The sequence below is a fragment of the Prorops nasuta genome, unplaced genomic scaffold (assembly GCF_024137725.1).
Source record: "Prorops nasuta isolate Cenicafe-Biocafe unplaced genomic scaffold, Cenicafe_Pnas_1.2 PNAS00005, whole genome shotgun sequence".
Classification (NCBI taxonomy): Eukaryota; Metazoa; Arthropoda; class Insecta; order Hymenoptera; family Bethylidae; genus Prorops; species Prorops nasuta.
Window position 1 is genome coordinate 1976526 of NW_027116802.1, and position 72089 is coordinate 2048614.

The window sequence follows — 72089 nt, forward strand, 5'->3', positions numbered from 1 at the left end:
GCCGTTTAAGCTATTGGTACTACCAATCAGATCCAAGGTCTGACTTCTTCCGAAAATTCAACTTGAATATTCGGGAGCCGCGGAAGGCCGTAGTTCGTTAGACCCATTTAACATACGACTTATGGGCCACGATCGTTACTCTACTTTATGACCTATCAATCATCGAACTTTATACTATATTTCGGATGATAGGTAGGCCAACCGTATATGACATGATATTATGGCCTTGATAATATGACCATAATATGTCTCAATGTTCTATAGATAGATATATATATATATCTTTTTAGTGAACATGTACTATCTTAAAATAGTACATGGTCACACAGTAAAGCAATATTATCATGGAAAGCATATTTTGCAGTTCCCTCTTCTCCTGCTATTCTCATTTCTAATGGTATCTCGCGTTTATTACTTCTGATTGTGCCTATAATTTTCATGTTATACGGATCTGCCAATGCTTTCTCAATTAAATGAATCGAAGTGAACCAATTATCACAAGTTACACTACGATTAGTTCCATGAATTGGTGTCGTAACTTTCAAAAAAACATCCTCAGGAATAGATAATCCTTTTTCAACAACTACTTTACCTGTATAGGGAATTGCATTAATCATATAAAAGGTGGTCGCGTCGTTCAAAGTAACGAGCTTAAGACCATATCTATCAGGTTTACTTTTTATGTAGACTCGAAAACTACACCTTCCTCGAAACGATAACAGCTGCTCATCAACAGTGCAGAGTTTGTGTGGTTTGTAATTCCTTCCACATTTATCAATAAACATGTTCCATAGGTCTTCGATACAAGCGAACTTATTTGCTGACCTCTTTGATTTATCATCGAACCGCAATGATTGCGAAAGAAAAATAAATCGTCTACCAGGCATAGCAGATCGAAACATAGTATAGCCTTCAGTATTACCCCAGAGCTCTTTGACAGCAACATGATTGACCTTCCATATACCCATATAATAAAGCAATCCTATGAAACCGTTTATTTCAGTCAAATCGGTTAAATGATGATGAATTTGAAGAACACCGCCTTTTGTCGTTATGTCACGTCTCGTTGATTCAATTTTTATGTTGGTATATTTTACGATCAATTCACGCATTTCCGTCGTGAATAACACTTCCCAAAATTGAAAGATTTTGTCGCAATGTAGAGATTCATTCATTAGTGCTGGCATATCAACCTCCGTAGATGTAAATCGATCTAAAATAGAAATATAAAAAACGAACAATTTAATTTTCATTGAAAAAACAGAACAATACGCAAAGTAAATGTGATATTTTTACTCGAACGTCTTTCATTCTGTTTCGTTGTCCACTTGTATCCATTTTTACCTCTCAATACTGTTCTCGGTCTACCTCTCACGCGCGACTGTAAAGCACGATGTTGTTCCAACGAATTTTCAGTATTGCTCTCTATTTCGAATTCGCTTTCCTCACATGAAGTTTCCGATATCATTTCAACATTATCGTTTTCATCTTCACTTGATTCATCTCCAAAATCGTTGATTTCATCTTCATTTTGTTGAAGGTAATCTCCAATACTTCGCGACCGTAAATTATAAGCCATTCTGTATGCAATACGTTTGATAAAAAAAAATTAAAACGTTATATTACACATTTATCTTTACTTACTTCAAAATAAAAGTGAATAATTTTCCTTATCACGAAAATACTTAACACTGAAATCGTGCACACTGGGGTCAATCTAACCCCACCTAAAGCAGAAGGTATTTATATGTGGCTCGAACGTTAATACTAGCAAGAACTCGCAATTGGTTATGACCCAAACTGTTAGAGGTAGGATGACTAATTATTGTTTATATATGTTTGAGGTCATGCGCCATCTTCCTTTAAAGTTATAAAGGTTTGATTTCAAAATTGTGGTCAAAGTGACCCCATATGCACACTAAGGGTTAATAACATTTTTTAGTTTTTAATTTTTTGCATATTCCAAATTGTTTTTTTTTCGTGATAAATTCTAAAACTTCAAAGCAACTTAACACAAAGCCTGATTAAACTAATCACTAATGTTAAAGGGTTTAAGTTCCATCATGAGATCTGTATCTTTTGAATAATATATGATTATAGTTTAATATGTTTATTTTAAATCGCTTAATTTGTAAAAATAACTAACAAATATAATCCGTTTTAAATTATTTATTACTTTTGTACTTCAATTCGTTAAAAAACGAAGAGTACAGAAAAAATAAATAAGCTAAAACTAAATTTGAAATGTTGAGGCTATTATTATTTTAAAAATTAAAAGAGTGTTAAATTATTAAAAACTTGGTACTTAATCTATTAATTTTAAAAAGTCTACCTTTACATTTACAAAATTTAATTTATGCTCATTTATTTCTCCCATATCCTTCTATATCCTGCTACAGAGCATTATAATAATGTATATCATTTACGTGAATGTAACACTACAGCGATATAACAATTACATGTGAAAGTTGCATTACAGTAACATAACATTTATGTAACAATTACTTTACAGCAATATAACTTATACATAATTCAGTCATTCTACACAACATCATTCGGCGAGACAAATTACACCAAAAACCTTGCATGCATACATATTTCAATATTCCAGAGGTATTTTCCCCTCCAACCGAAAATGATCGTCAGTTTTTAGTAGATAACTACTTTTCAAGCTAATTGTTAATGTAATTATGTAACTCACATTCCTATAAAACCTATGAAGCAATATGTAATTTCCAATTTTTTACACAGGATTGCTGAATAGTAGACGGTTGCAGTTAGTGGATAGGGAAGAAAGGTAAATCGCGCGCGCGCGTGCACATGAATAATCAGATATCATTTTCAAAATATTTCGTTGAACGCTGAAATTAATATTATTTTTTATTCAGAGATTTCTTATAAGCCAGCATCGATTATCTGCCTGATTGCGGCTTATTCGAAGCTTCACGAATTGATTGTCCAGCCTTGCCCCAGTATCATCCTACAAGAGACACATGACACCACTGAAGTCTGGCAAGGTCAGATGGGTAAAGGCTATCCTGATTCTTGGCTCATATGGTCAGGTGTGCATTTTGTAGTTTGTGCGCGTGAAGAATGGATGATTAAGATGAAGAACCATGTCGGTCAGCTCTGTGTGGGCACGACTTCTCCACTAGAACCTCGTGGTTAAACGGCTCAATTTCCTTAAAGTGTTGACATTGGATTATACTGAGATTACGTCTATCTCACGTCTGCCACTATATGGACGCTCCTCATAGCCGACAAATAAACTACAGTTTCAGCCATCCATTCAGAGTCCGAAGATGAACTCTTACAAATGCTACCATCTAACGCTATGGGTCAACCAAAATATTAGGAGTAATGTAGTACTCAGAAGATGCGTAGAAAATACAGTCCAAACAGTTTTCCAGCAAAGAGTAGATCCATTGCACGTAGCAAATTATTTATTCGGCCAAGGTAAAGAAACTCTTGTTAGGGGTCTTTCTACAAATCAGAGAGACGATACAACGGTAGCAAACATTTTCAACAATTTTGCTGAGGATCGTCGGAGAATAGCAACTTTAAGGGGATGCATTGAGCGACTCAAACACTCATTCAAGTTTATCTTCCAAATTATTAGGAATATGTACTTTTTTGTAGAGATTAAATTTACTCTTTTGACTGTACTGAAGCGCGCTACAAACTCGGTTTCTCAAAATTATAAAAAATAATTTTCATAAAAATTATGAATACTTGTAATTTTGTTGGTCATAATAATATTGAAAATTAGGCCTTGTAGCGCGCTAAGGAAAAGTTCTATGACTAATTTGAGACCAAGAAGAAACAAATATACCTAAAAATGTGGAAGATTTTTTTGAAAAACGAAATTAGCCATTGAAAGACAAGTTTTACACTATTTTACGGACGGAAAAGTTTCACAGTGCGTTAGACAAGAATAAGCCTATTAGCTCTCTTCGCTTCAGAAGGGGTACCCACTCTCTCCCCACCATTTCCCGCTAAACAAACCAACTCTCCTACACACAGCAAGGTGTCTGGCTAACGCTGCCTGTCGGTGTGAATCCGTAGCGGAATGGAAGAACAAATAATTATTTGTAGATTTCAGGGTAAGGTTTTCGTATATCCGGCATTGTACCGCTCTTCCATATCATTTCGGGAGGCTACAATAAAATTTTCAAAATATTTTGTCATCTACAAGTCTCAAAAAACTTGAATTAGTTGACTAAAGCGTGACTCGTAGCAGCCGACTCTGATCACTAAGTTGTGTAGCGCATCAGCGTCGGCTGATACGACTCATGCTTTCGTCAACTAATTCAAGTTTTTTGAGACTTATAGATGACAAAATACTTTGAAAATTTTACTGTAGCCTCCCGAAATGATATGGAAAAGCGGTACAACGCCGGATATACGAAAACCTAACCCTGAAATCTACAAATAATTATTTGTTCTTCCATTCCGCTACGGATTCACACCGACAGGAAGCGTTAGCCAGACACCTTGCTGTGTGTAGGAGGGTTGGTTTGTTTAGCGGGAAATGGTGGGGAGAGAGTGGGTACCCCTTGTGAAACGAAGAGAGCTAATAGGCTTGTCCTTGTCTAACGCACTGTGAAACTTCTCCGTCCGTAAAATAGTGTGAAACTTGTCTTTCAATAGCTAATTTCGTTTTTCAAAAAAATCTTCCACATTTTTAGGTATATTTGTTTCTTCTTGGTCTCAAATTAGTCATAGAACTTTTCCTTAGCGCGCTACAAGGCCTAATTTTCAATATTATTATGACCAACAAAATTACAAGTATTCATAATTTTTATGAAAATTATTTTTTATAATTTTGAGAAACCGAGTTTGTAGCGCGCTTCAGTACAGTCAAAAGAGTAAATTTAATCTCTACAAAAAAGTACATATTCCTAATAATTTGGAAGATAAACTTGAATGAGTGTTGGAGTCGCTCAATGCATCCCCTTAAAGAATACCTTCGCTTTGCTTGGTAACCAAAGGTTTGAGCATGCAGAAGTATACTTTACTCGTTGGCCAAGCCATTGAGGCATGCCATTGATTTTTCTTTTAATTAGTTTAATGATTTACGTCCCACAATGTTGCTGGCGAAGCTTTATGACGACGATATAACGTCACCAAACTTATATAGATACTGTAAAACTGATTTTTACAAAATTAGAGAAAAGGATTCTAAAATTAATAAAGAAATAATATTTTAACTGTCATTGATTTAATATAGTTTTTAACTAATTGAATGTTACAAATCATTTACTTTCTGTTCTTATGCATATATATTATAATAAACTTTTGTTTGTACAATTATCATCATATTTAGTATCAATTTTAATATGTGTGATATCCCAAATCACTTTTCTTATATACAGGAGCGAAAAGCACAATGTTTGATCCAGCTCCAACAATTGGTATATCTCAAACATCCTCCTTGGAGACCAAAACGAGTTTTACCATAAATTCTTGAATCGAATGACAAGTTTCACCATTATCTAGAAGAGCACTAAATAATGGTACTGCCAGTAAACCTGAAATCAAATTGCTCAATTAACAATCTCAAGTTTTCTATAAAAATCAAAATTTGAAAGAATATGTATCATCAAATTAGCTTACTGGCATTTGACTTTGTATCATCTCCAATTTTTTAATTTCTTGGTGGCTTTAAGTGTTCGGGACAACGGATCGGTAATATTTGTGTGTATCCTGGTTGCTTTTGTAATAATCTGCTCTCCTCCAAATAGTTTATATCCAAATGCTGGAAAACTTAGACTCTAGGTAATTGAATGTTCTTTGAATGTATCGTATCTTATAATATCCATTCGCTTCCAACCGAATTTTTGCACTCGTACACAGTCACGCAGCAAAATCACTCTGAATCCTCTGAATGCATAGGTTATACCACCTGACAGCTGTTAAATTCAAAACCACGTGTATGTACTACCATTTCATAATTTCTTGACTCTGACTCATGTACGAAATGACGTCATTTTTTTTCAAGGTTGCCTACCCAAATCTGCTGTTTTCAGATTTTGCTTTTGCAAATAGTATGCCTGATTTTTCACGTGGGGGTGTTTGTAAACTACTGGTCAGCTACTGAAAAAAAAAATTCGGTTGGCAGTAGTAATAAACTCCACATGACATGGTTGGTAACAATGAAAACTGCTGGTGCTGACTGATGAATCGTTCACGATGGTTTTTCGGTAAAATAGGTTCAATAGGTTGGAATTGGTTTCTTCGGAAAGTTTTTTAATTTTCTTCTAATATTAATGAAATACATAATTGAGTTTCATACATTAGTAAGTGCAGATTTTAATTACTAACAATTAATCTCAGATAGAGTTATTTTCATATATTGTCTATTTATATACTTATTATAGTGATTAATTTATTTGTGCGTGACAAAATGGACGAAAATAAAACTAATAATGAAAGCACTGAACTCATTTTAATAGATAATGAGACATCTACAGAATATTTACTACATGTTAATGATGAAACTTTAAAAAGAGCTAAAGAGGGTAAATATGCATACAAAATTAATAAGATATGTTTATAATTATATTTTTTTCTATTATTTTTATATTTGAAATATTTTATCAATTATTTTTCAGATTCAAATTTTGTCAGCATGCTTTTAGAAAAAGCGAAAAGAATGTCTTTTGAAGAATTTGATACTAATTCTACAAAAAATAATATATCTTCTAATTTCGTCAATGAGAATATTAATAATAATATTATTGAATATCCTGATGAACCTATTGAAACAGATGTTACCTGTAAGTTATAAATATAAAACAATTTAATACTTAAATATATATTTATATGCAGGCGCGTGAAGAAAATATAATAAAATAATTAATTATATGTTGCTTAGAACCTTCAAATAAAAAGTTACAATGGACACATGAAACAAACCTGCTATTATTAACGTTATACAAATAAAATTGTTACATGCTGGAAACGCATTCTCACAAAACACTATGGATTGGAATTGCCCATTTAATGAAGGAAAAAAAATATAACTTTTCTCCTCAAAATTGTTCAATTAAATTTGACTCCTTAAAGAGAAGATATAGACAAATAATTGACCACAATTCTCAAAGTGGTAATAACCGTAAAGATTGGCCATATTTACAGGTATATACATTTCATTAAATGATTAAAGACTCTTTCTTTCTTAATACATATGATTATGTTACTGTATTTAATGGAAACTGTGACGACACCTTTTCGAGGGCGGATTTTTCCGCCTTTTACTCACGAGGGGAACACGAGTTCGAACGTGAGGTGCACAAGGCACACGGAATTTAAACAAGAAATGAATGCCGATTTAATCTTTAACAATAATTTATTCAAATTAATAAATACATAGGTGAAAACCTCTTACTTGGGCGCCAGGCATCCCATTTCATTCCGCGGCTTCACCGGCTGAGACCGTCTCAGGTCGTGCTAGAATTGGCTTTACCGAATCCGTACAAAATTCTAATAAGTTTATTTACCAGGTCATAATCCGACGCTTTTCGGAACCTGAATCACGATTACCTAAATAAAAATGCATTTAGAACATCTAACAAAAACCAGCGGAATCCACTGGGCTTTTGGCTTTTTGTTAGGTGAACCTATGACCTGGAAATAATAGGACAAAACACAAGAAAAACTCGAAAGAGGGCACTTGTCCTGGATAACCTGAAAACCCGAAAAATATTGACCGAAAAATATGACAACGATAACGAAATAATAGGAGTCGATTCCTTAGGTGGCTGCCGCCATCAACATTGCCGCCCGCCTAAAAACCGGCATCCGAACGACAATCAAAAAGACTAATTAACGACGAATCCGATCGCCGGCTCTCTCCTGACAGAAAAATGGTTTCCTTCTGCCACCTATACCCGCCGCTGCCACGAGAACCCCACGGCAACGTAGAGAAAAGCGTGTACTTCCCCGATGTGGGGTTTCCACGTTACCTGCTTTACTATCTACGAATTCAGGCAGTCTCTCCGTCCTCCACCAGCCTTCCAGGGTCCCTCGCCTTCGTCCGATGCAGGCACATGCACTCGCAAAAAAGCCCGAGGGAAAACACTAACTGGGCGGAAGGGAATAAACCCATAATCCGGCGACAGGTAGCTGGTACCTACACAAAAGTCGCGAAGCGAAAGAGGTCCGTCCTCGACAAAGCTATCCAAGGAAGAGAGTGAGTCCTCGCGGCGACAATTGACACGCGCCGGGATCGATCAGCGTTCCTTGCGGATTATTGCGTAATCGATCCTAGATCCCGGCACGTGCTGCCGCGGGCGACTCACCAACGGAATTAGGTCAGTGGGCCGCGCGACGGTAACCCAATTACCGACCGCGCCCACCTAGCCTTACCGCGAGCAACAAAAATTCTGTGACGGGGAAATATCCCGTCACAAAACATTTTACAATGTTTCGAATAAAGCCTGTTTTGTGATATTTATATAAATATTATTTTATATCATTGTTTTTAAAACCAACGAAAGCATAAAAATGCTTACATAAAAATTATTTTACTTTCATAGGTCTTAGATGACCTCTTCAAAAATAGGAAATGGGTAAAGCCACTTTCTGTAGCTGGTTCTAACATAGTAGAAGATACTCTTCCTTTTAATGATATAAACAATACAGGAACTTCTGCAATTAGTAAGTATTTAATTGGTTTTACTTTATTTAAGTTTTATAATTATTAATCATTATATACTTATTTAACAGAACGTAAAGGAATGTCAATTTTTGAAGAAAGATCTAAATATATAAGATTATTACTAGAAGAAAAAAAATTAAGGAGAGAGGAAAGCTCAAGGTATAAAACAGAAAAATTGAAATTACTTGATGAGTATAAGAATATATAGTTTTATCCTTCTTGTTATCAATGCTATAATCATCAGCCTCCTCAGGCTAAACATTAGTCTAAGTTTATGTTGCTCTAAACTTCTTGCCCTTTTTGACTTTTATAGTTATAGCTTTAGTATCATTATATGCCTTTATATAATTTTTTCCTTCATCTATATTATTTATTAAGAAAATACTCGGTTGTAATATATTTGTATGTATAAATTCATAATAATTCTTAAATAATGATCATATATCATATATACTGTAACGAAGTTCCCCGTTACGTATACGAGATACCGAATAAAGAACATAAAAGCTACCGAACAGTGGATATTATTAATCCCTACGTTACCGACTCGTGAGATAGGCTCACGAGTGGATTATAGTTAACGTCAAGGATAGACCCCGTTGACAGGCAGAGGCCCGGATGAAAAGACCGGCGCTCCAAGAAACGATGTCCAGGTTGTCCTGGGGAGCAAGGCAGGGCCATGCCAAACAACCCAGGCAACCTGAGATACGGAGAAGCGGCCTCGGGGAGTCCTAAAAGAATGACAGTGTCTATAAGTCCCCACGAGGAGGGGAAATAGAACATCGAGTCTGGCTTGAACGCTGGTTACGCGCGTCAAGCAGGCTGCGCGAATGTCGTGCGCAGACTGCCAGAACAGGCAGTCGGAACGCGACCATGGGACTGGGCTGATGTGTCCGTACGTGCTGGTGAGCGCGTGACGCGGCACTCAGACAGCCATGGGTCGGTTCGCGTACGTGAGGCGTGTGCTATAGGCCAGCCTGCACGTACGTCACGACTGGATACCGGCCAATGCATGGTGGGTTGTGCAGGGACGTAGTTAGCCCGTTGGAATGTGTCCCGGTGCCCTCCGTAATCCCATAGGCTTGCGCTATGGCTGGACGGGCCGTGAACATTGCCTCCGTGGTGGTCCGCTCCTGGCAAAACGCTATGCTTTGGCAATTGATACCGCAAGTTCCCGCACTCCTCACCACCACCTGTGCGTGGGTGGTGAGGAAGAAATGTATGCCCCTCAGCAGGCAGGTCTGCGAGGCTCGGACTTCCGTAAGGAACCCTCCCCTCTCTCCACGACCTAGCATACTGAGCGACCCTGGCTACCGCTACCGTCCATATGCATGGCCGCAGGGCCGTAAGAGATGCATAAAGAAGGGGGTCGAAGGACCCAATTGATAACGTAGGGTTGTTGGCCACCCAACTGACCAACTGGCGCCCTGATACCGATAGAAAAGGACGGGCGAAGGTAATGGGAAAACCCGTAGAGTGAGTGGCCCCTCACACTGACGGGAATAACGTTACAATACATTGATATCTTAGAAAAGATAAAATTTAAAAATTCTCGCGTTATAATATATGTTGACTATCGCTTCACGTGGCCCTGTTACTGCCAGTAATTATCGTGAACGATTCACACATCAGTCAGCACCAGCAGTTTTTAGTGTTACCAACCATGTCATTCGGAGTTTATTACTACTACCAACCGAATTTTTATTTTCAGTAGCTGACCAGTAGTTTACGAAACCCCCACAGTGACCCTAAGGACCATTTTACGATGGAAAGTAGGATTGCCAAATAAGAAACATAAAATCTGAAAATAATCATTTTGAGTTGGCAGTTCTGCAAAGTAGCCACGCTGCAAATTCAGCCGGCTGATTGCGTCTGACTTGTACGATTAAGTAGTATAAGGTTTAGGTAAACACAAATTTGACAGGTCAACTCAGGGGTTGTGTTCGAATCTATTTCAGATAAGTATAAATTGATCATTATGTGTTAAACTTGTTACAATATATGCGATGCTTTGTGAGAAATATAATTTACAGGTACGTCGGGTATATTTATTCATCCAAGGGAGTATATCTACATACGAGGTTCGGTTATATCCGTTTTCTTTCTCCGCTCTGTCCAAGCTGTTTTGATGCAAACTGATAAGAGTCCAGATGCTGTATATGGATCATAGTCAAGTAATTTTTAAATATTGTATTTAAAATTTAAGTGAGCGTTAGTGCTGAAAGATCTTTCATGCTCAGCAATTGGTACGTGTAATTAAAAATGCTGGGAAAATATTTATTTGCTGTTGGAGTATAGCTGCAGGAAGGAGCAATTTCCATGCCATATAATAATATGCATTGAATAGCTATTGCGATGCAGCTTAATACTGCTATAAAATCCATATGTATGGCCTTAATCTACAGCGAAACTAGCTCTAAAGACATGACTATTTTGGTAGGCGATCTTACAAATTATTTTTATTACTTTACTGCAATGGAGGGAGCCCTGTTGTTTTACCCTTAATAGCAAATCCGTTCTGTTTTGCAGGAAGCGTTACGTATAGCTTGGCTGAGTCGGTTGGAGCTCTCGATGGACACGACAGCTAATTATTACATTGTGGTCCAAACATTGTTTTGAATTATAGTTCTGGAGCATCTGAAATATCGAGCTTTGAATAAGACGACAAGAAGAATTTCCAAAAAAATAAAGTTGATTGAAAATGAAAGATTTGGACAGGCAGCATTGTGGAGTAGCTTCAGGAGGCTGACTTGTGTGATTAAGAATTAGAATGCTTGTAAACTTTAATTTGAGAGGTCGACTCGGTGGTCATGTTCGCATCTGTGTCAGATAAGTAAAAAGTTATCAATATGGATAAAATGTATTACAATACACACGTGATGCTTTCGGAGAAATATTATCTGTTACAGATACTTTGGTTATTTAGTTTCTATGCATTGTCAATTTGAAGAGTTAACAGCTAAAGAAAATTTTGTAAACTAAACAAATTGGAGACTTTTTGACAGGCACATGGTGACTTGGATGATAAAGCCTCAGATTCCAAAACTGCCTTAAAGGATAGTCTATAAATATATTTGCCTCTGCCTATAAAGCTACTGCAATACTTTGACACCAATTTGTGCTTTGCTAAGCTGTATAGATGGAAAATCAACAATGCACAGACCATATGATTTATTTTCAGGTAATCTTTGAACATTGTGTATAAAAAGCTGAGTATGATTCATGTACAATGGTCTGTTGCACCTTACAATTTATTGTAATTCATGAAACTTGTAAAATATTTCTGTTTTTTAGGAATAACAGCTACAACAAAAAACAGTTTGCATGCCAGGGAATACAGCACTCAACGATGATTTTGATAAAAAGCCTGGTACTATAAATTGTTTCTGGATGGCATTAAACTGGCAATAGGCTCTATACATGATTGTCATAAGCTGGGATAATGATCCTATAAATGATTTTTAACATCTGATAGTAATCTAGAGAGCCTTGTTGCTTTTCGCTTAAAGCCAAATCTTTTAAGCTGTTCATGAAAATAATTAAAGCTACGCTGTTTAGAAGAAAAAGTTATGAAAATTATATACAGTAGCAATTTATAAATGGCTTTATAGAATTAATATTTTCTATTGATTTTTATGAATGTACAATAACTGTATAATGACTATAGGAGCTTTTTATAATTTTATATTTACAGTTGTAGGACTTAGAAAATTTTAAAAAGGCTACAACTAATAAAGCATATTTATATATCTTTATATATGTACATTTCACAAAATCGATAAAACTATATTGTATTTACAATTCGTACATAAAATATTAAAATTTATTATTTCTATGATATTATGGGGTACCTTGTGAATTGGGTACTTGCAATAATCTTTTTTTTTTCATTATAGTGAAGGGGGAAATGCATTTATGCATCCCCCAACATTTGATGTTGGTCGGTCAGGGGTATGTGATACTCCGCACTGTGTAGGAAATGCGATTAAACCCCCTCCATTAAAGTGATAATTAATTTCTTCATACTAATCTGAAAATGAATACATTTTCCACTTTATTAAACAAGTATATTTTGTAATTTTTTATTAGATTTATAATTAATATATCATTGATAAGATAAATTGTAAGGTTATTCCCGTCAGTGTGAGGTGCCACTCACACTACGGATTTTCCCATTATCTTCGCCCGTCCTTTTCTATCGGTATCAGGGCGCCAGTTGGTCAGTTGGGTGGCCAACAACCCTACGTTATCAATTGGGTCCTTCGACCCCATTCTCTATGCGTCTTATACAGCCCTGCGGCCATGCACATGGACGGTAGCGGTAGCCAGGGTCGCTCAGTATGCTAGGTCGTGGAGAGAGGGGAGGGTTCCTTACGGAAGTCCGAGCCTCGCAGACCTACCTGCTGAGGGGCATACATTCATCCCTCACCACCCACACCCAGGTGGTGTTGAGGAGTGCTGGAAAATGCGGTATCATTTGCCAAGCATAGAGTTTGCCAGGAGCGGACCACCACGAAGGCAATGTTCGCGGCCCGTCCAGCCATAGCGCAAGCCTATGGGATTACGGAGGGCACCGGGACACATTCCAACGGGCTAACTACGCCCCTGCACAACCCACTATGCATTGGCCGGTATCCAGTCGTGACGTACGTGCAGGCTGGCCTATAGCACACGCCTCACGTACGCGAACCGACCCATGGCTGTCTGAGTGCCGCGTCACGCGCTCACCAGCACGCACGGACACATCAGCACAGTCCCATGGTCGCGTTCCGACTGCCTGCTATGGCAGTCTGCGCACGACATTCGCGCAGCCTGCTTGACGCGCGTAACCAGCGTTCAAGCCAGACTCGATGTTCTATCTCCCCTCCTCGTGGGGACTTATAGACACGGTCATTCTTTTAGGACTCCCCGAGGCCGCTTCCCCTTATCTCAGGTTGCCTGGGTTGTTTGGCATGGCCCTGCCTTACTTCCCAGGACAACCTGGACATCGTTTCCTAGAGCGCCGGTCTTCTCATCCGGGCCTCTGCCTGTCAACGGGGTCTATCCTTGACGTTAGCTATAATCCACTCGTGAGCCTATCTCACGAGTCGGTAACGTAGGGATTAATAATATCCACTGTTCGGTAGCTTTTATACTTTTTATTCGGTATCTCGCATACGTAACGGGGAACGTCGTTACAAAATTTTAAATGATTCATGATTATCTTAATGATGTGCTACACCCTATTTCTCCAAATATATGTATAGTTAAAAAGCTTATACAGGGTGGAACGTTAACGCCGCACTTCCTTTAAACGGGTGATTCCTGAGACTTTTCTAAGGAGAACACCGTTAGCCGTTTTAAAATCTAGCCACTGGTTAAGAAGATATTAAAGATTAAATTTTGTATGCAATTATTGATTTGACATATGATTGCAGTAGTATTGGTATGTACGTGTGGCAAGTGCAAGTATAAGAGAGAAGTTGCTGCTATGACGTTTCACTCTCCCCTTTTATTGATTTTTTCGGATTCGTTGAGAAGTTGCTGACGGTTAGCTGTTTTGCTTTCTTATTGATTAGCTGGAATTTTTGAGATTTAATTCGCGTTCTCGCGCAGAAACTAACGCGTACGCGCAAATTACCTACGGAGAATCTTGGTTAACTGTTATTGTGTGCGTCCCCATACCATTTAATTTCCGATGCCAAATAATTAATGGGCAAATCGAGATAATGTAAATTAAATTCTATGAGGACTCAACACTTTAAACCAAGACTATGCTCCAGTCAATGAGCGCTCAGCTGTGCATATCTGTCGATCATTGACTGTAAGCGAGAAAAAGAAGCTATAGCCGAATAGTCGCGTCGTTGACGATTAGCCTATTTAATGAAAATATAGCGTAATCAAATGTTTATTTACCTGATTTTATGGAGCAACTTCAAGGATGGGCAGCATTGTAAATGTGCTCCATATGGCCACCTTCAGCATCGATGCACGCCCTTGCTCGTCGGAGAAGATTTGCTTGGACAGTGGCTACCATCTCAGGTGTGATCTCCGTGATAGCCACATCCAATCGCGCTGCTAGTTCTTCCTGATCCCGAATTAGATGTCTTCCCGTGTAGACCTTTTCTTTCAAGGCCCCCCAAAAGAAGAAATCTAATGGATTCAGATCAGGAGATCTAGCAGGCCAAGGGATGGGACCACCACGGCCGATCCATTTGCCGGGAAACTTGCGGTGCAGCACGCCTTTCGCAGTGGCCGCATTATGCGGAGCTGCTCCGTCGTGCTGGAACCACATTTTCTGCCGAATTTCTAGAGGAACATCTTCCAGAAGGTCTGGAAGCTGATTCTCTAGAAATTCGGCATAAATGTCTCCCGTCAATCGAGATGGTAGGATGCACGGTCCAGTCTGTAAACAATTCACAACGAACTTCAGTTGCAAGCATTATTAGCATTTAAGAAGCGTGAATAAGTGTTAGAAACTTACCAAATATTTCCCGACGATGCCTGCCCAGAGATTTACCGACCATTTGTATTGAGATTTCTGTTCTCTTATTACATGTGGGTTACTCTCAGCCCAATGATGGTCGTTTCGCATGTTTATAACACCATTTTTGTCAAACATGCTTTCGTCAGAGAATAAGATACAATTTATGAAATCGTTATCCTCTCCATGTTTTGCGAGAAGCCAGCGGCAAAACTGCAAGTGCTTCCCATAATCTCTGGGCAATAATTCCTGTACACTTGTGTACTTATAGGGGTGCATCGATTCGCCATGGAGCACTCGCAGCACCGTGGTGTGATTGCTGCCTAAATCTCTGGCTACGGCTCGTGTGCTGGTCCTCGGCCTCTCCCGGAACTCGCGCAGCACCCTCTCCTCAAAGGCAGGAACGCGTGATGTTCTCTGCTTGCCGTTTTCACAATAATTTGGCGCCAAACTGCCCGTGTCCCTCAAGCGCTGCACAACCGTCTTGATAACATTTTTATCCGGGTGTCGCCGATTGGGGAACTTTTCCGCGTACACCTTCGCGGACACGGTAGCCGAAGCATTGTTCTGCCAGTATACCTGGAGCATATCACAATATTCAGTGTTGCTGTAACTCATTTTTCACTAAGTTTACGGTTGAAAAACGAAGAAAACGATGCACACACTTATGTCGACAAACTGGTAATAGTTTTTTAAGTTGCTAATAACAACCCTAGCGGTGCGAAAGTAGCCCTTGCTATAAAAATAGGGGGTGGTTGTTATTAGCAACTGAAAAAACTATTACCAGTTTGTCGACATAAGTTTGTGCATCGTTTTCTTCGTTTTTCAACCGTAAACTTAGTGAAAAATGAGTTACAGCAACACTGAATATTGTGATATGCTCCAGGTATACTGGCAGAACAATGCTTCGGCTACCGTGGCCGCGAGGGTGTACGCGGAAAAGTTCCCCAATCGGCGACACCCGGATAAAAATGTTATCAAGACGGTTGTGCAGCGCTTGAGGGACACGGGCAGTTTGGCGCCAAATTATAGTGAAAACGGCAAGCAGAGAACATCACGCGTTCCTGCCTTTGAGGAGATGGTGCTGCGCGAGTTCCGGGAGAGGCCGAGGACCAGCACACGAGCCGTAGCCAGAGATTTAGGCAGCAATCACACCACGGTGCTGCGAGTGCTCCATGGCGAATCGATGCACCCCTATAAGTACACAAGTGTACAGGAATTATTGCCCAGAGATTATGGGAAGCGCTTGCAGTTTTGCCGCTGGCTTCTCGCAAAACATGGAGAGGATAACGATTTCATAAATTGTATCTTATTCTCTGACGAAAGCATGTTTGACAAAAATGGTGTTATAAACATGCGAAACGACCATCATTGGGCTGAGAGTAACCCACATGTAATAAGAGAACAGAAATCTCAATACAAATGGTCGGTAAATCTCTGGGCAGGCATCGTCGGGAAATATTTGGTAAGTTTCTAACACTTATTCACGCTTCTTAAATGCTAATAATGCTTGCAACTGAAGTTCGTTGTGAATTGTTTACAGACTGGACCGTGCATCCTACCATCTCGATTGACGGGAGACATTTATGCCGAATTTCTAGAGAATCAGCTTCCAGACCTTCTGGAAGATGTTCCTCTAGAAATTCGGCAGAAAATGTGGTTCCAGCACGACGGAGCAGCTCCGCATAATGCGGCCACTGCGAAAGGCGTGCTGCACCGCAAGTTTCCCGGCAAATGGATCGGCCGTGGTGGTCCCATCCCTTGGCCTGCTAGATCTCCTGATCTGAATCCATTAGATTTCTTCTTTTGGGGGGCCTTGAAAGAAAAGGTCTACACGGGAAGACATCTAATTCGGGATCAGGAAGAACTAGCAGCGCGATTGGATGTGGCTATCACGGAGATCACACCTGAGATGGTAGCCACTGTCCAAGCAAATCTTCTCCGACGAGCAAGGGCGTGCATCGATGCTGAAGGTGGCCATATGGAGCACATTTACAATGCTGCCCATCCTTGAAGTTGCTCCATAAAATCAGGTAAATAAACATTTGATTACGCTATATTTTCATTAAATAGGCTAATCGTCAACGACGCGACTATTCGGCTATAGCTTCTTTTTCTCGCTTACAGTCAATGATCGACAGATATGCACAGCTGAGCGCTCATTGACTGGAGCATAGTCTTGGTTTAAAGTGTTGAGTCCTCATAGAATTTAATTTACATTATCTCGATTTGCCCATTAATTATTTGGCATCGGAAATTAAATGGTATGGGGACGCACACAATAACAGTTAACCAAGATTCTCCGTAGGTAATTTGCGCGTACGCGTTAGTTTCTGCGCGAGAACGCGAATTAAATCTCAAAAATTCCAGCTAATCAATAAGAAAGCAAAACAGCTAACCGTCAGCAACTTCTCAACGAATCCGAAAAAATCAATAAAAGGGGAGAGTGAAACGTCATAGCAGCAACTTCTCTCTTATACTTGCACTTGCCACACGTACATACCAATACTACTGCAATCATATGTCAAATCAATAATTGCATACAAAATTTAATCTTTAATATCTCCTTAACCAGTGGCTAGATTTTAAAACGGCTAACGGCGTTCTCCTTAGAAAAGTCTCAGGAATCACCCGTTTAAAGGAAGTACGGCGTTAACGTTCCACCCTGTATATACAGTATATAAAGAATAAACTTATACAAACCTTTGAATATAATTATTAATTAAATATTGGCGGTCATCTTCCGTTGGCAATGAGAATACCTCTGGTATTTGTAGATAATTTTGTAATCCATTTTGTTGAACTTTTTTGTCCCGTCTTATAATATTATATAAGAATGCTGTAGCCAAAATAACATTTATCGTTCGCTCTGGTGTGTGGAAGCGCGATCCGATTTTAAGGACAGCGAACATGCGTCCCCTAATGCCAAAGCCTTTTTCCACCTAAAATATTTAAAATAAACATACAAGGCATTATAGTTTTAAAAAATGCAACCTGCATCTGAGCATTTAAAAAGTAAGTTTCAGAAAAAAAATTAAATTTCTTATCTTTATATGCAGATCAACAAGAGTGTTTTAAATAACAATCCAATATTTTATTGCATATTCTTATAGCTTATCTCAATAGCTTTCCAAAACACTATACGAACAAGTCATTTCAGCTAGTAATGCACTAGATATTTATAGTTTAAAATGAATGTATATGTGAGTTTCTGCAGTGTGCACACTTGGTAAACATTTTCCCGCGTATTCGCTCACTTGCATGTAATTGGAATCCTTTTTATCTAACTTTTCACTAGCTGAAATGATGCATTTATAAAAGGTTTTGAAAATCTTTTCAGATAAGTTACAAGAGTAGTATGTAATGAATTTTGGGGTACCATTTAAAATAATCATGGTTAGGTTTATATCTCCTTTTTATTGTGATCGTACAAAGTGGGGAAATTAAATCATCTGCACATCTGCTTTAACTATACTATAAAAATGTTGGATATCATATTTGAAATTAGCCAATGTGCACAAGAATTTATTGTTTCTCGTAGTGTACAAAGTCTAATTTATAATATTGCTAGAGTTTCTTTCAAGTTATGCAACTTTTTTCTGAAGCATTTTTTCAAAAATCTTAATCATCCTCAAGTTATTTAGGAGGCCCGGAACTTTTTGATCACCATATATCTTCCATAAATATTCTTATAAAGTTCTATGCACATTTGCGTTTACTGATGGTTACGAACGCGTGCAATCGTGTACGCTTTATCAATTAAACTCATGCCTAAATGTAATTTTTAATCAAAATTTCTCTTGTAAATGCTTTTTTGACCTTATTGACTGTCAATAACTAAATTTTCGGTATTTATAAAGACCCTTACCATACAACGAGTCCTTATATGCGCTTCGTTAAAAAGGACCTCTGCCGCTGTATTCGGGTTGGCAAGTGGGGTCATGAAATACCGCTCGTTGCGGTAGCCGCGGTCCCCTAGTAGAGGACCATTTCCACACTCGTAGTAGTCAAATCTGTGTTTCAACCTGCTGTGTGCGAATATGGTTGAGTCGTATACGGAGCCTGGCCATCTCACGACGAGATCCATTATTTCTAGGTGACTATTAGCCACGCATTGTACATTTACGCTGAAGAAACCTTTACGGTTTCTCCAGAGCTCTGCGTCCTCACCTCCTGCAAATAATATGATTAAGTAGTTCATTCAACAACGAATGATGTTTTATTATCTATGTTAAAATTAAACACGCAGGGTTTGGCAAAAAATCTGATTTATCTTCCTGTATGCCTAAAAAATGAAGTAGTTCAGAAACAAATCTTTCAATTTAACTTTTTAAAACTTGAAAAGAAGTAAATTTAGAAAAACAAAATTATTTTACCTAAAATGGAGCAGTACAAAGTGAAGTAAATGGCACTAAATTAATTTAAACACTATACGAGCATTACAGTCTTCCATATAGCAATGTAATAAATTATGTGTTCATTTAATCGTTAATTAGATATTTCCATCGTAAATTGCATACAGGGTCTTTTCCTAACAGCGGAGCATAGGAGATTCGTGTTAGTTGACAATAGCACTCGGAATGATCAAATCTGAGAGCGCTGATTGGTCAATATTACGTAGTACCAGCAGATAATAAGCCGTTACTAATGGTTGGATACAAAATATGAGATTCATCCGCCATATTGGTGTGGAGAATGTTTACATGCTGATCGTAGCAGAAAGAGGAGTAAAATGGAAAAATGTCAAATGTTGTCGTTACTAAAGTAAAAATTGAATACTTTGAATGAAAATGAAGAATATTCGTACTTTCCATTCATTATTTTCAATTTTTACTTTAGTAATCTTACCATTTGACATTTCTCCATTTTACACCTCTTTCTGCTAGGATTAGCATGTAAACATTCTCCATACCAATATGGCGGATGAATCTCATTTTTTGTATCCAACTATTGGTAACGGCCTATTATATGTTGGTACTATGCAATATTGACCAATCAGTGCTCTCAGATTCGATCATTCCGAGTGCTATAGTCAACTAACACGAATCTCCTATGCTCCGCTGTTAGGAAAAGACCCTAGTTGAGTTCGGAATTAAACTCTTTTCACTCCGACGGAGCTTTCCCTAGAATTCCCTATTCACTCCGTCTAGTAATTCTGTGTCCGGGAGCAAGTTAGAGAGTGAATAGGGAATATGGAAGAGCTGTGATAGCTAATTGCTATTCTATCCCCACTTCTAAAAGGAAAATAGGGGTAAGGATAAATAAGAAATATTGGCACTAATTGGGAGCTCCGTCTGACTAGTTTAAGCGGGAAAGAAGCAAAATTGACAAATGTTGGTTTCATTATTTTGGAATTAAATTTCAAACGTTTGTTTATATAAATCTAAGGGCCTGATAAAGTAAGTAAAATAAAATTTAAAATAATACAATATCGTGTATAGTTAAAAAATTAATCTTTTATTTCTTTTAAACAGTTGTTATGAATAATGAATATAGTTCGTGTAGACTCTACCAATTTTAATTTAATTTATTTTGATAACTGTCTTCTTTCAATTAATTGAAATAATTTAGTAGTACAGCAAAAATGAAAAATTCCAGTAGCAACTTTATCCCTCCATATATTTTTAATATAATTTTATAAACTACTCACTACTTTTTTCTTGCAGTAGGACATCCATTTTTATTTTATCAAAATAAATTAAATTAAAATTGGTAGAGTCTACACGAACTAAATTCATTATTCATAACAACTGTTAAAAAGAAATAAAAGATTAATTTTTTAACTATACACGATATTGTATTATTTTAAATTTTATTTCACTTACTTTATCAGGCTCTTAGATTTATATAAACAAACGTTTGAAATTTAATTCCAAAATAATGAAACCAACATTTGTCAATTTTGCTTCTTTCCCGCTTAAACTAGTCAGACGGAGCTCCCAATTAGTGCCAATATTTCTTATTTATCCTTACCCCTATTTTCCTTTTAGAAGTGGGGATAGAATAGCAATTAGCTATCACAGCTCTTCCATATTCCCTATTCACTCTCTAACTTGCTCCCGGACACAGAATTACTAGACGGATTGAATAGGGAATTCTAGGGAAAGCTCCGTCGGAGTGAAAAGAGTTTAATTCCGAACTCAACTCCTGTATGTAGATTTGGTAGAAATAGTGTGTTAGTCTGCTATACTGCACATGCGTGCATAAATCGTCGCTCACCTTCTTAATAGAATTTTAAGATTAAAAATGTAGTAAATGATAGATGAAATTAAATCATACAGTATTTTGTAAATGTCTGCATGAAAATAACTTCAAAGCAGTAAACAATAAAAAGTTCTATGAAAAAAAAAACCTAATGACTTGGAAATGTTAGTAAACTGTGACCTTAAAGAAAAAATTCTATCTATATATATGTACACGCGTCCCTTTAAACTCTTCAACATTGCCTTACAGTATTTTAATCAGACTTTACCAGCCACGGTGATAAGAAAGATGTAACAAATTTTTGCTCTACCCGTATAAAAGTTTTCACCTGATTATTTTATAAATAAATGAGAATTTTTAAACAGATTTTATTAAAGAAGTTTTATGCCATATAGGAGAACTTAAGAAGCGTATATCATTAAGTTGGCTTTATGGATGGTCACTTAAAAACTACATGAAATTCACATTTATATATTTAAATGGAGCACTATTTATATTTCTGCGAATACTTTCAAAAGGTTTCGCAGAACATTATGATTTCTATTATTGCATACAGTCGTTTACTATAGCTATATTGACATGAATGTATAGGTAGATGAATTTCTGAATGTATGACATATGACCCATTACTTTAGCCAATCCACACATGTCATTTCAAATAGAAACATTTAGAAAACGATTGGATGAAATGATAAAATCATGTTACTTTTTGGGAAGGCATTGAGATAAGCTATAGAAACATTTAAAAATAAAGGACTGTTTTATTTAAGAAAATTAGGGTAGTCTTATCATACAACCTTCAAGAAGTCTTCGTAGGCACAAATTAATGATACTATCTGATATACCTTTCTGTACGTTATAAGACTTCCTTATTTCAAGTATTTTTCTACAAATTAATTTTTTATAATAATTAATTATACAGTTTTGTCGTAAAGTACCTGTATGTCTATGTTAAAAACTAACCATAAGATTTTATACGTATATGCACACAATCGACAGCGCCTATTACTCTTATCATTCCTGATAGTAAGAAGTTGTGTTTTGCTGTTTCCATAATTTCTTCATCGGTTTTCGGCAATAATACTTATTTATGAAATAAATCAGCTATAGCGGCAGAGACTCTATGCACTATTTTCTGTGCAGATGTTGTACAAATATTACAAAAATCAGCTGCCACTTGCAGAAAGCAACCTGTCGCATAAAACCTAATGGCTACTAAAAGTTGGATAACCGGTGGAATTTCACTTTTCCTAAAAATGAAAATTGAAACATTTCGGGTAATTAGGAATCAAAATTAATCGTCTCCATTATATTCTACTAAATATATGTTATGACCGTTGTTCGACAATTCAATTTAATGTCTTATAACATTTTAATTCATACATATAATTTTAAATTTATGTGTTTTACGTACGTTTGTCTCTGACGGATAATTGACCCAATTTGTTCCAAAACTTCCTGAAACTGCAATTTGTTTACTCGAAAGCGACTTGAGAACTCTGCATCATTAAGTAACTCGAAATAGTTACATCTCTGCCAAATCAAACGATTACGCATAGTAACAGGCTCTCTATTTTCACTCATTTCTACAAAAGTTATTCAGCTACAAAATAATATTGCACTCTATACATAAATTTCCATAAAGAAATAACAATGATTTACAATTGTTTTTACACACTTCAATATAGTCATAAAAAACAAATGAAGGAAGAGAAGGACAGCAGCTTTCACACGTGTTATTGCATATAATTTTCAATACAAAGTAAGTAAATATTATTGTATAAAAAATCGTAATTTCTCATTGAATTGTCATATATATGTTATTTCCTTAGATGAGTAACGTACATGAAAAAAAAAGAGAAATTTTTAATGATCATTGAAAAATATTTTCACATAATTGAAAATAAGAAGAACAATGGAACTACACCTGCCCAGAAACAAAAAACATGGGAAAAAATTCGCATACAAGTCAAGCAAAATATAGGGGGGCAATGGGAGAAAATGTGCCCAAAAACGACTTGCAATCATATGAAGATGCAAGCTCGAAAATATAAGGCAGCTACAAGGAATGAGCTGTATAAAACAGGTATATGTATATATATATTAGGGTGGCCATTAAAAAAAAAATTTTCCAGTGCTTTTATTTTGTTAGGAATGATGAAAAAATAGAAATCCAATTTTTTTAGATTTTTTTGAAGCCGTTAAATGGGGCCGATATCGTTTTTAAAGTTAAAAATCCGATGTTCTTCCACTTTTTCGATGTTAGATGTAAACCAAAATTCCAATAAGCTTTTAATTTGTCAAAAATTATGAAAAAAAGAGATCCTCGAATTTATAGAATTTCTTGAAGCCGTTAAATTGTGCTAATATCGTTTTTGAAATTAAAAATTTAGATTTATTGAAAACGATTTAACGAAATTATAAATTAATATTGTGCTTTGAAAAGTTCTTTAGTTAAATTACAAGAAAATGTAATAAAAAAAACATTAATCCAGCACAATATTAATTTATAATTTTGTTAAATCGTTTTCAATAAATCTAAATTTTTAATTTTAAAAACGATATCGGCACCATTTAACGGCTTCAAAAAAATCTAAAAAAATTTGATTCCCCTTTTCTCATCATTCTTAACAAAATAAAAGCACCGGAAAAAATTTTCTTTTTTTATGGCCACCCTAATATATATATATATATATAGGTATCATTATTGCATCATAGTAATAGATTTTATTGACAATATTGTATTTTTTTCTTATTAGGCGGTGGAATGTCCGAAGCTCCAACAAATGATCCTTTCTTAGAGAAAGTAGCTTCTCTCATAGGGAAGTCAGCTGTGGGCGTAATTTTAACAAAAAATAGGGACAGCGACATGCTTCCCCCCACAATGCCAATCTCCACTGTGGGTGATTTATTCAGCGAAGAAAATTTAAACCAAGAAAGAGTAGATGATCTCGAGGAAGTTTTTACTGTACGGCTATAAATTTAAATACATACATATATAGCCACATTATGTCACAATCAATATTCGTGTTTTTTCGGTTATAGGAATTAATACTAAACGATGAAATACCCTCTTGGGGTATTGGAAACGGACCGGCTATGCTGAAACGTAGGCAAAGTATGCCCCTGCAAGAAGTTATTATAAATGCAGGCTCCACCGCCTCCACCAGTAATCCCTCGCAGCAGCTTTACAACTTATACCTTAAAAAAAATATAGAAAAAGAGGAGAAAAAAATAAAAATTTTAGAGCTGCAAGAAAAGCAGATCCAGCTGCAAATCGAGATGTCAAAAGAAAAATTAAAAAAAGAGAAGTAGTTAAAAGTAGAAAAAAAATTAATTGATAATGATAAATATATATATATATATATATCTATTCCTCTTTTCAACTAAGTGGTTTTATGTTTTGTTACAGGTTATAGAATACATTAATTTTGTTAATTTTATGTTGAATAAAATTTATTTAAAATAAAGAACAAAGAATATATGCTCGAAACCTTTTTTCATTAAACCTCTATTTCCTTAAAATTTAGCAATATTACAATATGCATTTTATGTAAATATAAATATTGTTAGTAACAATTCTTAAAGAAATTTAATTAGTTACTTAGTATTCTAATCTATAAGAATTTATGTTCAATTACATATATTACAAAACTAGCAAAAAATTAAGCTAACGCAGTTACTTTACATCTTAATATATTAACAGTTAGTACAAACTGAGATCTTGATTGATATCCTCTAAAACTAATGTAAACTGTAAAATTTCCTTAAGTCACATCTTGAAATCTTGTTATATAGACATCACTTGTATATGTAATTACCTAGACGAACAATTTGGTTTGCTACTATTAAAAACGCGTCTAATAGCTTTGATAACGCTGCGCGATATTACCTAAACTGCTGTTCTAGCGATGTGTAAAATGAAGGAGAAATTAATTGATTCCTTGAAGAAAAAAGTTTTAAAATGTGAAGCAGTTTTATTCTCAAACATTAATCTATAATTGAAGTTATTTTTGTGTTGAGAATAAGAAGCCAAACATTTTTATTATTATTTATAAACCAGAGGCTTTTCACGTGTATTATTTTACAGAAATCAGAGTTATTTTTAAGCATATCTTCCTTATAAACGGATGAGGAAAATTTGATTACTTTTAAAGTAAAATAGTACGAAGTTTACACATTCATAAAATTGACAATGAAGCCACCACCAGTAATAAATTTATCACATTCTCTATAACAAGCACACATCATAAACGAATAATCGGTGCTTTACCTTAATATCACTCGAATCGTAGCTTACAACAGGATGTTTCTAATGTTATATAACTACGATGCAAAGCAATTTATACACCATCGACTATAAAATGGCTGCTATCCAGAATTACGAGTTATAACAGTTTAGCTTCAAGTATTTTCATGAACAGCTAAAATGATTTGGCTTTAAGCGAAAAGCAACAAGGCTCTCTAGATTACTATCAGATGTTAAAAATCATTTATAGGATCATTATCCCAGCTTATGACAATCATGTATAGAGCCTATTGCCAGTTTAATGCCATCCAGAAACAATTTATAGTACCAGGCTTTTTATCAAAATCATCGTTGAGTGCTGTATTCCCTGGCATGCAAACTGTTTTTTGTTGTAGCTGTTATTCCTAAAAAACAGAAATATTTTACAAGTTTCATGAATTACAATAAATTGTAAGGTGCAACAGACCATTGTACATGAATCATACTCAGCTTTTTATACACAATGTTCAAAGATTACCTGAAAATAAATCATATGGTCTGTGCATTGTTGATTTTCCATCTATACAGCTTAGCAAAGCACAAATTGGTGTCAAAGTATTGCAGTAGCTTTATAGGCAGAGGCAAATATATTTATAGACTATCCTTTAAGGCAGTTTTGGAATCTGAGGCTTTATCATCCAAGTCACCATGTGCCTGTCAAAAAGTCTCCAATTTGTTTAGTTTACAAAATTTTCTTTAGCTGTTAACTCTTCAAATTGACAATGCATAGAAACTAAATAACCAAAGTATCTGTAACAGATAATATTTCTCCGAAAGCATCACGTGTGTATTGTAATACATTTTATCCATATTGATAACTTTTTACTTATCTGACACAGATGCGAACATGACCACCGAGTCGACCTCTCAAATTAAAGTTTACAAGCATTCTAATTCTTAATCACACAAGTCAGCCTCCTGAAGCTACTCCACAATGCTGCCTGTCCAAATCTTTCATTTTCAATCAACTTTATTTTTTTGGAAATTCTTCTTGTCGTCTTATTCAAAGCTCGATATTTCAGATGCTCCAGAACTATAATTCAAAACAATGTTTGGACCACAATGTAATAATTAGCTGTCGTGTCCATCGAGAGCTCCAACCGACTCAGCCAAGCTATACGTAACGCTTCCTGCAAAAGAGAACGGATTTGCTATTAAGGGTAAAACAACAGGGCTCCCTCCTTTGCAGTAAAGTAATAAAAATCATTTGTAAGATCGCATACCAAAATAGTCATGTCTTTAGAGCTGGTTTCGCTGTAGATTCAGGCCATACATATGGATTTTATAGCAGTATTAAGCTGCATCGCAATAGCTACTCAATGCATATTATTATATGGCATGGAAATTGCTCCTTCCTGCAGCTATACTCCAACAGCAAATAAATATTTTCCCAGCATTTTTAATTACACGTACCAATTGCTAAGCACGAAAGATCTTTCAGCACTAACGCTTACTTAAATTTTAAATACAATATTTAAAAATTACTTGACTATGATCCATATACAGCATCTGGACTCTTATCAGTTTGCATCAAAACAGCTTGGACAGAGCAGAGAAAGAAAACGGATATAACCGAACCTCGTATGTAGATATACTTCCTTGGATGAATAAAAATACCCGACGTACCTGTAAATTCTATTTCTCACAAAGCATCGCATATATTGTAACAAGTTTAACACATAATGATCAATTTATACTTATCTGAAATAGATTCGAACACAACCCCTGAGTTGACCTGTTAAATTTGTGTTTGCCTAAACCTTATACTACTTAATCTTACAAGTCAGCCGCAATCAGCCGGCACAACTTGCAGCGTAGCTACTGTGCAAAACTGCCAACTCAAAATGACCATTTTCAGATTTTTTGTTTCTTATTTGGCAATCCTACTTTCCATCGTAAATGGCCCTAAGGGCCAATGTATTAACTCAAAACAGGCAAGCGCCTCATGTACAACATGGCGGGCAAAAATCTGAGCGCATAAATTTGTGTTGGCAGCATCGAAATCCATCCGAAAAATGACGTCACTTGAAGATAAAATAGCTTCATATTAGATAACACATGCTGAGAATTATCTGTTGAGCATTTTATTTTGACAGCCACAAAGTGGGGTTAATAAATTGGTGATATAATGAGTTGTGAAGGAAGTAAACCTCCACTTATTTGCATACAAGTGCACATGATATTGCTGGTGTGTAATATAATCATACGCAAGTTATGATAAACTAATATCAGATGAGTATTTTGTATATCATATGAAAGTATGTAACTGTTTTTTAAATGAGATTGATTCTTTGTGTTATTTATGTTCCAGATTGCTTTCTGGATTTTGAATGGAGGACTTGAGATTTAGAGATCCAAGAAGATACCATAGTTTCTAAATATTGATAATGTGATAGAACTTTGCTATAGTTACATATCACTTTATTCGATGTGGATGATGGATTATGGCAAGCTGTTAAGAGTACTTGTGAGTAAGCTGGATTGAAGCTATTTTAAAAGCTATGCATCAGAAGGACCAAAGAGGGTATAGACTTTTTTCTATACTGTTTAGAACAATTTTCATAAAGAATTAATTATGATTGTATAGATTATGTTTATTTTCTGTAATTATTTCACAATGACTGGCTGCCGTTTCCCAGAAATTAAAAATGAGGAGAGAGAAGACAAGTTTTGATGTCGAATGCAGTTTCTAGATCTGGTTAGATAATTATATTTTCATTCTTATATTAATACAATAATTTCTTAAGATCTATCATTATATTTATATTTTATTTTTGATTTTAGTTGTTACAGCAGGAAAGATTTCTGGTTCAATCATATACAAGGTGATACGAGTAGGTTATTATGAACAAGTAAGAGAGATTATTGGTTTGAGTGATATGGCTATCATTCCAGAAATAATATATTTTCGGCTGTTATGAGTCAATCTCTTTTAAAAACTCATAACATACCTAAATACCTATTTACTTATTATAGGTTTACAAGGAAACCACAGAACAAAACAGGAAAGCCCCTGTCTGTTAAATTGTGGCCTGGTATTCGGCGTAGATTGGAAAATATCAATGGCCTTATTAGCTCCATTTATATTCAAAAGGGTGTCAATGTGCCTTGCTCATCCCATACTACACATCCTGGGAATTCATCCATCAAATGTTAAAAGCAGCAGGCACAACACTGGTGTTAAATTGTTTGAAATTATTTACGAAAACACACTGGTAAAGCAGAGGATGTTTTCTCCTGCAGTAAAGGTCCAAGGCCCTTGAACAAGTTCTACTACAAAAATTTTCCTGAATTTGTCCTACTGGGAGGAAAAGATTATACAATTCTTCATAAAGCAAAGGATTTCTCTGAAATAGTGCAGATGATTCTGAAAGATTCCCTAACTGATACACAAAAGTACCCTGAAAGTTGCCAAATGGTTGAAGGACGACTTTTTGTGAGAAAAGGGGTAATTGAAATGACTTTAACATTCAATGGGTAAATAAGGACCGTTTATTCATAAATTACACTTTCTTTTCTCTTTGTAGCTATTCGCTGTACAATCGTTTCTGTCGATTCTATAAAACCGTCGGAATGTTGCTTCTCTTAGGGTCATGCGATAGACGCTGATTCAATAGTTTTTATGAGACTTCTATGAACTTCACGAAGTCGTCCTGCATGCATTCAGAAATCGGGAAGTTTACTGTATTGGCATCATTAAAAGAATGAATGGTTTGTAAAGAATGTTGGCCTTCGACGATTCAAGAAAGGAACTACATGTATATATATATAATCTATTTTAATTGCAGCCTGTTATCCTTGGTAGTATCTCCGATGGTATTCAGCGTACACTTGAAAACATCAATGAGCTTATTACTAACTCCATTTATATTCAATACGGTGTTAATGTGCCTTGGTTGTCCCGTACTACACATCCTCGGAATTCAACCTTCAAGTGTTAATAGTTGCAGCAACATCCCTGGTGTTGAATTGTTTAGATTTATTCACGAGGACACACTGGTAAAACAGATGATGATTTAACAATCTTCTGCGGTAAAGGTCCAAAACCCTTGAACAATTTATACTACAAAAACTATCCTAAATTGGTCCTACTAAGAGCAAAATTTATGTGATTCTTCAGAAAGAGTAAGATTTATTTGAAATATTGTGCGTTATTGTAATCTGTTTACAATGTTAAATAAAAATAACTGTTAACATAACGCTTGTCAGCTTTCTAATACCTGACACTCTATTATATCAATCTGTAAATATCAAATTGTATTATATTATTTTCTGAATATATATATTATTAATATTATATGTACTGTACCTTGAAAAATATTGTTCAATTAAGTATTGGCGGTTGTCTGAATCGTGTGATTCAAATACTTGTGGTATGCTCAAATAATGCGTAATACCTTGGGGGATCTTTTTCTTATCACGGCGTGTTATGTTATATAATACCGCGGTTGCCAATATAACGTTTATGCTTCTTTCTGGTTTTCTGAACCTTGTTCCCATTGTTTTAACTGGGAACATTCTTCCCCAGCATCCAAAGCATCTTTCCACCTAGAAAAATGATTAAGTTATAGATTTAAATTAATCATAAATTTGTATTTTTAAATTTATCGCTTACCATACACCGCGTCCGTATATGTGCCTCGTTGAATAATACTTCCGCTGGTGTTATGGGATTAGTGAGAGGCGTCATTAAATAGCGGTGATTTCGGTATCCGCGATCTCCAAGTATCAACCCATTTCCAAATTCCATTTCATCGAACCTACATTTCAATCGACTATGGGAAAATATAGTCGAATCGTGGGTGGATCCTGGCCACCTAACAACGCAGTCCATTATTTCAAGGTCGCTATTTACAAGACACTGAACATTAATGCTGAAGAAGCCTTTCCGATTTCTCCAGAGTTCAGCGTCTTCTCCCCCTAAAGAAAAGATAAAATAATGAAATAAAATATTTTAATAAAATTTCCATTTACTTATATTGTAAATAGAACATGTTATAAAATAAATTTACCGTAGGATTGTATCTTTACGTGCACACAATCTAATGCGCCTACCACTCTTATCATTCCGGAGACTTGAAAGTTTTGCGACATTATCTTTATTAAATCCTCCTCTCTCCGTGGGATTCTCACGTACTTTTGGAATAATTGTTTGGCAATTGCCAATGAAAGACGGTGCACAATTTGTTGTGCAGTTTTGGTGCACATACCACAAAAATCTGCCACAACTTGTAGGAAGCATCCAGTTGCGTAAAAACGTAAAGCAACTAAAAGTTGTATATTGGGTGCAATTTCATTTTTATTCCTGCAAATAAAATTGTATAAATACAACCTTCTTTAAGCACTAAAATTAAAGAAAATATATATACTTATTTAATTATTATATATGCTTACAAGTTAGTCTGCACTATCTCATTTTCTATTTGGCTCAGTACCTCCGAAAATTGAATTTTTGTTAAGCGAAATCGCGCTTTAAATTGATCTTCGTTTAGAGTTTCATAATAATTAACTCTTTCGTAATTAATTCGAGGGTTTCTTCCTGTTGCTTCCATTTTTACAATATTATGTACGCAAAAATTTGTATTACGAAGTTTTAAACAAATGAAATATCAAAAGGATCGAGTTATTATGGCTTATATCGATTTTATTAAAAACAAAAGGAAAAGGATCGACGTTCTAGGCATCACTTTTTATTACAACTTCAAGGCAAATTCGTACAATAAAATATTTGTAGTCTATAAATTGTAAAAATCTTATAGCAGAGTATAACGATAAAGGTAAAAATGATCAATATTACATAAATTATCTCATACATAATCGTATAGCTTTAATGAATATCTAAAACATATTTACAATAAATATTTATTTCTTATCTAGATGGCTCAGAAAAACCTAGAATATCGCCTTACATTTATTTCAATTATTGAAAAATATTTCGATATCATTGAAAATAAGAAAACCGACGGTTTAACGAAAGGGCAGAAAGAAACAGCTTGGGAGAAAATAAAAGCAGATATTGCTGAAAACACCGAAAATAAATGGGCACATGTCGATGTTAAATCGACATGGAAATTGCTTAAAGCTAATGCCAGGAAATATAAAGCAGCTCAAAAGGCTGAGCTGTACAAAACCGGTAATATACATTATTTGTAATATACATTTATAAAAATATATATATTGTAACGTGGTGGAAACCCGTTACAGAAAAATGATTATTGTTAGCTCTTCTTCGGTCTCCCCCTTAGTGCCTCCCGTCCCCTGGATGTATGTGTGTGAGTGAGTGAGTGAGCCCAGATGAACCTTCCGTGTGATGGTAATGTAGTTACCCGCTGAAGGGATATTGTAATTGCCATCCACGGAAGGAGAGTAAATGTTTTTAGGACAGGGTATGATTGCGGATTGAGCGAATGTCAGTAGGTTGTATATTATTTAGGATTAAATATTATATTTCTAATGGTAAATTTTATTCGTAGCTTATAAGACCGATTCCCTGCTCCAACATGAGCTAGAAAACTGTTATTGTCCTATCCTTTACGCTCCCATGCCCGAATGCCTATAATGCCCTCTCTCTCTAACCTTCCTGCCGAGCGCGGTTGTTTACGCGACGCTCCTACCGTCCCCTTACCCAGTCTCCCCGCCGAGCGCTTCGCCGGTTCCTTCCCGTTACCGCGCCGCGCCTCGAGCGCCAGGCAGCGAGTCCCAGTCCCCTCCCCTTACCGCGCTGACGCCTCGCGCGCCTAGCTGCGTTCTCCCCGGCCCGCGCTACTACCGGCCCATAGCTGCCGACCCCGCACCGCATCGCCCCGCTGCCGAACCACGAAGCCATAGTGTCGTCTGCTGCTAAGGACGACTACGCAGGATTCTAGCGCAGGAGCTAGCCAGCCGGCTCTCATGCCAAGTATATGGGTGATTAGCCGGAACGGCGAGAAATATGGATCGCGGATCCATACCTAATTAATGATTGGTCCCTGGATCCCGATCACCACTATGACACCCCGGAATGAGGGAAATGATTGAGAGGACGGAGGAATATCCGTCAAATTGGGCCAGATCTTGTTCTACTATCAGAGCATCAGTACGTGGTCTAAGTAGAGAGCTGGGTCGTCGCCGCAATTATTGAAATTCGGTGTAATTCAATATTGCGGGCCCCAGCCATCGATTCATTGGAGTTTGACGCGGAGTTCTCGTGGCGGACGTCGGGGGATCGCTGGATTTCATCGTCGGAGCCGCCGGAGGATTTTCCCTCGCCCTTTCCCTTCCCCTTTTTTTGCCCCCCCTAGTTTTCCGGTTAATTAGTGTTTAATGAAATCATTGTGCGCGTATAATAAGTGTGCCAGGACATCGCGGGAGGCCTCTCCCCCCGAGATTAGTTAGTGTTAATAAAGATTGTGTCCTCGCAGTTGGATCGTGTGTATTACTTATTTATTTTAACCCGGAATTCCCTTTCCGCCGGTTACAATATATATATATTTTTTAGGCGGTGGCAAATCGAAAGCCCCAGAGAATGATGAGGTATTAGAAAAAGTGGCATCACTAATTGGCAAGTCAGCTGTCGGAATGCCAGACATCTATGGAAGCGACCGACTGCCACCAACATCCATACCTCTGTCACAAGCAGTGTCATCTTTGCACCAAGAGGAAAATAATGAAGATGCGGATGATCCTGATCCTGATGCAGCAATTTTTGAAGTATAAAATATATATTTATACTCAAAGTAAATTCACATTTAACGGTTAAACACATTTTTGTATTTTAGACATTAAGAGAAACAGGAAATATCATTTCTTGGGGAAACGATGGGGGGCCTAGTAGCCTTAGGAAGCCTATTAGCGCTCCCCTTAATATTAGACATGAAGCGGCTACAGCGCCTAATTTAATCATGGACAAAAGCCAGCCAGATCTATATAAAAATCTTCTAGAAGAAAAAATAAAAGCGCAAAAAGAAAAACAGCGCTATTATAGGCTGAAGGCCGAAATCGCTGAATATAAATTAAAAAGATTGCAAGACGAGAGGTATATGTAAATAATCAAATTTTTATACATATAATCTTTTAAATTTTCCTTTTTTCTAAATAATTGATCTTTTATTCACAGGGGTTTATTACAGTAAAATTAAACTATTACAAATAATTTACTATGCTTTCTGAAGAATTGTATAAACTTTTCCTCCCAGTAGGACATATTCAGGAAAGTTTTTGTATTAGAAAATGTTCAAGGGCCTTGGACCTTTACTGCAGGAGATAACACATCCTCTGCTTTAAACTACAAAGAGAAAAGAAAGTGTAATTTATGAATAAACGGTCCTTATTTACCCATTGAATGTTAAAGTCATTTCAATTACCCCTTTTCTCACAAAAAGTCGTCCTTCAACCATTTGGCAACTTTCAGGGTACTTTTGTGTATCAGTTAGGGAATCTTTCAGAATCATCTGCACTATTTCAGAGAAATCCTTTGCTTTATGAAGAATTGTATAATCTTTTCCTCCCAGTAGGACAAATTCAGGAAAATTTTTGTAGTAGAACTTGTTCAAGGGCCTTGGACCTTTACTGCAGGAGAAAACACATCCTCTGCTTTACCAGTGTGTTTTCGTAAATAATTTCAAACAATTTAACACCAGTGTTGTGCCTGCTGCTTTTAACATTTGATGGATGAATTCCCAGGATGTGTAGTATGGGATGAGCAAGGCACATTGACACCCTTTTGAATATAAATGGAGCTAATAAGGCCATTGATATTTTCCAATCTACGCCGAATACCAGGCCACAATTTAACAGACAGGGGCTTTCCTGTTTTGTTCTGTGGTTTCCTTGTAAACCTATAATAAGTAAATAGGTATTTAGGTATGTTATGAGTTTTTAAAAGAGATTGACTCATAACAGCCGAAAATATATTATTTCTGGAATGATAGCCATATCACACAAACCAATAATCTCTCTTACTTGTTCATAATAACCTACTCGTATCACCTTGTATATGATTGAACCAGAAATCTTTCCTGCTGTAACAACTAAAATCAAAAATAAAATATAAATATAATGATAGATCTTAAGAAATTATTGTATTAATATAAGAATGAAAATATAATTATCTAACCAGATCTAGAAACTGCATTCGACATCAAAACTTGTCTTCTCTCTCCTCATTTTTAATTTCTGGGAAACGGCAGCCAGTCATTGTGAAATAATTACAGAAAATAAACATAATCTATACAATCATAATTAATTCTTTATGAAAATTGTTCTAAACAGTATAGAAAAAAGTCTATACCCTCTTTGGTCCTTCTGATGCATAGCTTTTAAAATAGCTTCAATCCAGCTTACTCACAAGTACTCTTAACAGCTTGCCATAATCCATCATCCACATCGAATAAAGTGATATGTAACTATAGCAAAGTTCTATCACATTATCAATATTTAGAAACTATGGTATCTTCTTGGATCTCTAAATCTCAAGTCCTCCATTCAAAATCCAGAAAGCAATCTGGAACATAAATAACACAAAGAATCAATCTCATTTAAAAAACAGTTACATACTTTCATATGATATACAAAATACTCATCTGATATTAGTTTATCATAACTTGCGTATGATTATATTACACACCAGCAATATCATGTGCACTTGTATGCAAATAAGTGGAGGTTTACTTCCTTCACAGCTCATTATATCACCAATTTATTAACCCCACTTTGTGGCTGTCAAAATAAAATGCTCAACAGATAATTCTCAGCATGTGTTATCTAATATGAAGCTATTTTATCTTCAAGTGACGTCATTTTTCGGATGGATTTCGATGCTGCCAACACAAATTTATGCGCTCAGATTTTTGCCCGCCATGTTGTACATGAGGCGCTTGCCTGTTTTGAGTAAATACATTGGCCCTAAGGGCCGGTGTAATGGAGCAATTCAGGCAAGCCTCATGTACAACATAGCGAGTAAAAATCTGAACATGGAAATTTGGGTTGGCAGCAGTGATTATTAGGTATAATGACGTCATTTTTCATAGAATCAGATTTTTGCCAAATGGGTAGTACACGAGACTTTTGACAGGTCCATTTGTTTACATTAATATCTTTGTAACAATGTTAAATGCAAAGCATGTGTTAACAATTGGTGAAGTAATGTATTTAATCATTATCACTACGATTTGTAGCTGACAAAATGTAATGAAATGTTATTACTGAATAAAATAAATTAAACCTTGATTTTGTGTGTTTTTAATTAAATTAAAACTGTAGATATTGTTATGTTAACATGTAATAAAAATGGAAGTTGCCGGTTTTGTATAAGAATTATATAGGGCAGTGCTTTATAATTAATTTTGAAGCGGTGTGATAAATGAAAAAAAGTTTAATTTGTTGAAAGTGAATTTTATTAAACTCTTAAAGGTGTTATGTAATTTAAAATTATCTTTTAATTAATATAAATATTTATAATTCTATAGAGCGATAATTACATAAAGGTATCGTTTCCTGGTTTCATGAAGATTTATTGGTATAAAAGGACCACAATGGTATTACGTCAGTCAAAAGAACTGGCCAAAAACTAGGAATAGGAAAAGTACAGCTTTGTAGTCTTATTAGATATAAAAATTATATATTGAAACCAATAATGAATATTATACTGTTTATGTGTTCAATTAGAACCCAAAAGGGCCACCAATAAGCTCGCTACATCCTTGAACCTGTCAAAAGTCTCGTGTACTAACCATTTGGCAAAAACTGATTCTACAAAAAATGACGTCATCTGGCTTTTCAATCACTGCTGCCAACCCAAATTTCCATGTTCAGATTTTTACTCGCTATGTTGTACATGAGGCTTGCCTGAATTGCTCCATTACACCGGCCCTTAGGGCCAATGTAAGATGGAAAGCAGCATTCCCAAAAAAAAAAATAAACCTGAAAAAGGTCAATTTGAGTTGGCAGCCTTGCGAAGTAACCGTTGCAGGCTGATTGCGGCTGATTTGTAAGATTAAGTAGTATAAGGTTTAGGTAAATACAAATTTGACAGGTCAGCTCGATGGTTATGTTCAAATTTATTTCAGATAAGTATAAATTAATCTTTATGTATAAAATGCATTGACACGCGATACTTTGTGAGAAATATTATTGTTTACAGGTATTTAAATTGATTCTGTTTCGTGGGCAAAGGCAATTTCGGAAGTTAAAACCTAAATAAAGATTTGATCACCAGGAAATAAGATACAAGCTCACAGACACATGCTGTCTGGGATGGCAAATATTCATCTTTCAGGGCTGTTTTAATGGATATACCATAAAAGTATTTATCCCTATCAATGAAACTACCACTAGTAGACTTTATTCTCTGCTCTGTTAATCTATAGGGATGCAAAACCAACAATGTACACATCACGTAATTCATACTCAGGTAATATTTAACTATTAAGTATAAAAAGAGTCAGTAAGAATGTTGTAGAATGGTTTCTAGACCCTTCAAATTTTGTTATGATTCAAACAATCTCAGAATATGCTATTCCGCGTATAGATCACAGCTGTAACAATGAAGCATTTGCTTGCCATTCGGTACAAGTGCTTAATGATTATATTGGCACTTTAAATTCTTTCAGGTTAGTCTTAAATTAATAGCAGGCTTAAAAAACATGACTTTCATGGTTTATAATGTCGATCTTCATTATGTTACTGTAATTCAGAAAACTGTGTTGCTTCCGCCTTAATACCAAATTTATCACTATGATGTAGAAAACGTACAGACCACTTAGCTCTTGTAACTTGAAACGGCGGATAGTAGTCTTTTGATAGCTTGTGATCCAAAGATCATCCATAGCCTATTTTACACAGAATATGGATGGCAGTGTCTCCTATTCCAAGAATGAAGTTTGCGTAAAGTGTCTGTGATGCAAAGACGATGGGAAAACTGTTTTGACTGTGGATTCTCATCGTAAAATTTATCATATCCTTGAATTTAAATAACTTCTGAAAATATGACCACATCATCCTTTAAAATTTGTTTCTTTGACAAATTAGTCAATTTTCATTCATTTTACAGATTTCAAGACCAGCCGATAATGTGGTTCAACGTTACTGAAGCTGTTAGGCTCACGCTATTAAATGCAGCGATTCAAGTCATTCACCCATGGAATCTACAAGAGTACTGTCTGGTAAGAAGTTTTTTTTGCAAGATGTGGCTTAAGGACACTTCGAAATTCACTGCTGCTTTGGGAACATCCATAAAGATTCCGTCACTTCTGGTAGCGAAGGTATAACTTGCTTTAGGATCGTTTTAATTAATTAATGTAGACACATAAATTAATCTACATTCTTTATGACTTCTTTCTTAAATCTTTGTCTTTTTAGGTCATAATGGATATGTGTTGCACATTAAGATACAATTGCCAGCAACAGCTTTAACAGGATATATACATTTAACGATATTGTACTTAATAGAGATATTATAGACAATATACTTTTCTTATCGCATATCAAACTAAACGATTATATTTATTGTAGATAACAATGCGTAAAAGTTCTTTTTGAAAAATATGGTTTTTAAGCTTTTAAACAATTAATATAATTATTTCTTAGGGCCGTTGTAAGCTGAAGATCAGCATTCCCAAAAAAAAAAAATAAACCTGAAAAAGGTCAATTTGAGTTGGCAGCTCTGCGAAGTAGCTACGCTGCAAGTTCTGCTTGCTGATTACGGCTGACTTGTATGATTAAGTAGTAAAAGGTTTATGTAAACAGAAATTTGACTTGACAGGTCAACTGGATGGTTATGTTCAAATCTATTTCAGATAAGTAAAAATTAATCTTTATGTATAAAATGCATTGGAACGCGATGCTTTTTGAATAATATCATTTGTTACAGATACTTTGGGTAAATTTGGTTGGTGCGCAAAGTCAATTTGAAGAGTACATGCAAAGAAAAATTTATTAGCAATCAGATTAGGTACTTCTTAGCAAGCACATAATGGCTAAGATGACAAATTATCAGATTTAAGGATTGCGATGGATATACCACAAAAGTATTTATCCCCATCTATATTAAGCTACCACCAGTCGAGTGTATCCTCTACTCTGCTTATCTGTAAAGATGCAGAAACATCAATGTACATATTACATTATTTAGACTCAGGTAATCTTCAAAAATTTGGTGAAAAGAGACTCAGTAAGTGTTTTTATAAAATGTTTTCTCCAGCCTTGAAATTTTTTATGATTCAGGTAATATTGGATTATGCTATTATGCAGATAAATCATAACTGCAAAAAGGAATGGTAGACACGTCATTTAATACAAGTGAACTCCATGATGATATTGGTACATTAAATTCTCTTCAGGTGACTTCAAACTAGCAGCAGTCTTAAGAGATACGGCTGTTATGGTTTGTGATGTTGATCCAGCAAATCACCTTTATCAAATTGCTGCAATTCAAAGTGTCCTTTTGTTTTTGGCTTAATGTCAAATTTGTTTCTTTAACATAGGAAACGCAGAAACCGTTTAGCCCTTGCAGCATGGAATTACAAAATGAAGTCATTTGATAGTTTGTGCTCCAAAGATTGTCCTTGACTCATTATACGTGAAATATGGATGGCAGTGTCTCCTATTCCTAGGAAGAAGTATGCGTAAAATATCTGGGATGTAAAAACGATTGAAAAACTGATTTAGCTGCATATTCTCATCACAAAAATGAGTATACCCTTGAATTTGAACATCATTTGAGAATATAACCACTCTTTTCCTAAAAATTATTTTTGTTGCCAAATCACTCAATTTTCATTGATTTTTCAGATTGTAAGTTGTGACGTGGCCAATTCTATGCGTATTGGTATCGTCACAAAACATAATTATAAAGAACTATCGCACACTCTCGGATATAACATCCCGAGTTAATGCCGTCAATCACATTAATATTCGTTGATTGTGATATTCTGGCCCTCTGTCACTTACAATTTTATGAGCATGTTAGAGTAAGATTTTACAGCTCAAGGTCAAAGGGAGCTCCAGAATCACCTTGGAATCCCACCACAAATAAAGGTTAGAAATCTCATTTATTCATCCACTTCCGTTTCATGTCGATAACGGCATTGGTTATTTTATTGTATATTAGACTACGCTTTGTAGCTTCATTTTTGTAAAGTGTTTACTCTGTAAATAAAACTCTCTGTACGGCGTGTCGATCTGGGTGGGGGCCTTAACCCTCCTCATTCTTCTCCATCAACAACCCGGGGGAACACTACGTCATCGGAAAAATCATCGGAGGGAATACCGCATTTTCGTCTTCTTACTATCGACCAACGAGGGATTTCGGCCAATAAAGGGACAACACCTAGACTTGAGAAGCTCTACCGAGATCGGGATGCAGGAGGAGCTACATTGGAGCAATAATGGAACTATCGGGGAGTCCTCCAAATTCGAGGAATAATTACATCAGAATGGGCTATCGTCACTTGCTCATACTCTCCTACGGCTTTTATCCATCGCTGGTTCGCGAACAGCGACAGCCTCAACCTCACGCTACCGCTACGCCTACCGACAATATTTAGAGTCGTTCAGGACAAGTCTTACTCCTGGCGACAGAAAGAAATGAAAATGAGCCATCGACCAGGATCACATAATATCGTGGATCCTCGTAATTATTCGGAAGTACGATCGATATCCGAACCTTTTAATCAGTAGGTGGGGATGATCGAAAATTACCGAAAGTACTGTCTTGTTAGCGACATTCGGAATCTAGCTCTTGGAGCAGTGAGACTCGTATTCTAACTCTTAGAAGAGAGACACTCTTGGTCTAACGCTTACGAGATAACACTCGTAATCTACCTCTTAGAAAAGATTCGAACTCTAGTGCTGATGGGAGTCTGACGTGAACTCTGGAGCATCCTGGACCGAACCGACTACCGTTCTTTTGAGGCCTTATGCACATCTTTTGACTCTTATTTCCCGCTGATTTCCGGTATCCGAGAGGAAGAATTAGACTACCGAATAGACGAGAGTTTGCGGATTGGTGAGTGCCTCATTCAGGTCGACCATGCCAGAGCTACACTAATTTCCTTGTACATAATATTTTATCTTATTCCGCTACATAAATCCTCCAGATTTTGCTTTCTTATGATCACGGCCGAGTACTATACGGTGATATGTTGAGTTAAGTTAATATATAGAATTTTGGGAGTTAACTGAGGAAAATGAATCACATTTTCTTACAGTTAAGTATCGTTTGGCGGTGTCGCGCATCGAGGCCTGCCTCTTGTCGGCTCGATATAATTTTCGTATCTTTTGTAGAGTTTTCCGGGGTGAAATAGCCCGTGTTTTCGTGAGTTGATGAGCCAAGATTGAGTGTCGCAGGACATCAACTCTATCTCCAGTTCACTTACAGTTTTGAGAATAAAGTCTCCGCTTTCGAGGTGTTTGAGATTAGTAGAGTTTTGTTTTAGTTACTTTTGATTTAAAGATTCAACGATATCGATATTCAGCCATGATCATGGGAACTTTCATGATCATTCATTTAGAATTAATTGTATCTTTTTGGATTATCGTCCTATTAGGTTTTATTGCGTTTCCGAATTAAGTTGTATTATTTTGGCGTTCTCTTTGATGTATTTGTTGAGTTCTATCGTTCGAGAATTATGAGGAAAATTACCTATATCGTAGCGGGCCTAATATGTAATTATTATCGACTTTCTGGGCCTTGTTAAATGAACCTGAGGTATTCTCAATAGTTGTAAATCCCAGGAGTTTTGTGAATAAATTTAAGGATTTTTCTTATGTAAATCTGGCCTTTTCTTTTGTCGTATTTTGTATCGCGTTTTAGAGATTCTCGTATCGATATTAGTGAATACCTCTCCTAACCTTGCCCCTCTCCATTATCCAGCTAGGGACAGAGTTAGCCCAGCACTTTGGGCAATTTTAGTTGTGGATTAGTTGATTTTTCGTAGCGAATTCAGTTATAGGGAAAACTGGTCTACGTGGACCTGGTGCCCAACTTATCGTTTATAGCGTTATAGATTGTAGAGTTTTCAAGTATAGTAGAGTAGTTTATCGCGTATTAATTTGAGTAGTATCGTATCGTCCCCAATACCGTTTGTAGAGACTTGCGTATTTCGCTCTACGCGGCAAGTTTTATCACTAGGGATTTTTGCCGCGTAACAAAGTATATCAACGATTAATATCATTCATAATTTACAAAGCTGTTGAACTGATTTTATTAAATGTAGCATTTCACGCCAATGACTTATGGGACTTGGAATAGTAATGCATAATAAGATTTTGAGATTTGACTTAAGGACGCTTCGCAATTTTCAGCTGCTTTGGGAGCATCAATCAGTATTTGACACTATTATAGTAACAAAGGTATAGCTCGCTTTGGGAATGTTTTAAATATTAATATAGATCCATGAATTTATTCACATTCTTTATGACTTCTTTATTAAATATTTCATTTTTTTAGGTAACAATGTGTATATGTTGCGCAAAAGAGTGAACTACCAGCACAGCAATTTGTAACGTTAATCCCGTCATTGTAAGGGGCCACTCACTCTACGGGTTTCCCATTACCTTCGCCCGTCCTTTTCTATCGGTATCAAGGCGCCAGTTGATCAGTTGGGTGGCCAACATCCCTACGTTATGATTTGAGTCTTTCGACTCCATTCTCTATGCATTCTTATACGGCCCTGCGGCCATGCATTTGGACGGTAGCGGTAGCCAGGGTCGCTCAGTATGCTAGGTAGTGGAGAGAGGGGAGGGTTCCTTGTGAAAGTCCGAGCCTCGCAGACCTATCTGCTGAGGGGCATACATTTATCCCTCACCACCCACACACAGGTGGTGGTGAAGAGTGCGGGAACATGCGGTATCATTGCCAAGCATAGAGTTTGCCAGGAGCGGACCACCACGGAGGCAATGTTCGCGGCCCGTCCAGCCATAGCGCAAGCCTATGGAATTACGGAGGGCACCATGACACATTCCAACGGGCTAACTACGCCCCTGCACAACCCACTATGCGTTGGCCGGTAACCAGTCGTGACGTACGTGCAGGCTGGCATATAGCACACACCTCACGTACGCGAACCGACCCATGGCTGTCTGGGTGCCGCGTCACGCGCTCACCAGCACGCACGGACACATTAGCACAGTCCCATGGTCGCGTTCCGACTGCCTGCTATGGCAGTCTGCGCACGACATTCGCGCAGCCTGCTTGACGCGCGTAACCAGCGTTCAAGGCAGACTCGATGTTCTATCTCCCCTCCTCGTGGGGACTTATAGACACGGTCATTCTTTTAGGACTCCCCGAGGCCGCTTCCCCTTATCTCAGGTTGCCTGGGTTGTTTGGCATGGCCCTGCCTTACTTCCCAGGACAACCTGGACATCGTTTCCTAGAGCGCCGGTCTTCTCATCCGGGCCTCTGCCTGTCAACGGGGTCTATCCTTGACGTTAGCTATAATCCACTCGTGAGCCTATCTCACGAGTCGGTAACGTAGGGATTAATAATATCCACTGTTCGGTAGCTTTTATACTTTTTATACGATATCTCGCATACGTAACGGAGAACTTCGTTACAAATTTTAAGAGGATATAAGAGAAATATAAATTATTTTGCATGGAATCTTGTGTATCGTCAAACGATGGCAGCAGTATTGGATGATGAAACAGTTAAAATATGCTAAATGACTACGATAATTTAATTTAAAAAGAGTTCATTTAGGATATTTGCTATTATAATACCTGGTACTGACAAATACGAAATATAATTACCAAAATGTAGCAGTTGTACTGGCATTACGAGTCCCATAAGGTTTTGAATGCGGTAAAATAATAATAATGTGAAATTAAGTTAGATAAACACAAAGAGACTTTTGTACAGGATATCTGAAGCCTCATGTACTTGTGACTATAATCATAAATTGAGATTTCTGAACAACAAATATTTTATTCTAAAATCAATATCGTAGTAGCTATTAGCTTTTCTACATTCTTTGAGTCTAATTTTTATACCTGGAGAAAAAGATTAATCAAGTTATGTAAAGAAATGGATTTAACAATTTCTTAAAATTTATGTTTTAATAATGTTTACATATATATTATAGGACTTATACATGGAAACACGTTAATAAATTTATAAATGGATACCCTTCGTTTTCTTTTACGTATAGCACGTACAGCCTTACCGAGATTTTTCTTATATTAATTTGGAAAAAAAAGTATTTTAATCTATCATAAAATTAGTTTGTAATGACGAAATATTGATTGATGCTCTCAAAGCAGCAGTAAATTGCGAAGCGCCCTTAAGGGACATCTCGAAATCTTATTACGTATTACTTTTGCAAGTCCCTTAGGTCACTGCCTTGAATTGCTACATTTAAGAAAACCAGTAAAACAGCTTTGTGAATTATAAATGACATTAATCGTTAATATTCTTACAATCTGAAAAATCAATGAAAATTGAATGATTTGTCAACAAAAATAATTTTTAGGAATAGAGTGGTTATATTCTCAAATGATGTTCAAATTCAAGGGTATAATCAGTTTTGTGATGAGAATATGCAGCTAAAACAGTTTTTCAATCGTTTTTACATCCCAGACACTTTACGCATACTTCTTCCTAGGAATAGGAGACACTGCCATCCATATTTTACGTATAAAGGGTCAAGGACAATCTATGGAGCACAAACTACCAAATGACTACAATTTGCAATTCCAAGCTGCAAGGGCTATGTGGTTTCTACGTCTCCTATGTTAAAGAAACAAATTTGGCATTAAGCCAAAAACAAAAGGACACTTTGAATTGCAGCAATATGATAAAGATGGTTTTTTCAGGATCAACATCACAAACTATTACAATCGTGTCATCTAAGTCTGCTGTCAATTTGAAGTCACTTGGAGAGAATTGCATGTACCAATATTATCATTGGGCTCACTTGATTTTACTGGCATCCCAATTGTTTGTCTTTGCAGTTATGAATTACCTGCATAATAGCATATTTCAATATTACCTGAATCATAAAAAATTTTAAGACTACAGAAAACATTCTATAAAAACACATACTTAGTCTCTTTTCACAAAATGTTTGAAGATTACCTGAGTTTAAATAATGTGATATGTACATTGATGTTTCTGCATCTTTACAGATAAGCAGAGTAGAGGATACACTCGACTGGTGGTAGCTTAATATAGATGGGGATAAATACTTTTGTGGTATATCCATCGCAATCCTTAAATCTGATAATTTGTCATCCCAGCTATCATGTGCTTGCTAAGAAGTACCTAATCTACTTGCCAACAAATTTTCCTTTGCGTGTACTATTAACATTGACTTTACGCACCAACCAAATTTAACTAAAGTATCTGTAACAAATGATATAATTCACAAAGCATCGTGTTCCAATGCATTTTATACATAAAGATTAATTTTTACTCATCTGATACAGATTCCAACATAACCCTTGAGCTGACCTGTCAATTTTATGTTTACCTAAACCCAGGGGCTACAAACTTCATTGTTATTCGCTTTTCCAGCGTCAGTAGCGCCCCCGCTGTAATTCATGATGTTTTTTGGTACTAAACTGTATACGTGTGCACATGTGTTAATATGGAATTAAGTGCTATCTGATGACTTCAGTTTACTTGCTATTTCCAATTTTTATTGATTGCAATGTGACGTATTCAATCGATTAAATGCCACTTTGAGTTACTTCGCCATTTTTTATGAGCTGTCACTTTTTGCTCGACTTGATTGCAAAGCAAAAAATTCGACATTACCCGCCATTTCCCGCCTTTGCCCGTATATTCCTGAAATATCCGCAGATTTCAAGTTTTTGAATTTTTGTTAAGGTATTTTTGTAGCATGAATTTTTTAAATGGCAATCTTTTAAATTTTAAATTGGATTAGGTATTATCTTTATTTGAAATGCATTCTATAATTGATGTATATGTGCGCATAAATGACTTAATTAAGTTTATGCATTTTGTGCGCTTATATATTAGAATGCACATTTGAAGGGTTAACAATAACGTTCTATTTTATACAGGGTTATAGTTAACCTACTTCCTTCAGATATTATCTGAAATTAAATGCATTATTTTTTTATAATTAAAATACCTTTAGAGATTTTTTATTTGTATAGCTGATATATGAATGAAATTGTTTAAAATTCAAATTGCTTTAAGTTGAAACTTGTTAATAAAATTGTAGGTTACACATTTTTAATGATTTTTATGTATTGCTGTGTTAGCTAATAAATAAAAATACTGATTTATTTTTCCTCGGAAATATTTTCTTAAATGTATGTATAATATAGGGTATTCCATAATAATTATTGTACTCTAAAGCAAAGTGTCTTACAGGAGTCATTGCAATTCGAGTGCAACATAATATATATGTTGATATGCTTGACCTTGGGAGATCTTTTGGCAGCTATATGGAGAATAGCTTGACTATTGTGGAGATAAAGCGTGGTGGCTGACTGTGCTGAGTGAGTAGGAAACATGAAAATCTTAGGGTAAGTCCGACCAAAACTTGTAAGGTAAAATTTCACCATGTAGGATTGCCAATTTTTCGAAAATACGTATGCTGATTGGCTAATTCACAGCAAATTCGCAATCCTACATGGTAAAATTTTACCTTACAGGTTTTGGTCGGACTCACCCTTAAGGTGGAAATATACTGACCGGCATGTATGGCATCCCTAGATGCATTTAGGAACTGCATTATAGAAGCCGTGTTCGGTAATTACTGCAAGTAAACTTCAAGTACCGAGAATTTATATTTTATGTGACACAAATAATAGAATTTCAGTACTTGCAGCTTACTTACAATAATAACCGAACACACCCAGAGTCCCTCACCATCAGTAACTCAAGACGGAATAGAGTGTTTCTGCTTACACTTTTGATTAAAAAAACTTTACATTTTATTATTCAAAGTTTTTTAATTCAAAATGTATGCTAACTTGTGCTTTTACGTCTTGAGATTTTGATGACATGAACGGCCCCATAACGTGGTTCCTAAATGCATCAAGGAACGCTATAATATGTGCCGGTCAGTGCATAGTGTATACGGCGTGTGGAGGATGTGGAGTGGCACGCCACACGCTGTGTATTTCCACCTTCATGCTGTCTGTTGGTGATCGGAGATGTGTTGCTGTAGCGGTCTGGGATTCTTGGGCCGTCTCGCTCCAGCGCACTCTCCGTCTCTATTCCACACTCCCCACTTTAGCACAACACTGCCAGGTGGCCGTCTCGCTCCAGCGCACTCTCCGTCTCTATTCCACACTCCCCACTTTAGCACAACACAGCCAGGTGGCCGCCTCGCGGAGCGTGTTTCTCACTAGTCAAATGTTGCTCGAGATGTACTTAAGGAGGTTGATTCCATACGTCTAAAGTCAAAACAGATTTATCGTAGACTCTCTACTGACTAAAGTAGTAAGAGGTTAGATTTGGCAACGTTGCTTCTGTCATAGACAACAGGTGATCGCCAGTTTTACAAAATAATATTATTTTCAAGTTTTCTGGCTTTCAGTTATTTATAGATATAGGTATTTATGTTGCAATATAGTTTTAATTATAAAATATTCCAAAGGCATCCAAAAATGTTTAAAAATAAGGCATTATAAATGCATTATGTTTCAAGATTAATAAAATGTTTATTAGATATTTAATAAATTATTGTTCAGGTTCTTATTTTGCTTTTATTGTTAAATAACCATCAACTCAAATTCCCTTTCAAACATCAGCATAGATGAATGCTTTTCAAAGAACGCGGGCTACGGCGATTGCGACGTTGCCACTATTTCATGTAATGGAGGTTGACGTTATCAAAAACATCAGTTTCCCGAAGAAAATTTTTTATTTATTGATGGTACAGTTACCAAATCGATATGTTTCAATCTTTCATGTAATCATTAGATATTTATTAACTTTTTTTAAGAGTTTCACACGTTTCTTTTCGTTAATCTTCGCGTATTTCAAGTATGAAGAGAGAAAAAATTTGCCTGCCCATAAGATTACATGTTAAATTGTAACAAATTATTTTATTTATTTCTAATTGTATAAGTATCCAAACAATCTAAAAATTAATATAGTGACTTTTCCAATACTACTAAGTTTATAGAAATTTTTGTATCAACATCTGTTCGTTAATTCTAAATCGGACCACCCTCCTTAAGCTCGCGAGCCGCGCCAGGTCGTGGCTCTCGACATCATAAGGAGCCAGGGCCCTGTCCCTTAAATTTTCAAGTAACCCATAAATTTGTATACAGGGTGGAACGTTAATACCGCACTTCCTTTAAACGGGTTATTCCTGAGACTTTTCTAAGGAAAACGCCGTTGGCCGTTTTAAAATCTAGCCACTGGTTTAGGAGATATTAAAGATTAATTTTGTATGCAATTATTGATTTTACATATGATTGCAGTAGTATTGGTATGTACGTGTGGCAAGTGCAAGTATGAGAGAGAATTTGCTGCTATGACGTTTCACTCTCCCCTTTTATTGATTTTTTCGGAATCGTTGAGAAGTTGCTGCCGGTTAGGTGTTTTGCTTTTTTATTGATTAGCCGGATATTTTGAGATTTAATTCGCGTTCTCGCGCAGAAACTAACGCGTACGCGCAATTTACCTACGGAGAATCTTGGTTAACTGTTATTGTGTGCGTCCCCATACCATTTAATTTATGATGCCAAATAATTAATGGGCAAATCGAGATAATGTAAATTAAATTCTATGAGAATTCAACACTTTAAACCAGGACTATGCTCCAGTGAATGAGCGCTCCGTTGTGCATATCTGTCCATCATCGACTGTAAGCGAGAAAAAGAAGCTATAGCCGAATAGTCGCGTCGTTGACGGTTAGCCTGATAAATGAAAAGATTGCGTAATCAAATGTTTATTTACCTGATTTTATGGAGAAACTTCAAGGATGGGCAGCATTGTAAATGTGCTCCATATGGCCACCTTCAGCATCGATGCACGCCCTTGCTCGTCGGAGAAGATTTGCTTGGACAGTGGCTACCATCTCAGGTGTAATCCCCGTGATAGCCACATCCAATCGCGCTGCTAGTTCTTCCTGATCCCGCATTAGATGTCTTCCCGTGTAGACCTTTTCTTTCAAGGCTCCCCAAAAGAAGAAATCTAATGGATTCAGATTAGGAGATCTAGCAGGCCAAAGGATGGGACCACCACGGCCGATCCAATTGCCGGGAAACTTCGGGTGTAGCACGCCTTTCGCAGTGGCCGCGTTATGCGGAGCTGCTCCGTCGTGCTGGAACCACATTTTCTGCCGAATTTCTAGAGGAACATCTTCCAGACCTATCTTCTCCGACGAGCAGGGGCGGGCATCGATGCTGAAGGTGCCCATATGAAGCACATTTACAATGCTGCCCATCCTTGAAGATGCTCCATAAAATCAGGTAAATAAACAATTGATTACGCAATCTTTTCATTTATTAGGCTAACCGTCAACGACGCGACTATTCGGCTATAGCTTCTTTCTCTCGCTTACAGTCAATGATCGACAGATATGCACAACTCAGCGCTCATTGACTGGAGCATAGTCTTGGTTTAAAGTATTCAATCCTCATAGAATTTAATTTACATTATCTCGATTTGCCCATTAATTAATTGGCATCGTAAATTAAATGGTATGGGGACGCACACAATAACAGTTAACCAAGATTCTTCGTAGGTAAATAGCGCGTACGCGTTAGTTTCTGCGCGAGAACGCGAATTAAATCTCAAAATTTCCAGCTAATCAATAAAAAAACAAAACAGCTAACCGGCAGCAACTTCTCAACGATTCCGAAAAAATCAATAAAAGGGGAGAGTGAAACGTCATAGCATCAACTTCTCTCTTATACTTGCACTTGCCACACGTACATACCAATACTACTGCAATCATATGTAAAATCAATAATTGCATACAAAATTTAATCTTTAATATCTCCTTAACCAGTGGCTAGATTTTAAAACGGCCAACGGCGTTTTCCTTAGAAAAGTCTCAGGAATAACCCGTTTAAAGGAAGTGCGGCGTTAACGTTACACCCTGTATAACCCATCTACGTCACTCCACTTAGGATGCGTAGTCTTCTTCCTATCCTTTTTTCCTCTTTCCCATTTTGAATTTCGGCCGAACTTATAGTCGTGACTCGAACTCGGCTTAAGTTTTTATACTACAGTTTACATTACATATACTGTGTATTTTTGCCTGAGTCGACTTGATCACGTCTCTGGCTGCGTTCGTTTATGTACTGCCAGTACTGAAAACTAATATTTTACGTAACATGTATTGTAGAGTTTTATTATTCGCAGTTAATAAACGAACATAGCCTCTGAGTATCAGAGTTTGAATTTACATTTTACTTAGACCGGGACCATACGCTAGTGACCAAACTTGTTCAACCATATTGTTGGTGTGACTATCCTACCAAACCTCTTTCTTTTATTTTGCCGTTCTATGGGTCAACTCCTCTAGCTTTTCAAGAAAGTACTCCTTGAGTAACTTTTTTTGCAGAATTAGTTTTTAAACATATGCTATTTGGATTTCTTAAATTCTAGAGGTCTTCTAACTCAATTTACACTAATTAGATATTAATTCCTTTTAGCTTCGGCTAAAAAATTATCATACAGGATTTCTCCTATCTTTTAATTTTTTGCAACCTTTCCAAAGAGACATTATTTTGTTTGTGGAAATTTGGTACTCGATTGTATATTTTTGTTAATTTTGTTGAAATAAAACTATTATATTGTACATCTAGTATTGTTCCTCAACAATTCGAACCTATCCAAATACTTCAGCAATATTCGGAGGTTGAATTCGCACAACTATAATAAATGGAACACCCCATATATTTGTACATATTTGTGTAATCCATCTTAAGAGCTTTTCAAAACTCTGTATTAATTTACCATTTCATGTTGTCCTTTACAAAATATTTCTATTGAAAGTATAAATAAGTGAGTGATATGTGTGTACTGCGTAGCGCGAAAAAGAAGGAATATGTGACAAAAATTAATTTGATATATTTAAAGAAATATCAATGATCTTAAATCTAAAAATTAATATCATTGAGCTTTCTTTTTTATGTAGCTATGAGCACCCTTTCAATCTATTTAAGTTTGTTTTGTATAATTTTTTTTCTACTATTAACATATTGCCTGCCGTGAGCATCGACGTATTGCAAGGTCGGTTCTCTTTTTTATTAAAGAAAATAGCCATAGCCTGTAACATATGGCTAAAAAGAATTGTCGTTTGTGAAGAATGAACAGGTCTCTCTTTGTTTTAAAACGTAGCATGGCATGAGAGTGACCACGGTGACCTACGAAATCATATGAATTACGTTTAAAGAAATTCTATGCAGCATTTAACGTGTTAATAATAAAAGAAAATATTTTTAGATTGATATACATTTATAAATACAGGGTGTAACGAAACGACCACCTTTTCTCGTAACTGGAGGTTCGGGGTGACCATCCAAATGCACGTGTAAAATTTTGTTCGAATCGTTCAAGGGGTTTAAAAGTTATTTCCATTTAAAACTCACCCTTTTTCGGTCCTTTTCGAACGACTTTAACTGTGCATAATAAAGTGGAGAAAGTGAAAAAACAATTGACGAACACCCCACTAGAATGTAAAATTTATCGATCGCGCGCGATAATACATTTGCTATTTATTTCATTAATTTGGCTATTAGATTAATTTTAAAAATAGCAAAATCCTTTTCATTACAATTCCAAATCCATTCAATACAAGTATCATTGACTGAATTGATAGAAAGAGGGAGAAGATAGAATGAAAAGGAAAGTATCAAAAGCTAAGATGTCACGCGACTGCACTGATAATTTAATAGGAAACACATCAAGGCATTTTCTTTCTACAAACGAAGGTAAAAAGAATTATTTAAAATCAATTCATTGATGATAGAAAAAATTAAACTTACCCATTATTGTTCTCCAAGTTCATTTACACCGAAGTTTTTGAAAAAGCTTCAAACTGGCTCCTCGATGATTTCCAGAATGCACACTTTCATTGATTTTGCATTTAAGAACTCGCGAATTTAAGCAAATTAGGTGTTAACCTACGTTTCTTCAAAACACCGGTTAATTTGACACTTTTTGAACTGTTTGAAGTAGGCTGAAAAGAGAGACACAGAGAGATAGAATAATCAATAATTCGTTTCGACCACTCTTAATCACCCTACTTCAAACAGTTCAAAAGTGTAAAATTCTCCAGTGTTTTGAAGAAACGTAGGTTAATACCTAATTTGTTTAAATTCACAAGTGTTTAAATGCAAAATCAGTGATAGTGTGCTTTCTGGAAATCATCGAGGAGCCAGTTTGAAGCTTTTTCAAAAACATCGATTTAAAGGAACTTGCAGAACATTTAATGGGTGAGTTTAGTTTTCTCCTTCATCAATGTATTGATTTTGAATCATTCCCTTTAGCTTCGTTAGTAGAAAGAGAATGCCCTCATGCATTGTCTATTAAGTTATCATTGCGCTCGCGCGATATCTTAGCTTTTGATACTTTCCTTTACATTGCGTCAACTCGCTCTTTCCATCAAATCAGTCAATGATGCTTGTACTGAATTGAATTGGAATTGTAACATAAAGGATTTTGTTATTTTTAAAATTAATCTAATAGCCAGATTAAAGAATTAAATAGCAAAAGTATTACCGCACGCGATCGATAATTTTTACATTCTAGCTGGGTGCTCATCAATTGTTTTTCACATTCTCCACTTTCCATTATGCAGTTAAAGTCGTTCGAAAAGGACTGAAAAAGGGTGATTTTTAAATAGAAATAACTTTTAAACCTCTTGAACGATTCGAACGAAATGTTACACGTGCACTCAGTTTGTCACCCCGAACCTCCAGTTACGAGAAAAGGCGGTCGTTTCGTTACACCCTGTATATTATATTTGTTTCATTTACATAATAAAATTATTAACTACTTTAATACTTATATCACTAAAGTTATTTACGTTTATATTAATACTGTTATATGTATTTGTATAGTTTTTCGAATATGGTGAGGGCGTGTTGCATAGTTGGATGCTCATCGAAGCAGACCACTCCGAGTCACACATTCCCAAAAAATAGTCTTCGAAGAGAACAGTGGTTTTCAAGTTTGAAGTTGCCTCCCGTTACCGATGAAAGCGAGATAAAAAAAATGAGAGTATGCTATAAACATTTTAAGGATGATGATTATAGTAACAGAGCGGTTGTAGAAGAGTTTTAATCCATGCGGCAGTTCCTACACTAAATATAGAAACTGATGAGCCGATTGTTAATTTGCCTGAAATAGCCCAAGAGCAAATTAATCAAATAAATAATAGCGATGATATTTTAGAGCCCCCTGATATTCAAATTGAAAATTTAGAACTTAATTCACCGCCAAAACCTATTCAATGCCAACCAAATTTGGAAGTGAATTCACAGCAACCACAGCCAATAACTCAATGCCGACCAGATTTAGAAGAGATTACTAGAGTTTATTTATTAAGTCAAAAAGCCAAGAAATTATATGATAAATTAAAGAAAGTAAAAAAGGACCGATTGCGTTTGAAAAGACTGCTGAAACGTCGATCTAAAAATAAATGTGTAATACCACAATTAGAAAATAGTGATCCGGGAAAGTTTAACGAGTCCAAACACATACGCCAACAAATTGTGAATATGATCATGAGAAATAATGATCTCGCGCCACAGGTAAAATGATGAGCTCTCTTAATTCTATGTTCGCCAAATTCTCTGACGAAAAGATATAATTAACGTGCAAGCGCTAAACCTTTATTGAAATGCAACAGCATTGTGTATCTGAATATAATGCAATAACATATTAAGTTTATATAAATTAGCCCAGGATGTTATTATGACAATAAAGATTACAATTAAACGCCAGTACAAATAAAACTTTGTGCTTTCTTGGGAAAAGTATGCGTTTACATTGTAATGAAAAATTGTAAAAATATTTATATTTATTATTTTTCTATAAATATTTTTTCTTAAAATACGATTAATATGCAAATTAAATTCTTATTATTGTTTTGGTTAGTAATTTTACATAGTAAATATTAATTTGCATAAAGAAGTAACTATCTTATTCAAAAAATTTAAGAAAATTATCCAAATAATTTTTTCTACAAGCACGGCGTTTTACTATTGAGGAGAAGGTTTTGCATGGGTATTTACCGTAGATCACGTTCATCATATAAATTTTTATCGAAGTATCTTTTATGCCCATCGATAAATACACTCAATAAGCAATTGGAGCGTATACCGTTTAATACTGGATGTAATAGTACCATTTCCAGCTATTTAAAATTAGTTGCAAATGAAGTTGATGAAAAAGACTTGTATGTTGCTATAATTTGGGATGAAATGTCATTATAACCGTCACTGAGTTATAATGCAAAAAGAGACGAAATTACCGGATTTGAAGACTGGGGCATGCGACGAACCAGAAAGATAGCTGATCATGCTATTACATTTCTTATGAGATGTTTATCATCTGGAAACCAATTGCCACTTGGATATGGATTTTGTAATGCTGCCACTCACAGTCATAATTTGGTTCGATGCATTAAACAGTGGATTATGTTATTAATAAATTGTGGATTTAAACCGGTAGTGACCATATGTGATCAGGGAGGTCCCAACATTGCTGCAATAAACGCTTTAATTCAAGAAAGTAATGCTGCAAGAATTAAACAGCATAAGCCCACAAGTAAAAATTTATCTGCTATTTAATAAATTTTTAATACATTAAATGTCATGAAAAACAAAGTTACTTTTAAATGTATCCATTTACTTTTTTGAAAGTGAAAGAAAATTAAATACAATATATTATAATGAATGTTGTAATTTATTCAACTTTCATTAATCTGGTCAAAATCGCACAACTAACTGTTTTCACTATACTCTCGTTGAAATGATCTCCACTTTGTCTTAATGAACGGTTTAAAAATAATAAAAAACTTTACTTAAACAATATAAAAACTTACACATGACCTTCCTAAATTTAACTCTGACATATACTTATTACTCTATTCTATTATAATACTTAGCCCGCATTGTCTGAAAATGATATTTCAATTAAAAGTAAATTTCAATAAATAATGAATTCATGTAGAAATATTTGACCGCCTAGTTACATAACTATTAGCATTTTGACCCACATAAAACATTATACGTAATGACGTTTAATGTATTGTCAGTATTAGTTTTCAAATTCTTCATCATTTTAACAATATTACATTTTCTTAGAAAATACATTTATTATTGGACGCCAAGAAATTATACCTTTATATAATTACGTTCATTTGCAAAAAGGTATAAGGAATAATTTATTGACAAAAGATGTTCTTGTTAATAAATTTTCTCCAAATTCCGAAAAAAATATGCTTCATGGAACGATATAGGAACTGCTTATAGCATGGATAAAAATTCACTATTGAGACAAAGACAAATGCCTGAATTGACAGAACGTCACGTTATTCCAGAACTTATTCCAAAAATGAAAGTCAAATATGCCACTCAGACAATAAGCCACACTGTCGCTAATTTCATTAATTTGGTCATAAATTGGAAACAAGGTAAAATATAACAATAGAATATTTTACCGCAAGTGTGCAAAGTATTCTTTTCTTTTTTCACGTTTAAAAAATATAATGAGAGGAACTGCAAACGAGCTTTACTTCTATTTCGAGTGAACAAAATTTTACTCGAGTCGCATGCAACAAATTCCATTTGTTAGTGAGCAAAGCTACCATATCAATGATACTTTTTATTCGCAAAATATACATTGCTTATAACTATTAGCTAGAAACCCTCTATCATAAAAATTATTATTGTGCATAAAAAACTACACTTTGCACATATCTGTGGAGATAAATTGTTTCCACACCTTGTTGTGATAGGTATAGTTTGTGTAACTGAAAAATATTTTCCTATGCGTGGTTAAAACCAGCAAAGGAGAAATCCAGCTGCCCCTTAGTGCTGCAACAACTTCTGAATTTTTATTTTTCTACGATGACTTATTTGACTCTTTTAATGGTGAAAAACATAAAAAATACACAAGTATAATAACACCTTCCAGTGCTCATATAACATTTCGGAATAGTGCAGTCAAGAAAATTTATAGTATGGAATTTGTAGAAAAAACTACACATAAGAACATTAAGCAACATGGTAAATGTTTTCAAAATTGGGTAAAAACAATCAAAGGTGCTCAAGAGCTGTGGATAAAATTGCAAACATTAGGATTCACTTCCTTATATTTAAAATTTTTAAATCAAGATCCATTAGAAAATTGCTTCGGTCAAATTAGAGATCATGGTCATAGAAATAATAATCCGACTCCCTATCAGTTTGGTGCATCATTCAAAACGCTCATTGCAACTAATTTAACATCGAAACATTCAGTATGATCAAATTGCAAAGAAGACAATAGCAATGTAGTTATGCCGATACTGGAACAGTGGCGAGGGGGGTGAGACGCGCGGGGGTCCCCGTCGCGAGGCGGGAGTTGTCCCCACTCCTCTGACGTCATGCTCCCCCCCCCCCACCCCTACTTGGTTAGCATATGAGTTCCCCCACTCCGCTGACGTCACAGTAATTTTTTAATTGCTTCACGAACGTGTCACAATTTTGATATAAGTTTAGGGACTGCATTGATCCCCACCACTTATGAGTCCCCCCATTCTGATGACGTCAGGGCATATTTTTTTAATTGCTTTAGGAACTGCTGTAATTTTTAAGAGAGAAAGAGAGAGTGAGTGAGTGAGAGAATAGCGGTCTCTGATGTGCTATTCGGCTGAGCACAACGTTTCACGCTCGCCGTGACCTAAAATGGCTACAATCATCTTTTCAATATTTTTTGTATATACGATTGTCTTTTTTTCTTCTTCCATGGAGAGCGTTCCAGGAGAGAGAGAGAGAGAAAGAGAGTATAGCGTTTCACGCTTATCTGGACTGAGTCCATTGTCCTAACACGAGGTAATATACCTCAACTATACTCCCTCCCCTGATAAAACCCACCCTAAAGCAGTTTTGGTGCGCTCTACAGAGTGTGGATTGACATACCATATGTATGAAACTCTACTACTACTACTACTACTACTATTAATTTGAACCCCCTATGTAAGGGTAATGTGGATGAAGGTACATAGATTGGTAGGAAAATAAAACGATAGATTTAGGGGAAAAAGCCCGAAGGCATAAAAAAACCCTTTTTATTTTAAACAACATACAAAATTATAAACATTAAAAAATCAATGTCTCAACAGCCTTGGGTAACTAAGAGGAGGAGGAGGCTGCAGGGTAGACATAATTGGAACAGCATCTGCGAACAAAAACAATATTTATTATTATTTTCACAATTTAATGAATTACTTAATTAATTAAATAATATTATAAGAGTCTAAACTTGTAACAATTCTTACCAGTTACCATAGATCATTTTCACATTCTATGGTATTATGACCATAATCTTCACAAATGCTGCACCAACTCGGAGCAGGGCAAGTTATGGCCAGATGTCCATAATCACTGCATCTTCGACACCAATAGAAAAGCGTCAAATCTACAACAGACTCTGTTTGTGTAGTCGTGGTTCGTGTCTATACAGAAAATAAAAAATATTACTCTCTATTTTTTCAATTTAAATAATAATAATAATAATAATAATTTACTTACAGTTTGTGGAGATTCCTGATGTATGTGCATCACCTCCTCCTCCTCTTCATCCTCCTCCATATCCGTATCATCCAATAACAGATTAATCCTCGCTTCCATCTCCAAGTCTCTCCTGACCTCGGAAAGCAGCTGATAAACGTCATTATTTTCCGGATCATCATCACCATCCTCATCGAACAGGATATCCGAATCACTGTCACTCACTAAATCAATGACCGGAATATCATTCTCCTCAGTATCCATTCGGTTGATGTTGTTGCTGTTGTTTGGAAAACCCATTACAATTTCTTTTTTTTACTAAATCACTGACAACAGACTGTATTGAGTGAACTTGGTAGACTGAGAATTAGATTTAAAAGATTATCACGTTTTCTCCAACTCAAGTAAAAGAATTGCTGTTTCAACAGAACATGCAAAGAAGACGTATTATCTGTTTTCTCTCTCTACTCTTAATAGAGTTACATGAAGATCTTTCAAATATAACACACATTTTATTTTTCGAGGTAAAATGAGATTATTATCGAGGTTTTGATGATACATCGTATGAGCTCTGTAGAAATTGCATACGATCGGTAAAAATCAGAAGTCTGGAGAAAAATTGAGATGTGCATACATCGCTATGTCTTACTTACATGAAGATCTTTTCAATATGACACGTGGATTTTATATCTTGAGGTAAATTAATATTTTCATCAAGGTTGCGATGATACAGTATTTTGTACATAATCAGCAAATTTCAGAAATATAGAGAAAATTGAGATCTGTACACATCTCTAATATAAAATTTCATACATATATACATCAGTTTATATAATTGATATGTGCACATACTTATTCCTCCTCCCCACCCTAAAAATTTTTTTGTTTATATATAAATCGATCAGAGGAGCATCAAATCATTTTAATAAGATCAGTGTGAAAGGATGGCTCCTATCTTTGTAGATTTTCAAGGGTTTAGATTGGCAGACAAATCTTTCATAGTGAAAGAATTTGCAGCTGTACGAAAGAAAGAAGTGTAACATATCCTATTTTCTCCACCATTCCAGCACGCTTGGCTTAATGATTGGAAGAGAAAGCAATCAGAGTAAGTGAAATTTGTTAATATTATAATGATTGATTGATTTTTATCTAATAAAATACATTTTATAGTTGGCTGTATTTAAATTACCATGGTCTACAGTGGACGGATGGTTATTCACCCTATTATAAACATAAACAAGTAATTAAAAAATATCTAACGTCTTATGAGGACGAGGAAGACAAGATTTTTGTGAAAGGTCTGGAAAAAATGAAATGGTTAAAAAAAATATCTGATTTAGATATTAATAATGTAGATGAATATAATTGGGGCGAATTTAAATTAAAAAATAGTATGTATGAATCACAGTTACCTGTTTGCATGAATCATGATCGTATATGTGCAATGAGAAATGTGTATTACATGCAGTTTATGTATGATAAATTTTATAAATAAAAAAAATAAAAATTGATTAAAAAACTTTATTTATATCACATATAAATATTTTTCTACCATAAATCAGTTTAGATGAATTTGTAATAAATTATTTTCTATCACTTGTGTAAAAATGAAGATTAAGCATATATCAGGTTTCATTCTCATCACATCTCATTTATATAAAAACGTGCACGTTCGAAAATAAATTTTCATTGTCATTTAACACTTTGTTACAAGATAGTTATGCAACATTCTTATGCTTATCCATTTTAAATCTTTTTTTTGTTCGGAAATTATCGAAGTTCAAAATGAATAACACTCTTCAGAAGAAGTTTAGTTTGGTAAAAACTGAGAGTGATTATCGTGCGTGGGTCATCGAGTGCCGCGATCATATTCAGGAATTGAGAAATGTTAAACAGAATACACTTCCCGGTACGCGACAAAAGCATTTTACCGAAATCGCACGTATCAAGTGTCTCCTCCACCGAGCAGCAAGGGATAAAAGTTCAATAAAATTCGGTGGTGGTAACAATGTTGCTACTGCTGCGGTTAATGATAAACTTATTTGGGAGAATCTTGATTCAGCATTTAAAAACCGAATATGTAGCGGTATGGTAGTTAACAGTAATTATATTGATCCACGCGAGTTTTTATTAAGTGCGGAAGAACTATTGCAAACTCATATAAACATAGTATTAAATAGTGTTAATTGTATTAAGGTAAACTGTTCATTTAACGGACAATTTGTATGCAAAGACAATAGTGATGAAAAGCATATTAGTACGAAGAATAGTACCTTATATAAGACTGATAACTTTAGTGAATGGTACAAGTCCAATGTCGTACAAGTAATTTTGCATAGACATAGTGAATTCCAAGAACGTGATAGTGGATGGGCATTGGAGAAAATTTACAGTTTAATTGTAAACATGAACCATTACAACCCCCTGCAAGCAGGGTGTCAAATTCAGCTACCGTCTTCTATCATGTGCAAAAAAGCTGTAATAAATGTAAAAACAAGTGATAATGCTTGTTTTGCATGGTCTGTGACTGCATCGTTGTATCCCGCACAACCACCTGCTGTGGTCAGTCGATCATCCTCTTATCCTGATTTTCGATCTGTTTTAAAGGTTGGAAGCATAACGTTTCCCACCACTTTAAATCAGATACCGAAATTTGAAGTTGATAATGATGTTTCGGTCAATACCTTCACCTTGGAGGAGCAGGATGATCATCAGGGGAGAGAAAGAGTAAACGTCGCACCTCTATAATTAACTAAGAAAAAGAGAGATCGACATGTCAACCTTTTAATGATCACAGATAAAGAGGGGACTGCACATTTTATGTGTATAACAAGTCTCTCCAGATTATTACATTTACAGCTTACGAAGAGAGGACACGTTCACCATATTTGTGATCGGTATGAAATGATTGAACTACCAAATATTAGCACAATTATTTTACTACTAATATTAAAGTACAGTTATTTTATTATATATTCTAATATTTTTTTAGGTGTCTACACTATTTTCACACAGTGGAGAAGTTAAAGTTGCACGAGCATGATTGTGAGCAGCTCAATGATAACCTGCGTGTTGTACTACCTAGCGAAGATGAAGACCGTTGGCTATCATTTAAGAACGTTAAGAATTATGAACGAGTGCCGTTTGTCATATATGCAGACCTAGAGTGTATATTGGAGAAGACTGACCAATCTGATGATAACAGTAATAGTAATAGTTATCAAAAACATGTACAATTTAGTGTAGGGTATTATATAAAAAGTTCTCGTGATTCATCGTTCTCAAGTTACAATTCATATCGAGGTACTGACTGCATCGAGTGGTTTGTACGTGAACTTGAGAGCGTTGTACAAATTGTAAGCTATAGGTTAAAGACCGTAGTACCTATGTCAATCCTTAGTGTCAGCGAAAGCTTGAGGCAATATAGTGACCCCAACTGTCATATATGCAAAAAGCCGTTTCTTCCAAATCAACTTCGAATTCGCGATCACGATCACGATCACTTAACGGGTAAATACAGAGGACCGGCACATAATAATTGCAATTTAAACTTTAAAAACTCGCATGTTATTCCAATAATTTTCCATAATTTGTCCGGCTACGATTCACATTTTATTTTCGAAGCGATCGCGAATTTGTTGGAGGGATCTGTACATCTACTACCTGTACATAAGGAAAAATACATTTCATTTAGTAAATTTCTTCGTCATTATAATATTCATCTGAGATTTATCGATTTATTTAAATTTATGGCATCAAGTTTAGATAAACTGAGCTCATATTTGGAGGAATCTCAACTAAAAAACTTAGTTTCACAGTTTCCTGGTTTAACGGAAGAACAATATAGCATGCTTACAAGGAAAGGTATTTTTCCTTACGATTACATAGATAGTATAAGTCGTTTGGGGGAAACAACTTTACCACCACGAGAGTTGTTTTACAACAGATTGTCTGATAGTCATATAACTGAAGAAGCATATAATCATGCTAAAGATGTATGGACCAAATTCAAAATCCAAACACTGGGGAAGTACAGTGATTTATATTTAAAGACTGATGTTTTATTGTTGGCAGACATTTTCGAGAATTTCCGTGATAGCTGTATGGTAAATTATAATTTGGATCCTGCTCATTATTATACGCTTCCAGGCTTCACCTGGGATGCGATGCTTAAGCATACAGGAATTAAACTGGAGCTTTTCACAGATGTAGATATGTTACTTTTTATTGAACGTGGTATACGCGGTGGTTTGAGCCAGTGTTCCCATCGCTATGAAAAAGCCAGCAATCGATACATGCAGGATTTTGATCCAGCTAAACCAAGCAAATATTTAATGTACTACGATGTAAATAATTTGTACGGTTGGGCAGTGTGTCAACCTCTACCTACACATGGATTCCGATGGATCGAAAATGTTGATAATTTTGATATTAATAGTGTACCTGAAGATTCATCCGTAGGTTACATTTTAGAGGTTGACTTGGAATATCCACGTGAGCTACACGACAAACATTCCGACCTACCGTTCTGTCCGGTGCGTGAAAAGCCGCCAAATTCACGTCAGGAGAAACTGCTTGCAACTCTAAACGATAAGATACGTTACGTTATACACTATCGTGTATTACAGCAATGTATACGTAACGGTATTAGATTAACGCGAATACACAGAAGTTTAGAGTTTCATCAGTCCACCTGGCTACGCGAATACATTGAGCTAAACACACGTTTACGTACAGAATCGAAAAACGATTTTGAAAAGAATCTCTTTAAGTTAATGAACATCGCAGTATTCGGTAAAACTATGGAAAACGTAAGGAATAGAATTGATGTGAAGCTCGCTACTAAGTGGGAGGGAAGATACGGGGCAGAAGCATTGATTTCTAAACCGAATTTTCACAGTCGCACAATATTCAATGAGAATTTGGTTGCAATACAATTATCGAAATTATCCGCGAAATTTGATAAACCGGTGTACGTAGGCATGAGTATTTTAGATATCTCTAAGACTTGTTTGTATGATTTTCATTACGTTTATATGTTTCCTACATTTGGTAGCAAATGTAGAGCTTTGTATACTGACACGGACAGTCTGATATACAGTATCGAATGTGATGATGTTTATTCTGTCATGAAAACTGATATTACGAAATTTGATACTAGCGATTATCCTTCTGATAATCAATTCGGCTTACCATTGGCTAATAAAAAGGTTCCAGGATTAATGAAGGATGAAAATAATGGTAAGATCATGACGGAGTTCATTGGACTGAGATCAAAAATGTATACTTTTAAAGTACAGGGTTGTACAAAAATTATCAAAAAAGCTAAAGGTGTCAAAGGTTATGTTGTTGATAGAAGCATAACTTTTGATGATTACAAGGATTGTTTGAATAATTTCAATGTACAATCCCGCAATCAAAATTCAATTAGATCTAAATTACATAAAGTTTTCTCAATTACACAGAAAAAAATTGCTCTCAGTCCGCATGATGATAAGCGTTTTGTCACACCTGGTACTGTAGCCACTCTACCTTGGGGTCATTATAGACTAAAAGAATAATTGCATATTTATTATATTATATAAAAAACATGTTTTTCCTATTTATTTTAAATACAAGAATATTTATATTGCATAAATTATCATAAAACATTGTTCTTATTTATCCACGAATTATGCGTTTTATCCATACCTAACCATTTTACATAAACCTTGTTCCCTTTCTTACGCAACACTTTTTCTACCAGGTATACATTAGGATTAGCTGTTTTTAGGAGCTCATATTCATAAAATCCCCCATATATATCTTTACCATGAAAATCTTTAAGTAAATATGTGGCTGGATTCGTCCTTTGCACTTTTGTAACTTGAAATATTTCAGTAGTCCAGTCCGCTGTGTACCCTTTAGCAAACACGTTCTTGTATTTGCTGATTCGCACCAAATCACCGACATTGAACTTGGAACGTCCAACGATCTTAATTGTGTTGTATACAGTCGCGAGTAGCTGCTAAGCATGCTCAGGTTTCACATCAGCTGGACGCATTCTTATAGTACGATGCTTCCGTGTGTTATAATCATCCACAAGCTGTTGTAGCATATTTCGCCATTTGTAATTCCCGTTCAATGTAAATCTTTTCCACATTTCAGTTTTTAATGTTCGATTCCAACGCTCAACTATCGATGCTTTTAACGTGCTGTACGTAGAATAATGAATTATACCACGTTTCTTCATAAGCAGTTTGAAATCGCTGTTATAAAACTCCTTCCGGTTATCAGTTTGCAAATTTTTCGGACACCTACCACTTTCCAAGATTTTATCCATAGCCGCAGTTACTTCTTTAGCACTCTTGGTCTTCAGAGCTACTGCCCAACCGTATTTTGATTGAGCATCGATTACTGTAAGAATATAGTGATGACCAGTATCAACGTAATAATGCATATCAGCAAGGTCAGCCTGCCAGAGATCATCGAAACCACGTATTATAACTTTTCTTCGTAAAAAAAATCTTCTCGCAGGGACATGTAACTCTAGTAGAGGAGCTATGCGGTTCCGATGACAGGGAGTGGGGGAAGCTGTTTTGTGGTATGGAAGGGGGATGGGTGGGGATAAGACTCTCTTAGTATGGTAGTGGTGGGGATGAGGAAGGAAAGGGTCTTATAGTGGGATCGCGTTTGGTTAGGGAGGGTGGGGGTATTTTTCACCCTATGTCACAGTTGGAAGGTCTTATAGTGGGACCGAGTTTGGTTAGGTAGGGGGTATTATTCACCCTATGTCACAGTTGGAAGGTCTTATAGTGGGACCGGGTTTGGTTAGGGAGGGGGTATTTTTCACCCTATGGTACCGTTGGTTAGTTATCCTACGGGGACCTAAGTTATCCTACGGGGCCCTAGTTGAGGGAAGGTTTTTTCACCCTTCGAAGTCGATGGTTAGTTACCTTACGTAGCCTAACTATTTCCGACTCTGCTACACAGATAAACTAGGTTGAGTTAATTGCTAGTTCCAGTAGTCACCGCTAGGTGACTGCCTTCCTTAATCTTCTTTCGCGCTAATGGTATTTTAATATTACGTAATTACACACACGGGTGAACTAGTTCAATTTAATTGATAGTACCAGTAATTGCCGCTAGGTGGCTACCGCAATCCCCCCTTTTCTCGTTAGTTAAATTGTAGATAGCTATTGTGATAAGTTGCTGATATCGTGCAAGGAATTAACTTTCCATCGAGCATGGAATTATAACTTTGCATGGCTTTAACAAAACCTATGCAGCGTATAACGAAATATCCTCTAAATGAAAGAGTATAGTTTTAATAGTCTCCCCTATTGGGGAGAATAACAATTTAACATCAATTTCAGGAATATTAATATTTTGATAGGGCAACTTATTAAGTCCTAGCTGTTACTATACCCAGGTCAGGTTCACCAATTTATTAGACCTTACAGCTCCTCACTTATAGTATGTCCTTAGAGGGTACTATTTGACCATTCAGAACCAATCCTAGATCCTCCCACTATTCTCTCCTTCTATGGACCCTCTCTAGACTTTCATTCAAGAAATCATTTACCTTTCTACGAGCGAATTAGTTAAAGTGATAAAAAGATGTTTGACTAAAATTATACATTCGCGGTACCACGGGATACGGCTATAGAGAAGCTAACCTTCAAGAGGAGGATGTGGATGAAAAAGGAGGAGGAGGAGGAGGATGAGACATGGAGACTGGATGAGTAACTGATAGTAAACCTTTAGTTATTGAATAAAAAACAGTTTTAAGAATTTTTATAGCCTTCCCTGACTTATCTTTTAGCCATTTTTAGCTTTTCAGGTAAGCATATCATACGATCCATCTAACAAGCAGGCTAGGTATTAGAAAGGGAAAGAGTTGTCAGTGCACTTCATTTTTTTGAAGGGTAAAGCAAAACATAACTTTTACCTAGACATTAAGAAGCTGTATTGGCACCATTCTAGCGATTGGAGAACTGATTGCTGAGTGTGCTGATATCTTCTAGCACGGATATGCTCGAGTACCTGACGCCTGAGATCATGTCATGTCATGACTTGTTACTTGATTTATGACCTTTTAAATCCTCGATTTTTTCATATTCTCTCAATTTTTTATATGCCTAGCTATCGAGAGGAATGTGCTCATAAATTTTACCGTTTCACTTAAGAAAAGTCTGCAACACGTTTATGCAATTAAAAGAATTCTGGAGAAACCACTGGTAACGTGTCATGACCTGTTTGACGCAAATTTTCCCCAGTTCACTTTAGAAAAGTCTACAACATGATTATGCAATTAAAAGAATTCAGGAGAAACCGCTTGTAACGTGTTACGACTTGTTTGACGCAAATTTCGTAGGTGGGAAAGAATACCCAACCACCCAAATATTAACTTCCAATAAGAATGCATCTCATCCCCTTCCATGAATGCATCTCATCCCTTCCACTATTTTTAAAACCCTTGTTGTCAGCAATCGGGAAATTTCAGTCAGTCAGTTTTCATTAGAAGCTTCAAGGAGGTGAAAGATCCAGTGCAAAGCTATATTCCGAATATTTTCCTTGCTGTACCACAGAAATTCTTTTGGGTGGTAAGAATTATTCTTTTATTATTATTCTCTTTTCTTGCTATTCTATTTCAATATTTTTCTTTTCTCAATTTCTATGTTTTTTCACAGAAAAATGGATTTAACCAAGATCAATGCACTTGCAAGTGTAACTTACGAACCTAAGACTTTCGTAAAGCTGAATACTTTTGAGGAGAATAAGGAGTATCAAATCACTGAATTAGTGAAAATTAAGACCAAATATGGAGAGAAATTAATAGCGAAGCTGGCTACCGACGAATGGTTCTTCCTACCCTCAAGGATGATGAAATTACTGGAGTCGCCTGAACTAATCAAAGAACTTCAAAATGCTGCATCAGCGAATACATTAAAAATCTTATATGTTGGAGGACGATACAATAATTTAGAATTTAAAGTTACCCAATGATAATCATAAGATAAATTTTGGAAATGTTTGTAAGGAATGTTTTTAAGGAATGACATCAATAAATGTTTATTATATCTTATTTATTTATTTTTTCTTTATCCCTCACTACATTAGTAAGATACATATAAATCTAGTATATTAACTTACATTTCTAACAATACTAGTAAGCGGGTTATATTCAACGATTTTATCATGTATAATTAAACAAAACGCAGTAGTATTACTTGGAATATTTCTAGTACAATCAATCTCAATTTTAACATCAACAGTGCCTGACTTTATAGATTCATTTTGATGCGAACAATCGATGACGAAGAGAGGACCGTATTCCACAAAGTTTTTGTAATTAAGCATTGGTTTCGACTGTTTTTCTCCTGCATAATATGAATGGATAAATTTAACATACATATCATATAGTACAGAATAACGGTTTTTTTCGCTATCACTATCAATTCGGTCATATGGATAAAATTCTGAATTCAGATAGACTTTAACATCACGAACAGAACTGTCATTGAATCTAAGCACCTCCATATGCTGCGTACTCTTCTTATTTTGTCTAAATGCTAGTATAACATATCGAGGTTTCTCCAATTGTGTTGCAGCTTTTACGGCCCATGTATGCCTCTGTGTTTCAGGTAGAAGTGGATATTCGTAGAGTTCCCAGGAACGAAAAGCCATGGTTAAACTTTTGTTTTGCTCAATCAAACGTAGAAATTTAAGTTTTGTATAATCATTCAGTGATACATGAGGAATCCTCCATTGCACTTTTTGCAAATCAATTTTGGATTTGATGATTTTTCTCGAAGAATGTAGTGAATTTATATCATCACGTGCTCGAATAAGAACGAGTTCATGACGTGCATTTATTATAACTCTTCTGTAGTCTTCACAAAAACCCAACAGCATTTGCAATGGTACACAAAAGTTGAAATGATTCGTAGACCTGTGATCTGTTAGAAACCATCCTGAGTGACGTAGACTTGCACTTTCCTCAGCAGTTAAGGAGATGAGATTCTTCATGGAGCTAGTTATACCCACATTCTTACAGCGATCAATCTCAATACCATTCAATTCATAACGAATTTCATCAAACAAGAATGCCATGGAATTACAGTCAAGTCCTACGACATCTTGGGCTGTTGCATCTGGAGCACGGGTTCCAACGATTATCTTTCCCTCAATGTAGAGATAACTTTCACAGGGTAGAAGAATTAAATCTTGCTGTTGTATAGGAATTCGAATTTCATCACTATTTCCCAATGAGGCATTTGCATAAGGATTGTATGCATGCATTTCCATTTTAGTGATGCGATTGTCGAACACCGGTTGAGCGGTTACATCTAATGGATCCATTTTTATTTCTAACGTTGAAACCCAGTGATTGTAGAAAGGTGATATTTCTTCTTGTTAATGATGCGCCAACGTTACCTTCGCTCAATGTATTTTGTCCTCCAGCGTTACCTTCACTCAATGTATTCTGTCCTGCTGCAGCAGTTGGACTGATAGGCTCATCGAGTATCGGTGATTTATAAGTATTCTTGTAAATCAACATTTTCTAATATGTAAACGAATTGTGATTTCTTCACCTCCGAAATTTACTATACGATCTTCCTGATCGAGAATACGCAAGGTGAGACGGTCAATTACTTTCGCAATGACTGGCAAGTAAATGACGTTCTTCGGTGTTTCTGCGATTTTATAACCTGGCGGAACACTCGGAAAAAATTCATGTATAACATGTCGAGGTCTACCGTTTGTGTACGCACCAGCTGTAATGTTGCATTCAATTCGTAGAATATTTACTCTTATAATGTTTACGGGCTCGTCTGATTCAGCTAGTATGTTCGGTGGAATAACACGATCTGATGAAAAACCCAACAAAGAGCCTATATTGTTAGGTTGTGTAAAATCAATCTGATATTTACACTTTATTTCACTTTTTAATGTATTATTATTAGCACGTAGAAAAATTACTTCTTCTTCATCACCTTCGAACATCTGAGCACGTAAAAAGTCATTTATAGCATTGAGCTCATAACAACCTGTAGGTATAGTTAGCTCCTGATCATCAACGTAAAATATATTGTTTGTCTCATCAACATTAGAGATTGAATTGAAGCTCTGAAAGTCTACGAGACCGAGTTCGTAATGTCCATCTCGAAGATCGATCGGGGGGAAAAAATCTGACCCCAATACCGAGTCACGGCCAGAGAGTGTAACTGTTAAAGACATTGTTCACGTAGAAACTTGACACACAACTGACCGCATATGCTTGAATCATACGATTGATATTGGTCGTGGTTGTAGTAGATTATAGCAGAAGGTCCAAAATATTCCACAAGTTCAATTGGTGGTTTTAAATTTCCGAAGGAATCGAAATACTTAACGTGCTTATTACGTTTAACGTAAGCGACCCAATGTGTTCCAGGACCTTGTTCGTCATCAAGATTCACAATTGCGCACTCATTGCGTTGCGCATTTTGAGGTAGAGATGTACGCATAAAGACTCCCCGAAAATGCGGTATTTTACGGCAGACGTTTGATAATTGCATATTACTAGTAGGTCCAGATTTTGGAAGTCCATGTATTTTCTTTTCCTTTTCCTTTTCACTCCCTCTCCTATTCGACTGTATGGTGCGAGGTATAAACCTTGTCCCCGTCTCGCTTCCATTAAGCGATTGTGTCGATGCATTTCTTCCAATTGTTTTTTGGCTGCTTTGGTGTCGTTTACAGCCTTTGCTATACCTGCTGCACCGCCAGCTAATGCGCCCACCGCACTCAGCAGCGGAAGCAATGGTAATAAACCCCCCCGTTTTGTTTTAGTAAGTGACTTTTTCCTCAATAAACCACCTCGTTTTTTCGGTACACGAATTTTTCTTTTCTTCGTACTTTTTCTAGGCACTCGCAGTCCTAAGCCGAGTTTCCGTTTTGCATTCATTGATGCCCAGACAGCAGTCGCTGTCGCTCGTTCACCTACGGATGAGTCACTAGCTATGATACGTTGTCGTGCACGGCGTGCAAGTACTTTATCAGCATGATGACGCGAGGGCAGGTCCTTATATACTGAATATGCGATATCATGCTCACGGCAAGCATCATCCAGAGGGTTTATTCCTCGATCACCACGTGCTAACCGTTCATGAAGGCGAGTACCTGGACCGCAATAATTGTAGCCAGGTACATGCAGCTCGAAGGGTAGTTTATTTAGCAGCTTATTGAAAAAAGATCCACAACCATATCTCATCATGTCATGCTTTCCTAACGGGTTCGTTGGCACATCCAGCAATTTTTTATTGAAGGCGGTATTCCATCAAACTGATCTTGATTAGGTAAATTATAATGTTCCATACAGGCACGATATTGTTGCACTTCAGGATCTGCACGAATGTGCTCAGGTAATTTACACCAAACAAGTCGAATACTGTTTGGAAAGCGCTTCAATAGTAAAATTTTTGGAATGTATTCAAGCTGCTCAATAGTTAAATCCTCCAAACGTAGCACATCTAACATTAACAACGACATAATGAGAACTGATGAGATAATCTGCTTCGAGCCTATAAATAGCTTGCATGATCATAGAGTTTTACAGTTATGGATTTCGTAAAGCAACCACTGCACATTCGTGTCTCCAACGCCGATCGTTTTACTGTCGGTGGGGGTTGTGGAGGAAGGAGTAAACGTCATGGATCCCTACTTCCATCTACAATTCGTAGTATAATTTGCGGACCCTCGAATTGCGGTAAAACAAACGTACTGCTTAGTCTCGTAGAAAGTCCTAATGGTGTGAGATTTGAAAATATTTATGTATACTCAAAGTCGCTTCAACAACCCAAGTATCAATACCTTGAACGGTTATTAAAAGGACTAAAAGGTATTGGATATTTTAAATTTTCAAACAATAGCGACGTTGTAAAGGTAACTGAGGCGTTACCCAATTCTATTTTCATATTTGATGATGTTGCTAACGATAAGCAGGATAATATCAGAGACTACTTCTCCATGGGTAGACATTCAAATATTGACTGCTTCTACCTCTGCCAGACTTATGCTAAAATTCCTAAACACATGATTCGTGATAATGCAAACCTTCTCATAATCTTTAAGCAAGATGGTACTAATTTAAAACATATTTATAACGATCATGTAAACACGGATATGTCATTTGAAAAATTCAATGAATTGTGTTCAAAGTGCTGGCACCATGATTATGGATTTCTAGTGATCGACAAGGATAGTACAATTCAAAATGGTAGATATCGGAAAGGTTTCGATGAGTATGCTAAGATTAAATAGTATACCGTTTGCTTAAGATTGTTCAGTTTAGAGCTAAGTGTCCATCAAAACACACACATCAAATGAGCATGGAATAAACCTAGTATAAACGTGGAAATAAAAACGTGGACTGAATCTAAATTGAACGTGAATTGAACGTGGAAACGTAGATTGAACGTGGATTGAACGTGGATTTGAACGTGGATTGAACGTGGATTGAACGTGGATTGAACGTAGATTGAACGTGGATTGAACGTGGATTGAACGTGGATTGAACGTGGATTTGAACGTGGATTGAACGTGGATTGAACGTGGATTGAACGTGGATTGAACGTGGATTGAACGTGGATTGAACGTGGATTGAACATGGAAAGCAGGAAAATGGAAGAAAAGATGCTGCTAAAGAAGATTGCCGCGAAAAGTAAAGTAATTCGTGAAAAATATCGTGCACTCAAATCAGGAAGAGAAATGATGGAAACCAATTTAAATGAAACTTTTAAACCAATTGTTGAGCCATTGAAGAAGCTCACTGAACATAATGAGATGACCTTCGTGTCCCCGAAATATGAGTATAAACAGGAACCGCTACAGAAGACTACTGCAAGCGATAATTCTTTGATTATTCCATCGGAACGTAAAAGAACTTATTTCTCATCGACTCCACAACGTAAATATTTCGCAGACAACTCTAGAATTAAAATTCCAACCCCTTCATCTGATGATGATGATGATGAGCAAGGAAATTCACGACCTAATGAAACATTATACCTTTCTCTGGAAGAGGATGGGGAGGAGGAGGAGGAGGAGGAGGAGGAGGAGGAGGAGGAGGGGGAGGAGGAGGATGGAGTGAAAGTGGAAAAGGATGTTAATGATTTAGCAATACCATCACCAATGCAAGCAGAAACTCCATCATCACCATTGCAAAGATCCTTAGATTTAAATAGTTCTTTGTCAGAATATGCACCAATTGGACGTAAATATATAGAGATGTTTCTGCGTAAAAATAAGGATTTAATTGATGATAATTTTGGAATTGAACGAGATGTTAGACTTAAGAAAATGAGACTTGGAAAATGTTCTTTTAAAGTAAATCGTAAAGATTTTATTATTATTGATGATGAGTATTATCAGGGTACTATTGGTCTATTTGAATTGATCTTCATGAAAGAGCCACATGATTATACTGAAGATGATTTAAAAACATATAAGAATATTCTTTCTCAAACTAATGTACACAGAGCAGATTACAGTAGCGAGGGAAAGCTTCGTGGGAATAAGGGTCATAAATGGAAGAAAATAATTAGCCCATTATTTCCTCCAAAGAACCTTGTAAAAGGTAGCGGTTATATGTGTGTTAATGATAAACCAGTGAACTATGTACATTGGAATGATCCGAACGAATTAGTTGAACGTTTGAGACTTTTGATTGCATCATCTGCTGCAGGACATACGAATCATCATAATGAGATACAATCAATAATTGAGGAGCTTCATGAAGAACGTATTATCCTATAAAAGAGATTACACTTTCCATAATTTCCCAGTTGATTGTGTTACTTCACAATGTCGAT

General features: G+C 36.0%; 4 protein-coding genes across 4 annotated transcripts; 2 read left to right on the top strand and 2 right to left on the bottom strand.

Moving 5' to 3' along the window:
• Nucleotides 1-305: 305 nt before the first annotated feature.
• On the bottom strand, nt 306-1579 carry LOC136773773 (piggyBac transposable element-derived protein 4-like). Its single transcript, XM_066727685.1, has 2 exons — nt 1297-1579; nt 306-1213 (listed from the first exon to the last, which is right to left on the bottom strand). Exons 1-2 carry the CDS (start codon nt 1577-1579, stop codon nt 306-308), a joined length of 1191 nt encoding a protein of 396 aa, XP_066583782.1.
• A 28243-nt stretch (nt 1580-29822) lies between these two features.
• LOC136773774 (putative nuclease HARBI1) lies at nt 29823-31169 on the bottom strand. The gene is made up of 5 exons (XM_066727686.1): nt 31012-31169; nt 30630-30922; nt 30233-30537; nt 29986-30165; nt 29823-29858 (listed from the first exon to the last, which is right to left on the bottom strand). The coding sequence occupies exons 1-5, from the start codon at nt 31167-31169 to the stop codon at nt 29823-29825; spliced, it is 972 nt and encodes a 323-aa protein (XP_066583783.1).
• A 27871-nt stretch (nt 31170-59040) lies between these two features.
• Nucleotides 59041-61897, top strand: LOC136773775 (uncharacterized). Its single transcript, XM_066727687.1, has 4 exons — nt 59041-59982; nt 60115-60152; nt 60248-61815; nt 61884-61897. The coding sequence occupies exons 1-4, from the start codon at nt 59041-59043 to the stop codon at nt 61895-61897; spliced, it is 2562 nt and encodes an 853-aa protein (XP_066583784.1).
• Nucleotides 61898-62057: 160 nt separating this feature from the next.
• On the top strand, nt 62058-62816 carry LOC136773776 (uncharacterized). Its single transcript, XM_066727688.1, has one exon. It carries the CDS (start codon nt 62058-62060, stop codon nt 62814-62816), a length of 759 nt encoding a protein of 252 aa, XP_066583785.1.
• Nucleotides 62817-72089: the final 9273 nt, after the last annotated feature.

What these genes read in the sequence shown, in the direction of transcription:
- LOC136773774 (XM_066727686.1), bottom strand. Translation starts at nt 31,169, where the DNA reads ATGGAAGCAACAGGAAGAAACCCTCGAATTAATTACGAAAGAGTTAAT. An exon ending in GAGATAGTGCAGACTAACTT is followed by an intron (nt 30,923 to 31,011) that starts GTAAGCATATAT and finishes TTTTATTTGCAG; the next exon opens with GAATAAAAATGAAATTGCAC. An exon ending in CGTAAAGATACAATCCTACG is followed by an intron (nt 30,538 to 30,629) that starts GTAAATTTATTT and finishes TCTTTTCTTTAG; the next exon opens with GGGGAGAAGACGCTGAACTC.
- LOC136773773 (XM_066727685.1), bottom strand. Translation starts at nt 1,579, where the DNA reads ATGGCTTATAATTTACGGTCGCGAAGTATTGGAGATTACCTTCAACAA. An exon ending in ACAGAATGAAAGACGTTCGA is followed by an intron (nt 1,214 to 1,296) that starts GTAAAAATATCA and finishes TTTCTATTTTAG; the next exon opens with ATCGATTTACATCTACGGAG.
- LOC136773775 (XM_066727687.1), top strand. Translation starts at nt 59,041, where the DNA reads ATGAATAACACTCTTCAGAAGAAGTTTAGTTTGGTAAAAACTGAGAGT. An exon ending in ATCATCAGGGGAGAGAAAGA is followed by an intron (nt 59,983 to 60,114) that starts GTAAACGTCGCA and finishes TTACATTTACAG; the next exon opens with CTTACGAAGAGAGGACACGT. An exon ending in GTTCACCATATTTGTGATCG is followed by an intron (nt 60,153 to 60,247) that starts GTATGAAATGAT and finishes ATATTTTTTTAG; the next exon opens with GTGTCTACACTATTTTCACA.
- LOC136773776 (XM_066727688.1), top strand. Translation starts at nt 62,058, where the DNA reads ATGGAAAACGTAAGGAATAGAATTGATGTGAAGCTCGCTACTAAGTGG.